We start from the raw sequence: 72,089 nt of genomic DNA, 5'->3' as shown, positions 1-72,089 counted from the left end.
TAGGCCCCGAGAATCTCTCGGAGGTAGGGGTGGTAATCGAGAGGAGCCTCTAATACGGCTGTCCGATCCGAGACCCGTACTCTGCTAGAGCATATGCCATTCGCAGACGAGAGGAGGCATCCTCCCCGACGTTATCACCGGTACTTTTACTCTCTTTGATACTAGTGTGATTGCATTGATTGACCCGGCTCTACTCATTCATATGTATGTGAAACCTTAGCATCCGGTAAGACTCTACCGTTGAGTCTATCGAGTTCATAATTCGAGTGTCAAACCCTTTGGGTCGACACGTATTCGTTGATAAAGTGTGCAAGAGATGCCCCTAATAATTCGAGAATCCTTTTCCTACCGATCCGATGCTTCTACCATTTAATGAATTCGATGTTATTCTTGGTATGGATTGGTGACCGTACATGATGCGAGAGTGGATCGCAAAAGGAAAACCATTGATTTGAGGAGTGCAAATAATGAGGTAGTCCGAGTCGAGTCTCATCGATTTAAAAGGAGCGCCAATGATAATATCTTCTATGACCGCCGGAGGTATGTGAAAAGGGTGTGAAACATACCTTGCGTATGTGTTTGGAAGTAAAGAGACGGAAAGGAAACTCGAATCGGTACCGAGTGGTTTGTGAGTATTCGATGTTTTTCCGAGGAGTTACGGATTGCCACCGGTTCGAGAAGTGGAATTCGCATCGAAGTTGTACCGGTACTACGCCGATTTCAATAGCCCCGTATCGTATGGCATTAACGGAATTAAAGGAATTGAAGGTTCAATTGCAAGAATTGACGGATAGAGGTTTCGCTCGACCGAAGTTTTTCTCCATGGGCGCTTTTGTATTGTTTGTGAAGAAGAAGGACGGAACCATGAGGTTGTGCATCGACTATCGTCAACTCAATAAAGTGACGATAAAGAATAAATATCCATTGCCACGAATTGACGATTTGTTTGATCAATTAAAAGGAGCCTCGGTGTTTTCAAAGATAGATTTGAGGTCGGGGTACTATCAGTTGAGGGTCCGAGAATCGGACATACCCAAAACCGCTTTTAGAACGAGGTACGGTCACTACGAATTCTTGGTGATGCCGTTTGGGCTCACTAATGCCCCTGCGGTGTTTATGGATTTAATGAATAGAATTTTCAGGCCATACTTGGATCGGTTCGTAGTTGTATTTATCGATGACATTTTGGTCTATTCGAGAGATGAAACCGAGCATCTTTGAACACCGAGGCTAGTGTTGCAAATCTTACGAGATAAGCGAGTTATACGCAAAGTTCAATAAATGTGAATTTTGGTTGAGAGAGGTTAGCTTTTGGGGCACGTGGTGTCCGCGATCGGTATCGTGGTGGACCGAACAAAATTTCGCCATAGTCGATTGGAAACCACCAAGGAATGTTACCGAAGTTAGGAGCTTTTGGGGCTTGCGGTTATTACCGACGATTTGTAAAGGTTTCTCGACGATAGCCACGCCAATGACGGCTTACTCCAAAAGGATGTTAAGTTCGAATGGACGGAGAAATGTCGAAAAGTTTCGATCAACTGAAAGCTTATTTGATGAAGCCCCAATTCTAGTGCAACCGAATCGGGCAAAGAGTTTGTCATTTATAGTGACGCATCCCTACTTGGGTTGGGTTGCGTATTGATGCAAGAAGGGCGAGTTGTGGCCTATGCGTCGAGGCAATTAAAGCCACATGAGAAAAATTATCCGACCCATGATCTCGAATTGGCTGCCATCGTATTCGCCTTAAAGATATGGCGACATTACTTATTTGGTGAGAAGTGCCATGTGTGTTCGGATCACAAAAGTCTCAAATATTTGATGACCCAAAGAGACTTAAATCTGCGACAAAGGCGATGGCTCGAGTTGTTAAAAGATTATGAGCTCGTCATTGATTATCACCGGGAAGGGCTAATGTGGTTGCGGATGCCTTAAGCCGAAATCACTATTTGCTTTATGACGATGAATGTACACTTGTCTATCCTACCCGACAATGTGTTAGTAGCTGAATTGAAAGCCAAACCATTATTGATACGTCAAATTCGTGAAGCTCAGAAAGTCGACGATGAGTTGGTTGCAAAACGGGATGAGTGTGTTCCGAACAAGGACTCGGAATTTCAAATCGATGATGACGATTGTTTGAGGTTCGAAGTCGTCTGTGTCCCAAAGAATTGAGAACTTATTCCAATAATTTTGAACGAAGCCCTTTGTAGCCGAATGGCAATCCACCCGGGAGTACGAAGATGTACAACGATTTGAAACGTCGGTTTTGGTGGCATGGTATGAAACGGGACATCTCCGACTTTGTTTGAGATGTTTAATATGTCAACAAGTGAAAGCGGAACATCAAGTGCCTTCAGATTGCTTCACCGATCACGATACCCGAGTGGAAATGGGATCGAGTCACAATGGACTTTGTGTCCGGCCGCCATTGTCACTAGTAAGAAGGATGCGATTTGGGTTGTTGTTGATAGATCGACTAAGTCGGCTCACTTTATCCCGTCGTCGGATTTTTCATTGGATAAACTAGCCAATTGTACGTTTCTCGATTGTGAGATTACACGGGTACCGATTTCTATTGTGTCGGATAGAGATCCGAGATTTACCTCGCGATTTTGGAAGAAATTTCAAGAAGCTTTGGGTACCAAGTTGCATTTCAAAGACCGCCTTTCACCCCAAACCGATGGTCAATCCAAACGGATAATTCAAATACTCGAGGATATGTTGAGATGTTGTATCCTTGAGTTTAGTGGTTCATGGGAAGCAGTATCGCCTTTGATTGAATTAAACACAACAATAGCTTTCAATCAAGTATTAAGATGGCGCCTTACGAGGCTTTATACGATCGTAAATGCCGCACCCCATTATTCTGGACTGAACTTAGTGAAGGTAAATTCTTCGGGGTTGATTTGGTGAAGGATGCCGAGCAAAAAGTTCGAGTGATTCGTGAAAGTTTGAAGGATGCTACGGATCGCCAAAAGTCGTATGCGGATTTGAAAAAGGAAAGACATTGAATATCAGGTTGGAGACAAGGTATTTCTCAAAGTTTCACCCTGGAAGAAGGTGCTTAGATTTGGCCATAAGGGCAAATTGAGTCCGAGGTTCATCGGTCCGTATGAAGTATCTGAACGAATTGGGCGATGGCGCATCGATTAATTTTACCCCCCTGAGCTCGAAAAGATTCACAACGTTTTCCATGTTTCGATGCTTCGACGATATAGGTCTGACCCGACGCACGTAATTCCTCCATCTGAGGTCGAGGTTCAGCCTAATTTGAGTTATGAAGAAGAGCCGGTTCGCATTCGATGCGTGAAGTAAAAGACCTACTGAAACAAGAAAATCCCATTAGTGAAGGTGTTGTGGCATAAACACGAATTGAAGAAGCCACTTGGGAACTTGAGGACTCTATGAGAGAGCGATACCGAGCCTATTTACGGTAAGATTTTGGGGACGAAAATTTCTTAAGTGGGGAGAGTTGTGACATCCCAAAATTGACCCTAGTCGGGATGTGGTTTCGGGACCACAAAACCGAGGCATAAAATAATTTATAATTTATTTTGATGCCTATAATATGTGTTAATTCATGTGTGACATTTTTGATGTTTCGATTTAGAGTTATAAATGTGAATTTCACTAGAAAGGGCCTAGTAGTAAACATTGAAAGTATGATGGGGAAATGTGGGATGACTAGTTGATAATGCATGCAAAAATAAAGGATTTGCATGTCAAATTTCCCCTAACATGAAGTGGCCGCCATGACAAGGAATCATGGGCTAAACATGTCATGAAACATGTTTTGTTGGTGCACTAGGGAGAAACAATAAACAAATGAGTATGGGTAATAAAGAAAAAAAAAAATGTGTGTGTGTGAGTGAAACCCCCCTTGCCGTGCATTGTGGAAGAGAAAAGAAAAATTTTGTTCATCCATTTTCTCTTCTTTGGCCGAAAATACTAAGGAAAAAGGAGGATTTTTGCTTCATGCTTGGTTTAGAAGAGAACTAGAAGGAGATTTGGCTATACTTGCATCAAGATTAAGGTATGTTTGAGGTTGTGTCATGAGATTCATGCTTGTTTTGGTTGCTAACTTGATGTGCATGTTAGCCATGGTTCAAATCCTTGTTATGCCATGGAAATGGTATTTGGCCAAGGTGGATTTTGTGTTAATGCCATTACATGTTAAATATGAAGCTTGTTAATGGTGTATGTGATGGGGGATTGATGGCTCTTGGACTTTCTTTTTAGTATTTTTGAGTGAGACATTAAGTTCTTTGCTTAATCATGACCAAAATGATGGTGTTGTGATGTATTCGGTCATGGTATATCCACAAGTATGATTCATGCATGTTGCATGGTAGGTAAGATTTGAGCTTTGAATATGTGTTTGCACATGATGAATTGGTATGACATATATACTATTTCAAGGTATATATTTGCTTGGGATGATGTTTTCGGTTATGTAGTACATGAGAGATGTGTATTGAGCTACAATATGTAATGCGTTAGTTAGTAAAATGCATGCTGTTTTTGTGTGGTATTAAGTGCATAATCGGCCTCAACATGGACATGCATATTCGGCCACATGAGGGAAATTGGTGTGCATGCATTCGGTTAGAGGCAAGCATATTGATGCCTATTCTTGGCTTAGAAAATTCGCTAAGAGGAATACTAACTAAGGTGTTGAGTTCGATTCATGATTTTGTACATATGCGACTTTGATGCCTAATGAGTAGATATTTATATATTGGCTAGGCATCTTGAATTCCTCTTCCGATGCTCAAATGATAAAACCAATTTATTTGTTAAATTTAGCTCAAGAAGCTAGAGGTGGAGAATCAAGCAAAGGCAAAGGAAAGATAATCGAGTAGTCGATTGGAAATCGTTTCATCCAATATAAGGTAAGTCATTAAGCATATATTTGGTGTTGATGTAAATGACCATAATATATACACAATTGTGTTTAAATGAATTGATGTGTAAATGGGAATGTATGTGTATGGAATGATGCCATTGTTGAATGTATAAAGGCAGCAAAATGCATAAGGTATTGGTCTCGGCACTAAGTGTGCGGGTATAAATGGACACGGTGACAAGATTGGCACTAAGTGTGCGGGTTTAAATTGTACAGCACTAAGTGTGCGAGTTTGATTATATAGCACTAAGTGTGCGAGCTGAAAATTATATAGCACTAAGTGTGCGAGCTGAAAATATATAGCACTAAGTGTGCGGATTCACTATATGCTCTTGTATTACAATTGGCACTGAGTGTGCGACATTATCGAGTTAATCCGGACAGCGGATCGGGTAAGTACCTCGAGCTCATGATGAATAGAAAATACGTCCATGCTTGGGGTTGAATTGGTAAGCCTTAAATCTATGTGATGATTGAAATTGTATGGTTGTGCTGGAAAATGAGTTAATGTGTAAAAATGCTTGATTATCTTGTTGTGTAGAATATGAAATGTGGATGTATGACTTGGTGCGAGATTGGACCGAAAGGTCCGAGGTATTATGGTATAGATTCGATATGGATGAGTACCTAGCCTCGTTTCTTTGTACATGTTGTAGTGACTTTATTAGTGGATTGATGAATGCTTATGACTTCTCTGAGTTGTAAACTCACTCGGTGTTTTTTTCTTGTCACCCATTTTAGGTCTCTCGGATTCGTATTGCTTGCGTGATCGGGACCGTCGTTGAAGTCATCACACCGCTGAAATCTTGTGGTATTGTTTTCGTTGTTGAAGAACATTTGGCATGTATAGGCTATTATATTTTGTCGAATTGTGGGTTGTAAACTTTAAGCCCTGTGAAAATGGCCTATGTGGTCGTCGAGTGGGATGCTAGAACCTATAGCCACGAGTCTTAGAAACTCTAATTTTGATAAGGTGGCCACAATTTGTGTCATGTATGATGGATGATTAAGGCCAAGGAAAGATTCATGAAATTGGCATAGTCTCATCTGCAGTAACTGTCGCGGACAGCAGCAGTGAGATGAGATTGAAAAATCACTAAAAATAGTAGAAGTAGAATTAAATAGTGGGTAAATTATGAAATTGAACCTTGATGAATCTATTTTCATATGGATGAAACGAAACGACCATATGAGCAGTATACTGAGAAATATTAAAGTTCTCGTGAGACAGGGCCAGAACGGTTTCTGGGTCCCCTGACGCGACTTTGAAAATTTACCATAAATTATCCAGAAAGAATTAGGAGTCATTACTTATATGTACGGATTCCATTTTGAGTCTAGTTTCATTAGAAACAAACAGCACCAGTATTAAAGCCCTGTACAGAGAGATATTCAAGTTGTAACGCGCAAAGGTCAGAGCAGTCGATCCCTGTAACATGGGTGACTTTAACTAATAAACTGTACCAATTGGCCCGACCAAAAATTCTAGAAATAAATCCATGGATGGGTATATGAGTCTAAATTCAGGGAAAATTTACGAAACCAGTTTCCGAGTTTTGAAACTCGAGATATGATTTTTAAGGCGACGGGGACGCAGTTTTCCAGCCTGACTGGTAATGTCAAATTGGTTGGTATCTTGAGAGGGTTTGGCCGTTAACCCCTCGTGTCCGACACCGGCGTCGGCCACGAGTTAGGGGTGTTACATTACACATGAGAATGATCGAGCGTCGACGTGGGACCGATCCTCCTCAGTACCGTCTCTCACATGCCATTGACGAGGAGGATCTTGAGGACATCCCTGATGAAGTTCCCCCACAACATGAGGAGCCTTCTACCGTGCCACCTAGGGAAAGACCAGCTCATGCGGCTACTTCATTGGCACACCTTTTCGACCGACTCGCCCATTTCGAGCAATATTGCACTACACAATTCGAGATGATCCACGAGCGAGATCGGCGACGAGACCGACAGATGGACGATATGCAGGCCATGATGCAGTAGCTGTGCCAACACTTCCACATCGCCACTCCAGTACCACCACCTGAGGGCCCCACCAACGAGGATCATTGAATCCTCCTATTTTTTAGTTAGTTTTATTTTTATTTTTATTTTTATTTTTTTTTTCATTTCAATTTTATTATTTTATTTTGAAAGACATATCTATATTAGTAAATTTTACTTTTTCCATTTTCTGGTATTTCTAACAAGTAATTCCACTACGCTTTCTTCCACACCAACTCTTAATTAACTCTTTATGATTCTACAGACTTCCAAGCAAAGCTACTAGGAATATTTTACGAAATGAGGAAACAAAAGGGAAACAATACCTCACGAGTGTCATGTTCAACGACCCAATTTCTTCATCTAGCCAAGAATAATGGCAGCCACCACTTTCCCTGAACACTCTATCCTCAGAATCAAGCTCTACATCCATATAACAGGGAGTTTTACCTCCTTTCCTCTTATGATTTTCTTTATTTTGAATAATATATCTTTGTACATCAAGGGCAATGTACATCTTAAGTGTGGGGGGTGAACATGAAACCTAACTTTTTGCATTATTCTTAAATCCCTGAATTTGGTCTTGTGCTTAAGTGATTTTCTCATAAAATTGATAGAATGAATTCTAATTTATCTACAATTATTGTTGATATGTTGTGAATTAGACCAAGGGAATTATGCATGATTATTTGATTATATGACCTTAAAGAATTGAGCATGATAAGTTGATATTTTGAGAACTAAAATTTTTTTTACATTATTTTCCTAAATTGAGGTATTATCTTGAAATCTTAAGTATACAGGAATGACATCAAAAACCCAAATTTTTGGTGAGATTTTTGAGCCTTTTGAGCATATAGTTTTCTTTCTTGCTCACTCCTTTTGCGGTTTGAGTGTGTCAACATTGAACTATTATTCTAGAACTTGCTTCGATTATATATATCGAGATCACACGTATGATTTGATATACTGAGATGATAAAGGCACTTAGGATTTAACCCATTTACTCCATAAAAAGCCTTCCCACATAATTAAACCCTTAGTGAAACCCCTTGAGCCTACTAACCCTTTTTCATTAATTAACCCTCATCATTAACCCATTAACCCATTATTGTTGAAATCTTCCTACTGAATTTGACCCTTTTTATCGAGATTGAATTTAATATTATTACCTTGCTATGTTCACCATTTTTTGTTACTGAATCATGAAGTATGATTTCTATATTGTATCGACTTGATTTGTTCTTAAAAAAAAACTCAGTAGTATTATTGTAATTCTCAGAAAGCTAAAGTTTTCATGAACTCATGTAAAATATTTCTAGATATTTATTTGTGGTTCAGTAATTAAGTTTTTGATAGTGGGGTAATATATTGAAATTATCTCGATTCTAACCCTTTTCTTTTCAGCTTGTATCCATACCTGTAACCTAAACCCCATTACAACCATGCAAAGACCTTTTGATTAGTATATCGTATCATTTACAAGTGGTGGAGATTTGATATTCATGCAAGCCTATGGTAATAACTTTTCATGTTAGACAATCGAGTGCTTCATCTTGAACCTTTAAACACTTTGAGTGATTTGAGTGAATCTTTAGTGAGGATGTCATCTCTTGTATATTTAGGACTAAAGTTAATTACTTGAAGGAAGGAGATTACCTATAATTTTGTTGTCAAAGTATTCGATTTAGATTGTTTGAGGCTTTTAATGCCCCTATAGTTGAATTCTCACTATATGATTTTCTGTGGAATAACTTGTAACATTGTCAGTAATGATTATGTGATTGAGAAGAATGAATTCTAGTAGTAAATGAGAATTTTTCTTGAGGACAAGCAAATGCTTAAGCGTGGGGGTATTTGATAAACGCCAAATTATACATATCTATACCCCAAATACTTAGCATATTTATGAATGTTTATTACTAGATTTGTGGATTTTGGTGCTCTTAATCTGGTTATTTCATGTTTTGTATTCAGGAGAGCACCAAGAGTCGAAAAGAGCCAAAAACAAACTAAAAAGGGACAAAACAGACCAAATCGAGAAGATGACACGGCCTAAGCCTTGCCACACGGGCATCTCACACGCCCATGGCCTTCGTGGGTGTCGATCAAGGTTTTCACAATTCACATAGCCGTGTGCAATTCAACGGATCGAACACAGCCTGGTAATCACGTCACACGGCCGTGGCACACGGGCGTGTCCCTTTTTTAAAGAGTTATATTTTACACGGAAAAGGATACTTAGGGAGGAAGAAAGCCAATCCAAAGCCTATATAAACACCCTAAGTGTGACCTAGAAAGGGGCCGCTCTTTTCAGAACTTTTCTGGAATATAGAACCACACGTCAGGAATTACTTGAAGAAAGCAAGACTATCCATCTCAAAAGCTGGAGCTATTCCAAGACTAAAGATCTCTCTCAGAATTCCTTCAGGGGTTTTAGAGTTTTCTTTCTGTTTTGTTATTTTCATACTCTTGAAATGTACTCTTATTTTATTATGAACTAAACCCCTTAGATACCTAAGGGGGATAAAACCTATGATGGATCTTATTATTATTATCTGAACTGTATGATAAATACTTGATTTGTTCTTAATTATGTGTTCCTAATGCTTGAGTTAATATTCCAGGTATTAATTCATGATTTGATGTGCTTATAAAGAGGAGGAATAGACCCTGCCTAAGAGTAGATTTGTCATAATTAAACGGAGTTGATCGAACGCCTAGAAATAGGGTTACGAGATTTTACCGGATTAGGGTGAAACCTAATATAGGAGTCCATAGAGTGATTTACTGCTTCCCTAGGGTTTTAATTAAGAAAGAAATTTCGATTAATTCAACTGAAGGTTAGACGTTATTAGTCTCGAAAGGGATAATAACATAGGTTAGGGAGTCTCACGGATCAAGTCAAGTGAATAAATCATCCGGTTCAGAGTCAGATAACAAGTGAAATCTAGGTGGATTCCTCCTTGGGTGTCGTCTTTATTAATTGCTTTTCTTCAAGTCTTTTTCCAAATTTTCTATTTACTTTAATTAAATCAGTTAATTAGTTTAAATAATTAGTTAATTAAAACAAACCCTTTTATTCTTATGCTAGATAATAAAACGATAGTTATTACTAGTACTTTTGGTTCCCTTGGGTACGATATCCCGGTCTTGCCATTACTATACTATTGTTCGATAGGTGTGCTTGCCTTTTCATTATGGTAATAGTTAGTCTAGGTTTGATCTTCATTGTAAATATTTATTACTTGTTACGAATCACGCGATCAGGGGCAAACAAAGTATTACTAACCTACTTAATAGTTTCAAACATTGGAATGTAAAACTATTGCTAGGGTATTCCTTATCATTTATAACCAACTTATTGGATTTAGGTTCAAGAAATTCTAAATGCACTAAAAGGAACCTACTAAAGATTTAATATCATTAATACTTAAGTTATTCTTCTTTTAGGAATCAATTTTCAAACAACTATCTTAAGCTAAACATACTTGATTAACTTTCACAATTTTCTACATTAATCAAAGAGTTATTATCCTCATTGAACATTACCGATATCAAAATTCTCAGCATAGTCTGGCAGTTATTTGGCATTTGTATGTAATGTTATAATGAATGACAAAATGTATGAATATTAAAGCATCAATCTTTCAGCATACTATATTTACAATCTAACACACCCCCAAACCTAAGGGATGCATTGTCCTCAATGCATGAACAATGAAACAAGGCAAAATTAAAAAAAAACAACTGACAATATAAAAATGCAATGACAACTAAATAAGAATGTATCATACATATGATATAAAATGAAAGAAGAAAACAAAAGCTTGGAAAGAATTGGGGTTACTCTAATTGGTTTGGGAGGATTTCTTAGTAGCATGTTTGTAGCGATGCTTCCTTTCTACTTCATTAGCATCATCTTGAACGGATTTTCTAGCAGCTTAATTGTAGCGCTTCCATTTTAACTAGTTAATAGGCACCTTTTCTTCATCATCAGTGTCTGACTCCATGAGATCATCAATCAGTTGATGAACTGTACGTTCTTAGTCGGGCATAGGTACAATAGTCGGCATAGTGGCGGTGTCAGTAGGTGTAGTAGCTTGAGTCACATTATCATCATCCTTTTTAGATTCAACATTAACAGATTCAGTTTTCTCCTATTCTCCTTCTTGTCATGTTGTCTTCTTCTCTGCAGTGGTATCTTTGCCATCGTCATCATCATCATCTGACTCCAACAATAATTCTTTAGTAAAAATAGGGAATATAGGCATGGGTCGGGTAAAGTTTTTATGAATAGAGTTTTTCATGGCCTTGTCTCTTTATCGGACATACACCAAAATAGAGCCATTTCCTCTTGAGCTTAGCCAAATTTAGTGGCCAGCCTTTGTCGGTGTTTCTCTAGAATTCAGAATTGTTGCTGCAACATATCAAGCGCGTCAATCACTTTTTGCTCAAAGTTACTATAAGATGTTGATGGAGCAGTCAATATTCAGAAGTGGTGAAGATGTAGATGTGGAACCCAGATGCCTTGGCATTTCCTCTCTAGGAAACCTTAGGGAGAGTTTCTTTGTTATGGCTTCTTTGTTGGGGATTGTGTCTTCATTTGTTTGAATAGGAACCTTCACTCACTAACAAAGTGTCGTAATGAGTGATTAGAAAATTTAAAGTACCGAAATTCTTCTGAGAGTAGCGGTGGACTTCTCTAAAAATAATGTTTCCAAAATTGATCTTTCTGCTCGGCATAATTGAGTGCAATAATAACAAACGTTCTTTTGAAATAGTTGAGTTGTGGGTAGAAGGGATGAGGCGAGTTTTAAGGAAATGATACCAGACTCTGCAGTGAGGCTTCAACGAGACACGACCAATGGTATAGCAATCATTTCAAGACACTGTCCACTCCTTCCCCTCAACACATAAATCTATCAGAACTTGGTGGAGTCCTTCAATGGCCATAGTCTTGACAAATTGGGCATGTTCATTAGGATCGTCAGATAACCCATATTGTGCATTAATGGAGTTTTCATCGAACATCACTAAGACACTGCACATATATATAAAATCATTATTAGGAGACGTGAGATGAGATGAGCATAAAATTCTTTCATTTCCATGGTCAGAACGTCATTGGGGTGGAGATAGAAGATTTGCCATTCATGTTTCTCCACTACAGAAGAGATTGCTTCAGAGTAGCCATAAAGGGGGCATCTTGAAAAAAGAAACCTTTTTCTAGACTAAATAGCCTCTTTAATATGTTTTAGGTATACTTTTCTTCCACGATTTTGCTGAAAAATGCTTGTAGAGGCACAGAAATGGAAGAAGATGGTGCTTGGTGGATCATTGTAAAGACAATAGTGATTGGAAAATAAAAAAGCGGAGACCTTTATAGTTTGAATGGAGTAAAAGTAAAGAAATTTGAAGAAGATGAAATGAAAAAGAAGTTAGAAAAGAAGTGAAACGACTAGAGTAAAACATGAGAGAAAATCTTTATCACGAAATATAGGGGCTCTAAAGTAGTGCTTTAATAGTTGGCCACTAACTTTGAAAATTGAACCAGTCCTACTGTCTTTAACTTCTACAACTCTATGAGGATGGAAATGCATTACCTAGAATGGGCCAGACCAATGAGATTTCAATTAGCTAAGAAATAATTTAATCCTAGAATTGAATAACAAGACCTGCTATCCAGGTGTAAATTGTCGTGGAAAAATTTTGTTGTCATGCCATCGTTTAATCTTTTATTTATATAGCTTCGCATTGTAATAGCTTGTGCTCAAAATTCTTCCATCTTATTCAACTCCAATAGGCGATTGGTACGAGCAACACTCCAATCCATATTAAATATCTTTATTGCCTAATATTTCTTATGCTCAAGTTCAATAGGCAAATGACAGGGTTTCCCATAAACAAGCTTGAAGGGCGACATACTCAATGGTGTCTTGAATGCAGTGCGATATGCCTACAAAGCTTCATCCAATTTGGATGACCAATCTTTTTGGTTGGGATTGACTACCTTCTTCCAAATTTTTTTAATCTCTCTACTAGAGACTTCCACCTGCCAGTTTGTCTGGAGATGGTATGTCATGGCAATTTATGTTTAACTTCATACCTATTTAGAGCATTAACAACTAATTTGCAATCAAAATGTGAACCTTCATCACTAATTAGAGCATGAGGAGTACCAAACTTGGTAAAATTATTCTTGTGGAGAAATTCCAGTACTAATTTGGCACCATTTATTGGTAAAGCAAGAGCCTCAACCCACTTGGATACATAATCAACAACTAAAAATATGTATGCATTGGCCTAAGAAGGTGGGAATGGTCCCATAAAATCAATTCCCCAAACGTCAAATAATTCAACTTCTAAAATAGTTTGCAAGGGCATCTCATACCTCATCTATAGATTTCTAGTTCTTTGGCAACGATCGCGAGCTTGGCAAAATTCATAAGCATCCTTAATCATGGTTGGCCAATAAAAACTTGATTAAATATCTTTTTTAGCAGTTCTCATGCCCCCAAAGTGTCCTCCGGATGATGCTAAATGACAATGAAATAAAATACTTTGAATCTCGTCATCTGGAACACACCTCCGAATTATTTGGTCTGCATAGTGTTTGAATAAAAATGGCTCATCCCAAGAATATTGCTTGGCATCATGGAGAAATTTTTTTCGCCTTTGATTTGTGATGTCAGGTGGCAGTAGTCCACTAATCAAAAAATTTACAATATCAGCATACCACCGTAATGCCATGGAAACTAACAGTTGCTCATTTGGGTAATCATTCTAAATGTGTTGAATATTACCGTCTTCATTTCTTGCTTCAATTTAAAAAAAGTGATCAACCACTTGATTTTTTGTGCCTTTCTTATCTCTAATTTCTAGATCAAATTCTTGCAATAACAATATCCATCTAATCAATCTGGGCTTGGTGTTTTTCTTTGTCACTAAGTATTTAATAGTAAAGTGGTCTATAAAGACCATAACTTTAGTGCCTACTAAATATTCTCTGAATTTGCCGAAGGCAAATTCCACAGCTAACAGCTCATTCTCTATGGTGGTATATTGTGAATCAATCAATGTACGACTTGCGTAGTAGATAGCATGAAATACCTTTTCTTTATTTTCCCAAGTACTGCCCTTACGGAAAAATCACTGGCATCACACATAAGTTCAAAAGGTAAAGTCCAATATGGTGTTATGATTATTGGTGTTATGATGAGCCGCCTTTTCAACTCCTCAAATGCTTTTAAGCACTGATCATCAAAATTGAAAGATTTGTTGTGTTCTAGCAATGTACATAGGGGTTTTGATATTTTTGAAAAATCTTTGATAAATTGTCAGTAGAATCCTACATGGCCCAGAAAACTGCGAATACCTTTAATTGTGGAGGGTGTTGGCAATTTCTCTAACTTCAATTTTTTGCTTTGTCAACACCAATCCCTTGGTTTGAAATTTTATGTCCTAGAACAGTACATTCACAAACCATAAAGTGGCACTTCTCTCAATTGAGAATAAGGTTGGTTTCTTCACGCTAAAAAAGAATTAACTTCAGATTTTTTAAACAATCTTTAAAAGTATCGCCAAACACCGAGAAGTCATCCATAAAAACTTCTAAAAATTTCTCCACCATGTTTGAAAATATTGCCATCATGCAACGCTGGAATGTTGCAGGGGCATTGCATAATCCAAATAGCATTCATTGGAACACAAAAGTTCCATAAGGATATGTGAATGTGGTCTTCTCTTGATCAGTAGGAGCTATGGTAATCTGGTTATACCCCAAATAACCATCTAGAAAACAATAAAAGGATCTAACATCTAGTTAATAAATGGTTGAGGAAAATGGTATTTCCTTATTATTTTGTTGAACTTCCAATAATCCATACAAACCCTCCATCCCGTGATAGTACGTTTTACCATTGCTTACCACAGTGACACCCCTTTTTTAGGTACATGTTGAATAGGGCTCACCCAAGAACTATCCGAAATTGGGTGTATGATTTTAGCATCCAACCATTTGATTATCTCCTTTTTGACAACTTCTTTCATAATGAGATTCAGTCTTCTCTGTTACTCAATAGATTTTCTATGGTAATCCTCAATGATATTTTGTGCATGTAGACTGTTGGACTGATTCCTTTAGTATCCACAATCATCCATCCCAATGCTTTCTTAGATTTCTTTAAAACTTTCAATAATTGAGCCTATTGATCTAATGTCAATGCCACAGAAATAATTACTAGCAATGTACTGTTATCTCTCAAGTAAGCATACTTTAGACGTACTAGCAAAGGCTTCAATTCCAACATAGGAGGATCTTCTATAGATGGCTAAAGAAGTTTAAAAGAACGGTTCGATAAATTCAAAGATTTGAAACTTCTCCTTGATCTATTCTAAATTTTCTTAACGTCCATCAGGTAACCAAGCTATCCAATCATTTCTGCGTCAATTAACTCAATTGAATTTGCATCATCATTACAATTATTGTGATAAAACTCTGCAATTTCTTCCTGAACTATTGTGTCAACAATCTTCACAGCCTGGCATTCTTTATCTTTATCTGCACACTTCATAGCATCGAAAACATTAAAAGTTATCTATTGATCATTAACTCTCATAGTTATATTTACCTTTTTGGACATCAATTAATGTTCTGTCAATTGATAGAAAAGGTCTCCTAAGTATGATTGGTACCTCTTTATCAACCTCACATTCCAGAGTAATAAAATCTGCTGGAAAAATAAATTTGTCAACTCTTACCAACACGTCTTCTATTTTACCTTCTGGATGTACATATGAACGATCAACTAATTACAAAGTGATAGTTGTAGGGTTTGTCTTCCCTATCCCCAGCTTCCTCAAAACAGACATAGGCATTAGATTTATACTCGCAACTAAATCACATAATGTTTTTCCTACATAATGATTTCCAATAGAGTAAGGTACAGTCAAACTCCCTGGATCCTTCAGTTTTGGTGGCAATTTATTTCTTAGCATTGGTATGCATACTTCAGTGAGAGCAGTAGTTCCAAACTCTCCTAACCTTCTCTTTTTTGAAAAGATATCTTTCATGAATTTCACATAGTTGGGCATTTGTTCCAATGCTTCCACTAACAATATGTTGATATGCAATTGTTTCAGGACATCCAAGAATTTCTTGAATTGACAATCTTGCTTAGATTTTTGGAAACGCTGAGGAAAAGGGTGGCCTTCCTTCAATTTGTTGAGGTTGTTTTTCCATGGCATTTTTATTGGCAATGCAAGGTGAATCTGTTTCAACATTTTTCTGGTTGTTCTTTTCCTTTGTAGCCTGCTCCACTACTGGTTCTGAATTCTTGTTTGTGAAATCTGAACTACTTTCTTCAATAGTGGTGTCATTAACAACTCTTAATGACTGCGTACCACTTCTGAGCGTAATAGCTTTACACTGTTCCTTTCTTTGAGATCATGAATTTTCAGTATCACTCGACAGTGCTCTTTGCGATTTTGAGCTTAATAGTTTGGCAATTTGCCCCACTTGATTCTCTAAAAATATTAAAAAAATAGCTTGACTTTGAACAATAGCATCATTCTTGGCCATGTATTCCTTCAATAAATCTTCTATCAATGAAGAACTCAAAACTAAATTTTGCAGAACATTTTGCTATGGAAAGAGTTGATTGTGTATAGGTGGTGCAGCCACAACATTTTATCGAATAGCATTACTGGAATTTCCCACCCCTGGATTACTCCAACTGAAGTTAGGATGTTGCTTCCACCCCGGATTATATGTGTTGGAATATGGGTTGTTGTTGATGTGATTAAAATTTCCCATGTAATAAAATAAGGTTGGATTCAATGGACATTCATCAAAAACATGGTCTTCTTCGCAGTAAACACATGCTAACTCGGCTTCTTTTATTTCCTGCACTGCAACTAGTCTTTTCAATTTTTTAATCATATTTGTTAAATATGATACATGAGCTATTAGAGAAGTAATCACATCAAGTTCCATTGCTCTAGGAACTCTTCTATCAATCCCTACTCTGGTCGTGAGGTATTGATAATCATTGTTTGCTATCCTCTCCAGAATTTCATACACCTTATTATATGATTTATCGAGCAAAGTCCCATTGGAAGATGCATCGACCACCATCCCTGTATGTGCATTCAATCCATTGTAAAACATTTCCATTTGTGTCCAATGTTGAAAACCATGCATATCCACGCACAATGCACTTTCACATATTCCTTCTGCCTTCGCAACTTGGATGGATCTCTTATTAGCACTCTTCCCCGTGTTTTCATACACACCATGGCCATTATGACAAACATGTCATCATACAAGTCACAAGTTAGTTTCACATACATGTCTTAATGGGCTTCTCTATCTACTACCTTGGCAGACTTCATTTTGCCATAAGGCGTACCTATCCTCCACTGGATCATGCCATGGCTTTCCATGGATTTTCGACTCCGAAAAGTCAATAAACCTCTTTCAAGGTGTTGCTTCGTAGAGCCAGTAGACCATTTCCATGGTGTCGCCCTGTAGAGCCTGTAGACCATTTCATGGCGTCGCTTTATAGAGCTTGTAAACTATTTCCACAATGTCACTCCGTAAAGCCTGTAGATCATTTATCTCGCTAAACCTTCCCAAGTCCCCTTTAAACTCGTCCATTCCTTCATTATGCCAATTTTTCTATCTTCATCTAACCTGCCAAAGTAACTCCCTTCGTACTCCGTATTTTATAAACATACATTTAACGCATAACATTACACTTACTATTATAATATGTAGCACGCCACATGTCAAAACATTAATACACAACCATATCTTGCATCCATAGAACATACTTGTAAGAATTCATATATTTACTCAGCATTATGCATGCATAATTTTTCATTCACCATAATCATATACAATCATCGAATTTAAACTGAACTTAGAGTAAACATACAAGCAAAACATGCAAGCAGCACAACAACCAACAAACATCAAAAGGTAGAGTAAAGAAACTCACCTGATATCCTTCATCTTCGCCAGCTTAGCTTTTCCAAATGCCAGAGCCTCCTTCATCCTGGCAGCTAAGCATAACAACCCATACACCAGTTAAATCGAAGGTTTTAAAACTTTAAAAATCCAAAATCCAACATCATGCAAAAACTTTTCAAAGATTTAATAAATCATTACTTCTCTTTGTTCTCAAATTCACAAATACAGAGAAATTAAGAAGCTTACTAGTTCGCTGGATTATCTACTTTCCCGACTCAAACCTCACAATCATTGCCTCATGCAGGGCTTTCCAGAACTTTCTCTTCTTCGGAGCAACTAAAGAAGATGATGTAGAAGAAAAGAAAATAAAACAGAAATAAAGAGAATTTTGTCTACAGAATAACCATCCTCAAACATAAATATATAATCCCTTTCACGCACAATTTGTAACACCTCTTACCCGTACCCGAGGCCGGGATAGGATAAGAGGCATTACCGAACACATACACAGTCATTCATGCAAAAATTGGGCTATAAAATTTTTTTCTTTAAAACAACTTTATTACACAATTTGTCCCTGATGTGGGCCTGCGAGGCCCAAAACAACCATTGGAAGGGATTCGGGACTAAATCAAAGACTTTAGAAAAGTTTGAAAAATTTTCCCTAATACAGAGCCACACGCCCGTGTTATACAGGGTACATGCCCGTGTGCCTTCAACACACCCATGTCCTTCAACCATATAACTCTCTAACTATGACGTCAGCATCAATTTAGGGTCACACGCCTGTGTGGCCAGACCATGTGGTCAATTAAAATTAAATGAATTTTTCATAAAAAGGTACAGACTTCACACGGCCAGAGTACACGCCCATGTGGATAGGCCGTGTCTCTCACACAGCCAAGACACACACCGGTGTCTTAGCTCGTGTGTTTACTACTGAGCATACTGACTTGTAAAAATTAGGGTGCAGGGGACACATGGCCATTCAACACGCCCGTGAGGCAGACCGTGTGTCACACACAGCCTAGACACATGCCCATGTGTCTACCCATGTGGACCATTTAAAGGCTATTTTCCAAGCCAATTGGCACCCTCAATCATTCATACATTCAAACATATTTCATAGCATGCAACATGGCATATTTAAACACTCAAATATTCAACACCATGGTACTCTCACATCCTCATAATGTCATCCTATTGCACATTCATTTTTTTACACCATTTAGAAGCATTCCACACCAATTTCATGCATTATCAAACTTATTACCATAATTTCAAATTATGAGTTCATGACTATATTCATTTTAAACCATTAAGTCATTCATTATCTTTTAGCATCTAATCAGTACTTTATTATACATTCACCGAGGCATTAACACATGCATGCATGGGTAATTAGATTACAACCCAATGATAAAAAAATAAGCCATATCACATGGCCATTACAAAATGAATCATCAACATCATAGGCCTTCACAATTTGGCCAAATAGCATGACACATATCACAAAATAACCAAGTCCCCTATACATGCCATACTCAAAATAACAATTTCACTATACCCAATAATCTTTTGATAGTGTGATCGAACACTCCGACAGCTTCCGATCCCCGAGCTAGCTTGGCGAAACTACAAAGAATGGAAAGGAAAGGGGGTAAGCATTAAAGCTTAGTAAGTTCACATGCAAATAATATGCAATGGTAGTAAGCAATCAACATACAAGGACACAGTAACATATACATAAAGATTATTCATCACTTAAACCTTTTTTCTTATTTATCATATGTACACATATACTCCCTCATCACAAATTATTCTTTACTAAGGCATTACTCAGAGGTTTAGTGTGCATACCTGTACTCATCGTACCATATCATATAACCATACCTCTTCAACATGCCCTTCACGGGTCTTTCATCACATCCATTGCATTACCAGTTCAACACTCGGAATACTATTAGATACGGAGAAAACTTGCACATAAGTGCCACATATACATATGTAGCCAAAGCTACCCCATAACATGTAATGCTCGCAATGGAGCTACTCACGGGCTTGCTCATAAAAGCTATCGGTTAAGGTGTACTTACACGAGATGCTCACACAAGCTGTCAGGTATCCGACCAACTCAAGGATTACTTAGCCACCGGTAGAACGCATAAGACCATTGCCCGGAACCCAATTACAACGAGCTCGGATGCTCGCATCCATAATGAACTTGGACCAACTCAACGAGTTCAGATTTCTAAATTCCTAGTGACATGTCACTTTTTTCCTAGACTATTCCTAAGGTTCAAATGGGATTTTCCTCACTTGCACATGGCATACTTTGTCATACTTGCTCGTGATGTCGTATGTAACGGCCAATTATCATTTATGCTTTCATAACAACCAATAAGTATATAACTCATAATAACAAGAAAACATTTATCACATAATATCAAAACATTAAAAACATGCTACAACACCACATTATTTGCATATGCACTTACCTCAGTACAAAATGATGGTAATCGAGCCTAATCAGCGTATACTTTATTCTTTCCTCGATCAAGACTCGATTTACATTTTTCTTGATCTATAATGCCAAATTTAACTTGTTTATTAATCACATTATTCAAATCAATCCATAATTCATGCTTTGGTAAAATTACCTTTTTACCCCTACTTTTCACTTATTTACATTTAGTCCCTTGGCTCATAAAATGAAATGCATGCATTTTCTTTATTACCCAAGCCTAGCCGAATTTTCCATATACTTATAACAGCCCATATTTTCATCAAAATTAGATTTTTATCACTTATTTTACATCTTTTACAAAATGGTCCCTTTAAGGTGTTTTCATGCAAAATCACCTAGTAAAAGATGTTGAACACATATCAAACTATCATATTCTTCCATTAAGCATCAAAACACAAATTTCTCGTGCATGGGTCAAAATTCCAACATAAACCCTAGCTTAAAATATGGTTAGAAACGGGTACATCATGTTACGAGAATTTCAAAAATGTAAAGAACATTAAAAACGAGGCTAGAACGGACTTACCCCCAAGCTTGAAAAGTTTAAAAACCCTAGCTATGGTTCTCTACAAATTTCGGCAGCTAAGGAGGAAGATGGACAACATTTTCACTTGATTTTTCCCTTTTTATTTCATTTAATTACTAAATGACCAAAATGCCCTTAGGGTTTTTCTTTCAAATTTTTCCTATGCATGTCCATTTTTGTCCAAAATTATATAAATTGGTCAAATTGCTAATTAGGACCCTCTAATTCATAATCTAAAGCAATTTCAATCTTAAAGCTTCTATTCTAGAATGCAAGTTTTGTATTTTTTTCAATTTGGTCCCTAAAATTAAATTAGCATTTTATGCATAGAATTTCTTCATGAAACTTTCACACAAGCATGTATTCATATCATAGACCTCATAAGGATCATAAAATAATTATTTCTATCTCAGATTTGTGGTCTCAAAACCACTATTCCAACTAGGCCCTAATTCCGGATGTCACAACTCTCCCCCCTTTAGGGATTTTTGTCCCCGAAAATCTTACTGGTAAAAAGGTTTAGGTATTGTTTCCTCAGCCTCCTCAGGCTCCCATGTAGCCTCTTCAACCCCATGTCTTTGCCATAAAACTTTCACAAGAGCAACACCTTTGTTTCTCAATTGTTTGACTTCCCGAGCCAAGATCTTAACCGATTATTCACCATAAGTCATATCCGATCTGATTTCAACCTTTATCGATACAATCAAAAGAGAAGGATCGGATCTATATCGGCGTAACATAGATACATGAAACACATGATGAATCTTTTCTAACTCAGTCAGCAAGTTCAATCGATAAGCAACAGGCCCTATCCTTTTAGTAATCTCATACGGTCCTATAAAATGAGGACTCAACTTGCCTTTTCTTCCAAATCTCATAACCTTTTTCAATAGAGGCACTTTCAAGAATACTTTATCATCGACCTAATACTCAATTTCCTTTCTTTTCGAGTCTGCGTATGACTTTTCTCTATCCGATGCCAATTTTAGATAATCATGAATTACCTTCACCTTTTCTTCAGTTTCTTTAACCAAATCAACTCCAGGTATCTTATTCTCCTTAAGCTCAGTCTAGTACAAAGGTGTACGACATTTACGTCCATACAATGCTTCATAAGGTGCCATTTTCAAACTCGTCTGATAATTATTGTTATAGGCAAATTCAACAAAAGGTAACTTTTCCCAACTACCTTGGAATTCAAGAACATAACATCTGAGCATATTTTCAAGTATCTGAATTACTCTCTCAAATTTTCCATCAGTTTGTAGATGAAAAGCGGTACTAAAATTCAGCTTTGTACCCAAAGCTTCTTGTAACTTCTTCCAAAACCGCGAAGTGAACCTCAGATCTCTATCTAAAATAATCGATAAAGGTACTCCATGAAGTCTCACAATCTTAGAAATATACAATTCAGCTAACTTATCAAGTGAATAATCAATGCGAACCAGTATAAAATGAGCCTATTTAGTCAATTTGTCAACCACAACCCAAATGGTATCTTTCTTTCTCGGTGTCAACAGAAAGCCTGTTACAAAGTCTATAGTAATTCGGTCTCATTTCCATTCGAGAACTAAAATAGGCTGGAGTAAACCTGAAGGTACCTGGTGTTCGGCCTTTACTTGCTGACAAATTAAGCACCTCGACACAAATTCAGATATATCTCTTTTCATGCCATTCCACCAATACATTTTCTTTAAATCATTGTACATTTTTGTACTACCCGGGTGAACTGACATACATCTATTATGAGCCTCATGCAAAATATTCCGAATCAACTTAGCATTCTTCGAGACACAAATCCTTCTATGGAACCTCAGAACCATCAGAATCTCTTTAAAAATCTGATTCACTGCTCGACTCACACTGAGCTTTCTTAGCTTGTAACTCTTTATCAACTTCTTGAGCATCACAAATCTGTTGAAGAAAAGTTGGTCTAGCTCCTAACGCTGCTAGAATTGCACCATCATGAGATAGGGTTAGCCGTGCATTCATAGCTCTCAAAGTAAATAAAGACTTTCTACCCAAGGCATCGGCAACCACATTTGCCTTACCGGGGTGATAATCAATCACTATCTCATAGTCTTTTAACAATTCAAGCCACCTTCGTTGTCTCAAATTCAAGTCCTTTTGGGTCATCAGATACTTAAGACATTTACGATCTGTATAGACATGGCATTTCTCCCCGAATAGGTAATGTCGCCAAATCTTCAAAGCAAATACAATGGCGGCTAATTCTAGATCATACGTAGGATAGTTTTTCTCATGGGGCTTCAGTTGCCTTGAAGCATAAGCTACCACCTTGCCTTCTTGCATAAACACACAACCTAGTCCACTTAAGGACGCATCACTGTAAATCACAAATTCTTTCCCTGATTCCAGCTGCACTAACACTGGTGCTTCAGTTAATAATGCTTTCAGTTTCTCAAAACTCTGTTGGCACTTCTCTATCCATTAGAACTCAACATCTTTTTGTAACAACCTTGTTATTGGAGTGGCAATCATCGAAAATCCTTTCACAAATCGCCTGTAGTATCCAGCCAAACCTAAAAAGCTTCTAACTTCATTTGCTTTCCTTGGCGGCTTCCACTCAACAATAGCAGAAATCTTACTGGGATCAACTCGTATACCATCTCCTGAAATAATGTGGCCCAAAAATCCAACCTCTCGAAGCTAAAACTCACTTTTACTAAACTTGGCATATAATTGTTTATCCTTCAAAGTCTACAAAATAGTTCTCAAGTGTTCAGCATGCTCTCCTCATCTCTAGAATAAATCAGAATATCATCGATAAACACCACAACAAACTTATCCAAATATGGCTGAAAAATTCGATTCATTAAATCCATAAACATGGCAGGAGCATTCGTTAATCCAAATGGCATAACAAGAAACTCATAGTTGCCATACCTCGTTCTAAAGGTAGTCTTAGGTACATCAGACTCTTTAACTCGTAACTGGTAATATCCGGACCTCAAGTCTATCTCAGAGAACTATGTCGCTCCTTTCAGCTGGTCAAACAAGTCATCAATCCTTGGAAGAGGATACTTATTTTTTATTGTCACCTTATTGAGCTGCCAATAGTCAATGCATAATCTCATAGTCAATGCAAAACCTTTGTCAGTCAACTCTTACAACTGTAACTTCAATTCTTTCAGCTCATTCAGGGCCATCTTATATGGAGCAATAGAGATAGGTGTTGTCCTTGGCATTAGCTCAATACCGAATTCAACTTTTCTATTTGGAGGCAAACTAGGCAATTCTTTCGGAATACATCCGCATATTCATATACAACCGGCACTGATTCGATTTTCCACTTGGATTCCTTTGTATTCAATATGTATGCCAAATAAGCTTCATACCCTTTTCTCATACATTTCTGAGCACTCATCAAAGAAATTACATTTAGCAACTTATCCGCGTCATCTAATTCAACCCAAAGAATCTCACCGTTTTCGCATTTCAGTTCAATAACTTTCTGTCTACAATTCTATATAGCATCATGTAGTGTTAACCAATCCATACCCAGTATGACATCAAATTCATCAAACGGTAACAATATTAAGTCAGCTGGAAAAAAAATGACCTCTAATCATCAAAGGACATCTTTTACATACTTTATTAACTATCACATGCTTTCCTAATGGGTTTGACACCTTAATCATAAATTTTGTAGACTCGACAGGTATATTCATACTAGATGTCAATTTCATACACATATATGAATGAGTAGAGACAGGGTCTATAAAAGCGATAACATTAGTATTATAGATAGAAAAATTACCAGTGATCACATCAGGAGAAGTTACATCTTCACATATACGTATAGCATAGGCTCTAGCCGGAGCCCTAGCTTCAGATCTCACTGTTGTATCTCATGTCACATTCTTACTACCGGACCCATTCCCAGTATTTCTCGAGGTTATTCCCCTAGAAGCTGTGTCACTCGGTCTCGAGTTCTGAAATCTTTCTTTCTCTACCATCTCGGAGCAGTCTTTAATATAGTGGTATTAAGAACCACACTTGAAACAAGATCCCTCACCCTTCCAACAGGTGCCAAAATGACATCTACCATTTTGTTGGCACTCGGGTTTGGAAGGTTTAGCGTTACCCACACTTGCCACGAATGTAGCCTGAGATCTAAAACCCAAATTCTGCTTTCTACGGTTCCCTATGAATGTCCAGCTGACACATGTGAACGAGAGTACACCTCTCTAGATTTCTTAGACTGAGATGGAAATGATTCACTCATATATCTCTTTCTTGTATCTCTTGCCTCAGACTCGGCTTTCCTCTTTTCTGTGATTAACTCCTCGGCTTTAAAAGCCCGTTCAACGAGTACCACAAATTCTTTCAACTCAAGAATACCCACTAATGTCTTGATATCCTCATTAAGTCCATCTTCAAATCTTTTACACATCTTAGCTTCGGAGGATACACACTCCCAAGCGTACTTATTGAGTTTGACGAATTCTCTCTCATATTCACTATCTATCATACGACTGTGTTTCAAATTCAGAAATTCCTTACGCTTCTAATCGATAAACCATTCGCTAATGTATTTCTTCCAAAATTCCTCTTGAAAGAATTCCCAAGTAACCCTCTCCGGTGGTACCACAGATATCAACGTTCTCCACCAGTGATACACCACATCTCTCAACAAAAATATGAAACATTTTAAGCACTTCTCGGATGTACAGGATAGTTCATCAAATACCCATATCGAGTTCTCTAACCAGAACTCTGCTTTCTCAGGGTCATCATTGGCATTTGCCCTAAATTCCTTAGCGTCTTGTTTCTGAATTTTATTAACAGGTGTTCTAGAAAATCTCATGAAATCCATAAATTAAGGCATCACAGGTGCGGGTTGAGGATTTGGAGGAGGTAGGGAAGGTTGAGCATTCGGGTTCGTTCGAACGAACTCCGTATACCATGCATTTATCATGTGGAGAAAGGCCTCTCTGCCTCCTTCTCCTCTACTGACAGTTTTGGGCTTACTCTTGGATGGCACCACTCCTGCTAGAGTAGGCGCGTTACTTTCTCCATCATCCGCCACTACTTCGTCGGGATCCATTTGCTATATGGAAACACATTTTAATATTGCCAGGAGTCATCACACTATCATTATATATATACGTATGACATGTATAGCTAGACTCAAATATGCTAGGTTAGTTCAAGAATTGACTAAACCATAGCTTTGATACCATTAAATGTAGTACCCCTTACCTGTACTCAAGGCCAGGATAGGATACGAGGCATTACCGAACACATACACAGTCATTCATGCAAAAATCGAGCTACAAATTTTTTCTTTAAAACAACTTCATTCATACATACATAATTTGTCCCTAATATGGGCCTGCGAGGCCCAAAACAACCATCGAAAGGGATTCGGGACTAAATCGAAGAATTTAGAAAAGTTCATGAATTTTTCCCTAATAAAGAGCCACACGTCCGTGTGAGACAGGGTACATGCCCGTGTGCCTCCGACACACCCATGTCCTCCAGCCGTGTAACTTTTTGACTATGACATCAGCATCAATTTAGGGTCACACGGCCGTATCACACGCCCGTGTGGCCAGACCTTGTGATCAATTAAAATTAAATGAATTTTTCATAAAAAGGTGCAGACTTCACACGGCCAGAGTGCACGCCCATGTGGGTAGGTCGTGTCTCTCACACGGACAAGACACAAACCCGTGTCTTAGCCCGTGTGTTTACTACTGAGCGTACTGACTTGTAAAAATTAGGGTGCAGGGGACACACGGCCATTCAACACGTCTGTGAGGCAAACCGTGTGTCACACACGGTCTAGACACATACCGTGTGTCTACCTGTGTGTCTACCCGTGTGGACCATTTAAAGGCTATTTTCCAAGCCAATTGTCACCCTCAATTATTCATACATTCAAACATATTTCATAGCATGCAACATGGCATATTTAAACACTCAAATATTCAACACCATGGTACTTTCACATCCTCATAATGTCATCCTATTGCACATTCATTTTGTTACACCATTTAGAAGCATTCCACACTAATTTCATGCATTATCAAACTTATTACCATAATTTCAAATTATGCATTCATGACTATAGTCATTTTAAACCATTAAGTTATCCCTTATCTTTTAGCATCTAGTCCATACTTTATCATACATTCACCAAGGCATTAACACATGCATGCATGGGTAATTAGATTACAACCTAATGATAAAAAAATAAGCCATATCACATGGCCATTACAAAATGAATCATCAACATCATAAGCCTTCACAATTTGGCCATATCACATGGCCAAATAGCATGACACATATCACAAAATAACCAAGTCCCCTATACATGCCATACTCAAAATAACAATTTCGCTATACCCAATAATCTTTTGATAGTGTGATCGAACACTCCGATAGCTTCCGATCCCCGAGCTAGCTTGGCGGAACTACAAAGAATGGAAAGGAAAGGGAGTAAGCATTAAAGCTTAGTAAGTCCACATGCAAATAATATGCAATGGTAGTAAGCAATCAACATACAAGGACACAGTAACATATACATAAAGAATATTCATCCCTTAAACCTTTTTTACTAATTTATCATATGTATACATATACTCCCTCATCACAAATCATGCTTTACCAAGGCATTATTCAGAGGTTTAGTGTGCATACCTGTACTCATCGTAGCATATCATATAACCATACCTCTTTAACATGCCCTTCTCGGGACTTTTATCACATCCATTGCATTACCCGTTAAACACTTAGAATACTATTGGATACATGAAAAACTTGCACATAAGTGCCACATATACATACGTAGCGAAAACTACCTCATAACATGTAATGCTCGCAATGGAGCTACTCACGGGCTTGCTAATAAAAGCTATCGGATAAGGTGTAGCTACACGGGCTGCTCACACAAGCTGTCAGGTATTTGACCAACTCAAGGATTACCTAGCCACCGGTAGGATGCACAAGACCATTGCCCGAAACCCAATTACATGTATCACATCCATGATGAACTCAGACCAACTCAAAGAGTTCGGATTTTTAAATTCCTAGTGACATGTCACTTGTATCCTAGACTGTTCCTAAGGTTCAAACGGAATTTTCCTCACTTGCACTTAGCATACTTTGTCATACTTGCTCGTGATGTCGTATGTAACAGCCAATTATCATTTATGCTTTCATAATAACCAATAAGTATATAACTCATAATAACAAGAAAACATTTATCACATAATATCAAAACATTAAAAACATGCTACAACACCACATTATTTGCATATGCACTTACCTCGGTACAAAATGATGGTAATCAAGCCTAATCGTCGTATATTTTATTCTTTCCTCGATCAAGACCCGGTTCACGTTTTTCTTGATCTATAATGCCAAATTTAACTTGTTTATTAATCACATTATTCAAACCAATCCATAATTCATGCTTTGGAAAAATTACCTTTTAACCCCTAACTTTTCACTTATTCACGATTTAGTCCCTATGCTCGTAAAATGAAATGCAAGCATTTTCTTTGTTACCCAAGCCTAGCCAAATTTTCCTTGTACTTATAACAGCCCATATTTTCATCAAAATTAGATTTTTATCACTTATTTTACATCTTTTACAAAATGGTCCCTTTAAGATGTTTTCATGCAAAATCATCTAGTCAAAGATGTTGAACACATATCAAACTATCATATTCTTCCATTAAACATCAAAACACAAATTTCTCATGCATGGTTAAAAATTCCAACATGAACCCTAGCTTAAAATATGGTTAGAAATGGGTACATCATGTTACGAGGATTTCAAAAATGTAAAGAACATTAAAAACGGGGCTAGAACGGACTTACCCCCAAGCTTGAAAAGTTTAAAAACCCTAGTTATGGTTCTCCACAAATTTTGGCAGCTAAGGAGGAAGATGAATAACATTTTCACTTGATTTTTCCCTTTTTATTTCATTTAATTACCAAATTACCAAAATGCCCTTAGGTTTTTTCTTTCAAATTTTTCCTATGCAATCCATTTTTGTCCAAAATTATAGAAATTGGTCAAATTGCTAATTAAGACCCTCTAATTCATAATCTAAAGCAATTTCATGCTTAGAGCTTCTAGAATGCAAGTTTTGTATTTTGTTCAATTTGGTCCCTAAAATTAAATTAGACATTTTATGCATAGAATTTCTTCATGAAACTTTCACACAAGCACGCATTCATATCATAGACCTCATAAGGATCATAAAATAATTATTTTTATCTCAGATTTGTGGTCTCAAAACTACTATTCTGACTAGGCCCTAATTCCAGATGTCACACGATCACCAAAGCCCTAAATAACCCTCCAGCAATAATCATGCAGCTTCCCACTAAGGAACCAATCGGTTCCAACTTAACTGAACTAGAATTGAGACCCAACTATTTACCATTTAACCATTAAAATTTCTAGATTTTCAGTAGAGTCCGTTGAACTTACTCTCTCTCTTTTAATTAACTCTCAATTCTTCATTAATTTTAGATTTTAATAGAAACTAGGTGTGACATTTAATTTTCATATTCAACAGATTCACAATGACCATTTAATTTAATTCCATTTTCAAACTTTAATTATTAAATAATAATTTGAAAAACTTAAATTAAATCTTAGGTCATTTCCATACTTAGTGAAAAAACCACATTCATTTTCGAAAATAATCTTTCTCTAACTTTATCATTTCTATCTATTTCTGTTAATTTGATTCTAAATGCAATTCATTTCTGGTTTCAACGAGCTAGCGGAAGGACCAATTCAACATATGTAATCAAGGATCAAATGATTTATAATTAAATTTTAAGTTTTCGCATATTAATTATAAACCCATTTAGTCACAAAATCGTTTCACTATAGTATCATGACTGAGCTCTCCTCAATTACATACCATTACGAAAGCTACTCAACCAGTGCTCGTCTAATGACCTTGCCATAAGCGTGTTACTCTCATAGGATATCCTTAATCTCTTTAGGATAACTTTGTTCTCCTAATATGATCCTATTTTATCTCATGGTAACCACTACATCTTTTTTTATGAAAATCAATCACTATCAAATAGTAACCAAGTCATTCATTATAAAGACAAACGACCTATGGTCACGTTTACTTTTCATCTATCATGTAATTTCGATGAGAGGGTATCATTTACCCATTTCTTGGGCCCTGAATTTCACAATTGTGAATGGTGCTACATACTGCAAAAGTTATATACCTAACACACCAGCTTTCAGTTCATTATCTATTTGAACTCAAGCTTTTACTTATATCAAAGTATACGAGTAGCGCATACATAGTCCACCATCCATTTAGGATTAAAGTATGCCACACTACGAACATCACAAGTGAATAAATCAATAAACGGATTCAGGATCTACTCTACTTGGTCATATCCGATGTATTGTCAATCCAGTTAGTCACATCTATGTCTCTATTTTCTAGGAGTCATCCGCTCTGATACTCAAGAAAAAAACATCTCCCCAATTGGAGTCGATAAACGACATATTAGTCTTTCAATCAGTTTGCTCATTTAATTGGAGTCGATAAACGACATATTAGTCTTTCAATCAATTTGCTCATTTCTGAGTAGACTAAGGACATGTTTAGGTTAATTTACTAATCAAAGTTTGCTATGATTATTGTTGAAACTCTTGAAGAGATCAAAATATATTTCCCCAAAATCTTTCTTCACTCATACCTTTCAAAAGAATGGTGATATAAATACTTAGCAAATGTGTTTAAGTGATCATTTGAAAATTGCATTACCAATTTGTTGATCTAACATCACAAAAAATTAGATTAAAGTTTTGTATATAATATTATATTAGTTATATTTATATAACGTTTAAGCCATGTGTATTAGTTTTAAGAAAATGAATTAAAGTTAAAACTAAATCTCTATATCAAATTATTAAACAATAAAATGATGGAATACAATATTAATACATGTGTTAATATCTATATAAATGAATTATTAATATGTAGAATATATAAAATTTACAATACTCTAAACAAATAAAAATAATATTATGAATTGACATTATAAATAAAATTGTAATGAATTTCAACACATCACTTTAAACAAAATTTTATTCAAAATAAACCATAATAACAAATTATGCAAACTATAAATACAACTATCAACATGTAAATATTTTTCAAAAAAAACTAAAACATAAAAGAAAAACATTTGTTACATTATCAATAAAATTTTAAACTCTATAATTAAAAAATTATAAAATATAGTGTAGTCTTTAATCTTATGTTGTTATTTAAAGAGGAAGTAATCCAAGCGTTGTCTAGGAACAAGCTGCAAACTTATTTGTGAGTCTATATGTACTGTATGAAAGAAAAAAAAAATTTTGGGTAGAAGGAAATTTTAATTTTTTATAGTCCATATATTTATAATTTTTAAAGGATTAAATTAAATTTTTATAATTTTAGGGAGGGCCAAAGTACAATTTTACCTTTACTAATTTAAAATTTTAAAAAAATCTAAAGGGCCTAAATGAAAATTTCCCATTTTAGGGGGGCCGGGGCCCATGCCTGCCCCCCCTGGTTTCGCCCCTGATATGTACACATATCTCATATCCCAAATTGTTTAAGAAAATAAAAAAAATAAGACTTTAAGTCTATATAAAAACTTATTTTGTAAGTTTTATTTTTATATTAATAGGTTACACCAAAAAAAAAATAGTGTTGCCACTTTTAGTGTTGACTTGGTGAAAAGCTTTTTTATCAATATATTAAAAATGCAAAACAGTTTATCAGAATTAATTTATTCTCGTAAATTTTTTAAAATTCAGACTATTTTTTTAATTTTAAAAAGAAAATAGTTTTATTTGGTAATTTAGTGCAGGAAAATGTTTGACACGTGGCAATAGTTAAGTAGAAAAAGGGAAAACTGGAAGGAGAAATAAAGGGTAAAGGGCAGAGACAAATTCAAAGGTGACAGTGATTTGAAGTTTCTGTTTTTTGTTTTTTCAATTGGTCGTTGGTACAGTGTGAAATTACATGTGAAATTTGTTTGGCCCCCACACCAAACAGCAAATCCCAAAACTACCCACTCTGTTAGAACTTATACGTCCTTTAGCGGACGTGTTATGTCCAAAACCAAAACTCCTCCTAAATGCTTTGATTTTTGGTTGGATTTTTACTAAGGGCGCGCCGCGTCAACCCCCAATCCCCATTCTTCGGCTCCCTAATTTAATCCACTTTCCACTTACCCATTCCTTTATATATGCTTTCCCCACCCTCTCCTCCTTTTCCCCATTTCTTCTTGTTGACACAGACTTCTCTACTTTTTCTTGGTTCCTCACTGTTCCGGCGCCAGGTTTGTTTCTTTTTCTTTTACCTATTATGTCCTGGTTTGAGGATTAGGATCCGTTTGTGATTTGATCATGTGTATACGTGATGGGCTAGTTCTTTAAATCTTTGATCTTCAGCTGGGTTTGGTCGTTTTATAATTTCCTTCCCATGCATGACTACATTTTTAGAGTAGGATTTTGAACCCCCCCCAAAAAAAAAAAAAATTGTAGTTAGCTTGCATCAGAAGAGAACCCAGCCAAAAAATATCAAAATTTTGACTCAATTTTTGATATTATGTTGGGTTCTGCAGAAGAACGTTTGAGTTCTACACGGTTTGAAGCTCTTGGAATTTCACCGTAGATAAAAAACTTTTTTGGTCTCAAAGGCAATGGAGGTATACGGCAAAACCATGGCTGCTGCCCCTGCAAATGTTATTTATTTGTCTACTATTCTAGGCCGTGACGGGCCTTTTCCTGTTCACAAATGCGATTGTAAATGCCAAAATGAACATGTTTGTGGCAACATGTATCGCTGCAAACTAACAGGAATCACACATATCTGTGACAAGAACTGTAACCAGAGAATTTTGTATGATAACCATAGTTCCCTTTGCCGGGCAAGCGGCCAGGTCTTTCCGCTTTCTCAAGCTGAGGAACAGGTGATCAGAGGCGTCAGGAGGAAGCTTGATGCTGACAATTCCCCACCCTCTGATAGCTGTGGTTTTAAGCGCAGACGTGATGCGCAGATTCGTCCTTCTCCTTTTGAGAGATCTTTCTCTGCTGTTAGTCCCATCTGCAGCCAAGTTGGAGATGGCATGGACTTGAGCTAGACTAGTTTCGAATTTAGATTACATATACCACATCCTATTCTTAACCTTAAGGACTTTTTATCTTGTTTCACTTATCTAGTTCCCATTGGAACTTATTTCATGGGACAAATATGGATAAATGGATGAAAGACCTGATGATGGTAGATAGTTCTACCTGCCTGTAGGAAGAACATTTTTATTTCTTACCTTCTCTTATGCTATGTAGCCCTTTCCTAGCTTAATTTTGAGAAATCAAATTTACTTCACTTTTTCTCCAACTGATCTACCTTGATTTATCAAACTATGGTGCTTCTAGGTCTGTAATAAGAGTTTTATTCTAAAGATTTTCATCTATCTACTCCTTGGTTATTTATGTTTATTCTAATTGTTAATGTTGTGGAATCTTTAATTATTTTTTTCAACATCAATATTTTCTGATGGATGGTGCCATATTCATTTTTAATCTAGCTTTAAATCCACAGATTCAATTCTATTGTTTTGTGTTCTTTTTGCAACTATTTGTTATGCGCCTTGGCGTAAGATCTAGTCACAGGTCTAGACGAGAAAGTATCCTTGCTTCGACCTATGGTTACTCAAAGGCAGATTCGTTTTTGACTGAACCCCCTTCCCAAACTAACGTTTGTGATAAAAAATAAACCCCCTTTTTATTTCATATTGGCAGCCTTTTTATAGGCTGTTAATTACAAAGGAAAATCCTAATCTAATTCCTAATTTAAAGTCCTAATAGAATTCCTAATTTAAAGTTTATAAGGAAATAAAAAACCTAGTAAAACTAAAACTCCCAAAGAAATTAAATAAATGTAGAATTCTAATTCCTATTCCTCCGTTGATATTGTTTTCCAATGAAAACATCTATATCATTACTCCCCCTCTCGGAGTTGAGCTTGTCCTCAAGCTCAAATTCAAGATAAGCTGCTCGAAAATTATCAATTGATTCCCAAGTGGCATCTTCTTGAGGGCATCCTGCCCATTGCACTAATAGTTCCCGCCGACCCCGATTAAGCCTGGAATTAATAATAGCTTGTGGAGTAGGCAAGGCCTTGCCATCATATACTAAGGGCAAGTCTCCAACCGCATCTGGTTGAGGTCCCTTGTATTCTTTGAGGAAAGAAACATGAAATACATCATGTATTCTCTGCTGTAGGTAATTCAAGCGATAGGCCATCGATCCTATTTTGTTCAAGACTTTAAAAGGACCAAAATATTTTGGCAATAACTTGTGATGCTACATTTAGTTATCGTCAATTGTCGATCTTTGTTGAAGCCGTAACCAAACCCAATCCCGACTTTAAAATTCAACTCTCGTGCCCCAAATCATAAGTGGCTTTCATTCGTTCTTGAGCTTGCAAGAGTCTATCCCGAGCATTGTGTAAAAGTGCATCCCTATCTTGTAGAGCCTTATCCACGACTTCAATCCTTGTAGAACCGGTGAATAGGAGAGAAGTCGAGGTGGATCCCTACCAGTATACTAATTGGAAGGAGTGGCCTTTAGGCGGTGTGATATGAGGTGTTGTAGCAATACTCACCCATGGAACCCAATCAACCCAATGTCGTGGGCGATCACTAGAGAGGCATCGTAGGTACATTTCTATTGTTCGGTTAACTACCTGCATCGACCATCGATTGGGGATGGTATCTTTGAGGAAAAGCGAGCTTAGAACCACTTTGACGAAATAATTCCTTCCAAAACAGTGAGGAAAACTTTATCACGATGCGAAACTATGGATTCGGGCAAGCCATGAAGTCGAATACCTCGCAAAAAGACGGTAACAGAGATATAGCGATAAATGGATGGGACAAAGGTAAAAATGAGCGTGCTTGACGATCATCCACAACCACCATAAGTCTGATTTCCTTTTACTTTGGGTAGACCTCCACGAAATCCATAGAAATATCAGCCCAAACATGTTGTGGTATTGGAAGAGGTTGAAGTAAACTGCTGGCTGTAAATTTTGCCATTTGTATGCGTTGGCATACTAAACAATGTTGCACAAATTTTGAGGTTGCAAGCTTCATTCCTTTCCAAAAAAATCTTGGCGAAGACGATGCAATGTTTTCAATTCCCCTTCATGTGCCATAGCATGTATAGAGGAGATAAGAGTGGGAATAATTGGTGAGGTAGGTAAAAGGTACAACCTCCCTTTGAAGAAAATCAACCCATCTTGTGCAACCCAATTGGGCCCCAACTCTCCTTGTAGAATTCTTTCTTTGGAGTTGTGATAATTCAGGGAAGCTTATTTCTCGTCGATGGCTTTAAGAATTTCAACTTGAGGAATGAAACAGTCATGAGGTGTGGTAAGTCTTCGTCTTTTCTAGATAAAGCATCTGCGATACTGTTCAACTTCCACCTTTATATTCCACTCGAAATCAAACCCCATTAGCTTGCTGATCCAATGTTGTTATGGAGATGTCGTAAGTCGTTGGTCTAACAAATACTTAAGGTGAAGTGATCGAGACGGATGAGGAAATGCCTTCCCCAAAGATAGGGTCGCCAATGAGTCACTGCCTTTGCCAAACCAATTAATTCACGTTCGTAGGCAGCCAACTTAAGGTGTCGATCTGCAATCTTGCAACTGAAAAAGGCAATGGGGTGTCCTTTTGCTGTAGTACTGACTCAAACCCATTGTCCAAGCATCACATTCAACCACAAATTCTCTCGCAAAGTTGGGTAATTGCAAAGCTGGGGCTGTTGAAAGAGAAGTTTTTAATTGGGTGAAAGCAACATCAGCTTCCTTAGTCCAGTTGAAGGCATTTTTCTTTAGAAGAGATGTTAAGGGTGCAGCCACTTGTCCATAATTCTTGATGAATTTTCTGTAATATCCTGCCAACCCAAGAAAGCCTTGTAGAGCCTTGGTAGTTTTAGGAGTTGGCCAACCGGTGACATCTTTAATTTTAGTGTGATCAACCTCAACCCCTTCACCATGGATGACATGACCAAGGTAGGTTACCTGAGACTCTCCAAAGAAACACTTGGATTTCTTTAAGAAAAACATATTATCCCGCAAGAGTTCAAAAACTAATCTTACATGATGCATATGTTCAGTCCATGTTTTGCTATAAATTAATATGTCATCAAAGAAGACTAAAACAAACTTACGCAATTAAGGGCGAAAAATGTCATTCATCAAACTCTGAAATGTGGAAGGGGCATTGGTAAGCCCGAATGGCATGACAAGAAACTCAAAGTGTCCATGGTGGGTTCGGAAGGCTGTCTTTTCCACATCAATAGTTGCCATTCTAATTTGAAAATATCCCGATCGTAAATCCAATTTTGTAAAATATTTTTCCCCATGAAGTTCGTTCAACAATTCATCCACGACAGGAATCGGATATTTGTCTTTAACAGTGCAAGCATTAAGCTCTCGATAATCGATGCAAAAACGCCATGACCCGTCATGCTTCTTTACTAATAGTACTGGAGAAGAGAATGGTGATTTACTGGGTCGAATGATTCCTTGTTGTAACATTTGGTCACACTGTTTCTCAATCTCATCCTTTTGAAAATGTGGATATCGATAAGGCCTGACTACAATTGGTCCCGTTCCTGGTTTGAGAGTTATACGATGGTTACATTTGCGGTTAGGAGGTAACCCAGACGGTTCTTGGAATAAATGCGCAAATTCTACCAGTAGCTTATCTAATACTATATTAGTTAAATCCTATCCCTGTATCAAGCTGAGTCGTGGAACTTCCTCTGGGTGCTGCCCTTGCCAGAGTATCTTCTTCTTGTTTACTGCAAATTGCATAATTAAGGAGCTGAAATCCCATAAAATTGGACCAAAGGTACACAACCATTTAACCCCCAAAATCATATCAAACCCTTCTAATGGTATTGTATAAAAATCAGCTTGAAAGTTGTCATTGGCCACAGCGAACTGTACTGATTTACAAATGCCAATGCTAGGAACCCGTTCTCCGTTTGCCACACATACTTGCAACCCCTTTTTCTTTTGTATTTTCAGTCCCAATCTTGGCACTAGACCTTCACGTAGAAAGTTATGTGTCTTGCTGAATCAACGAGAACTAACACTGCTTTTTTCCGACACCTTCTTTGGTAGTTGCATAGTAGATGAATTGCAAGTTCCTCTAATGGCATGTAAGGAAATTTCAAGATCATCTACCTCATCATCTTGCTCATCTTCAATATCTGGTACTTCTATCCAAAATAGCCTTTTACATTTGTGCCCCATGGAGTAAGACTTGTCACAATTATAACACAATCCCTTAGCCCTTCTCTCCGCCATCTCTGCTCGTGTCAATCTTTTGATAAATGGTGCGGAAGAACCTATTTTGCTGTTATTCCCCATTGGTTTCGTTGTTTGTCCTCCTCCCTTTGCAAAGCTTTTAGTTGTTGGAATAATGGAATTGCTGCCAGTGTTTTGGGAAGCTGACCAGTTTAGATTGGTTTGAGATAACATCTTGGAAGAGACTTTTTGTTTCCGTTCCAAAGCTCGAGCCATATTCATTGCAACTCCAAGGTTTCCCGGTTGTTGCATCTCGATATCAATTCTAAGTTCCTCTACTAATCCGTGATAAAAGGTTTACTTGTTGTCGAGGTTTAAGATCGATAGTCCTAGCCGAGAGTGATTGAAATTGACGTTGATATTCTTTTACCGTCGGTTTGTCTCAAGTTTGCAAGTTCCCCCAAGGGGTTATTACTCATAGGTGGCCCAAACTTGACATGACAACACTCTCTAAAACGCTCCCAATCCAAATTTACCTCCTTTTCCTCGATTTGATCAAACCACAATTGTGCTTCTCCTAAGAGATGGAATGAAGCTAAGCCGACTTTGTCTTCTTCGTTGGTCCGCTGATTGCCAAAAAATTTTTCGCATCTTTTTAACCATCCTAAAGGATCACCAACACCATCATAAGTAGGAAATTCCATCTTGGAGTATCTTGGCACCATGCCCCCACCGTGTTGTGAATCTGAATTTCTTTTCTTGCCTCCACTGCTGCCTTGTTCTTCATTATTTTTTTCTAAATTCTCTTTCGTTGTCTTTTGGACCGAAAGAGATAAAATCGCCATCTGCTCCTCTAATGCTTGTTGCCTTGTAGCCATTTGTTCCATAAATGCCTCCAGCTTGGCTGTCAAAGTTTTTTCGTCACCCATGACAACTGACTCCGATACCAAGTTGTTATGCGCCTTGGCGTAAGATCTAGTCACAGGTCTAGACGAGAAAGTATCCTTGCTTCGACCTATGGTTACTCAAAGGCAGATTTGTCTTTGACTGAACCCCCTTCCCAAACTAACGTTTGTGATAAAAAATAAACCCCCTTTTTATTTCATATTGGCAGCCTTTTTATAGGCTGTTAATTACAAAGGAAAATCCTAATCTAATTCCTAATTTAAAGTCCTAATAGAATTCCTAATTTAAAGTTTATAAGGAAATAAAAAACCTAGTAAAACTAAAACTCCCAAAGAAATTAAATAAATGTAGAATTCTAATTCCTATTCCTCCGTTGATATTGTTTTCCAATGAAAACATCTATATCACTATTGTACTTAATTCTGTGGTTTGCTGTTATATTTGATTTGATTCCATAACCTCTATCGCTTTTTGGTTTGACCAGTGAATGCAGGTTGAAGAGGAATGGCATGGCTGTTGTCATGTGTTTATTATATGCTAAGTTTATACTTTTATATTTTTTTTTTCCTGTTAATTTGTTATATAAGATCCTGAAGTATATGTTGGTTTTGCAGGGTTGAAAGTGCTATTCAGGAGAGTTAAAATATGCTTTTGCAGTACTGAATGAAATTTTCACTTTCTAAGTTTCGTGGATTGAAATGTTCTGACTTCGCTTATTTTAATCATTTTTGTACAGGTATATTTGTGATTGATTGTATTGGATATCAAAAGCATGCCTATTACAGCTGATGGCCTAGATTGTATGTTACGTTTACACCTTTTAGGCTTGATGTTGGCGTTCTGGCTTTTGGAGGGATTTCCCCCATACAGTGCATGATGATTCAACCTTATTCATTCTCAAATCATATGGGTATCTTCAGGCAGCTACAGGGTAGTGCTAAATGGCCATGTATAAAGGTGTACTGTTTGAGTTTTGCACATGGAAGAACTGCTTCATGCTAGTGTTTAGTAGTTGCCATGTTTTTACAGCTTTGATGGGGTGAAGAAAGCAATTGGTATCTTCTGCTCGGCTGCTCATAATAAATGTGCTGATGCTGTCTTTTTGAATTAAAATAAACATCTTTGGTTTCAAGCCTGGTTTGCTGAAACTAATGGAGAGTTTTGGGTAAGATGAGTGATCTTACGCCTAATTGCTTGGTTAAGCTACTTGCTATAATCTTTATACTGACCATGAAATAACATTATTGTTTGACTTCTATTACATCAGTTGCTCAAAACATTTCTTTGGTGGACCCCGCTCTCAATAAACTCTTTGGGCATCTTTTAAAGTTGAGAAATGAAATCTTAGGACTAAAATCGAAGATAGACATCCCAAGAATAATATTTAATATTTAATTATTCTAGATTTAAGTTGATTACTCAAAAGATTGGCATTTTAATAATTTCTCCCAATATAAAAGCATATTTCCCCTTATCGTCCTTGTAACTTGAAAATTACCAAGTAATGTATTAAAATTTGACCATGACCACACATCATAATATTAATATTGTGCTGTGTCTAAATTATTATTAATGACTTACCTATGGATTGGATCTAGACTTCATATAAAACTTTTAATCATAATGTAATTCACTTCAGCTACAAAAAATTCCAGGCGGCGTTACAACTTTCGAGATATTTCCTATAACAGTAGTAGCATATACAATAACTAAACAAGGTTGTAGGTAAAGCATTTGGGCTGTTAGGGACAACTGCTGAAGTGAAGAATTTGCCTCTAGCATCATTATTATTTTCAAATTCTTTCAACTAGATTTGAGAGATTATTATATTAAGAGTTAGATTATATTTAATTTTTATTAAAAATAGATAAATTAATTTTATATTCATCTAAAGACTATATTGGTCTTTTCTATTAAATCTTTTATTTATTTTTACTATTAAAACTAGCGTATCTAATAGTATAATAAGATAGTAACACGTGACATATTACGTATACAACATGTTGATAGATAGAAGTTTAGTTTTAATAATAGAAATAAATAAAATTTTTAATAAAAATGTCAGTTTATTTTAGATTCAAAGTACATAATTTAAATTATTTTTTAATAAAAAGAACACAGTATAATTTAATTTCAAATATAATCGGATTTGTCCTATATCACCAATTCACCTACATTTTGACCTTACCTGCCAATATAACAATTATATTTACCGCAAGGATAGGATAGGATGTGCTTAACAAACAAAAATAATATGAACTCTCCTTAAAAATAATAATAAAAATAATATGAACTCACTATATTTAAATATTTAAACACAGTTAAAATAAATAAAAATATATATTTTATGATTTTTGCATTTATTAGTTTAATTTATATTTATATTTACATGATTAATAAAAAGTTTAGGAAACACATTAGATATTCTTAAAGCTAAAAACAGCCATTAGATGATTCTGCAGCAAATAAAAGAAAAAAGAAATATATATATATATATATATATATATATATATATATATAAATTTATCATTTAATGGGGTTTTATTAAAATAATATAAAAATTAATTACAAAATTGAGATAATTGTAGATTAATTACGAAAATCGAGTAATTTTACAGTAAAATTAAATTTTGTCAATGTGTAAGGGCATAGTTATAAAATTAATATTTTAATAATCTTATTATTATTATAAAATTATATTTTAATGTAAAAGGATGAAGTTAAATTATCGGTGACACCCCTTTTTCCCTCGTGACTTTTAGTTTTTATTTTTATTTTTGAAGTGGTTCTATTTTATAAAAATTAGAAGTTAGTTGTTTTATTTTAATTAATCATAATTTGATATTTATATGTTTTAAATTTAAAAGTTAGTCAAATTATTTAATACTATTAAACTCAATTATCAAATTATTTACTTCAAGATCAACCGTTAATCAAATTCATATGCAAAGAATTAATAAAATAATCAATTCAACAATTTATATGTGACAAATTAAATTTTTTTATAATTTTATGTTTTTATGTTTTAATTATTTTTTCTATATTTTATATATTCTATAGTTATACAATGTCTAGTATTACTAAGTTTGTTATAAAGGTCTAACAATGAATTTTCTCTCTTTACTTTATAAAAATTAAAAATTAATCCCTTTACTTTAATTTATTAAAATTTAATCCTAAAATTAATCTAATTGTTGATAAAAACATATAAACTTGAACCATTGATTCTTTTCTAATTTGCCACATATAAATTGTTAAATTGATGATTTCATTAATTATAATAATAAAAGGACTAAATTAACTAAAAAGGCCCATTTCCAAGCATATTTACTGAAATGAGCCGATTACACCATTATTTATCGGAAAAGGCCACTTTTTGCAAAACGCGTCTACGTGGCCGCGTTTAAGGGGGAAATTGCCAGCAAAGCGCACCCCCCAAGGGAGAGTTTTTTGCCACGTCAGCAAAACGCTTCCACTTCAGCGTGTTTTGCTGATGTGGCAAAAAACGCTTCCTTGGGGGCTCGCTTTGCTCTATTTTTTTATATGTTAGGGATATTTGCATGTTTGGTCCATAGGTTTTTTTAAGGTTTTAGGGTTAGGGTTTTGAAAAAATAAGTTAGGGTTTAGTGTTTAGGTTTTTTGTTAAAACAAGTTAGGTTTTAGAGTTTTAGTAGATTTTAAAAATAAATTAGGATTTAGTGTTGTTTTATAAAAATTATTTAAATTAGGGTTTAGGGTTTAGGGTTTTAAATAAATTAACTAAATTAGGGTTTTAGGGTTTTAAATAAATTAAGTTAGGGTTTTAAATAATTTAGAATTTAGGATTTATGGTTTTAAATAAATTAAGTAAATTAGGGTTCTAGGGTTTTAAATAAATTAAAGTTTAGGGTTTTTAAATAAACTAAGTTAGGGTTTATGGTTTTAAATAAATTAGGGTTTATGGTTTTAAATAAATTAGGGTTCTAAGATTTTAAATAAATTAAATTAGAGTTTAGGGTTAAATTTAATTAAATTAGGGTTTAGTTTTTTAAAATAACATTGTGTTTATCTTTTTTAATAAAATTGACTATTTTGTACCCTAAAAAAATAATTTTGAGAAGACGTTTCTGAACAAATAGTGTCAAAAACGCTTCAAGTAGGATGCACTGCAAGCAAAAATACAAAAAAAAAGCTCCCACGTGGACGCTCTTTTTCTACAGTAGTTCCTGAAAAAATAATTTTGAGAAGACGTTTCTGAACAAATAGTGTCAAAAACACTTCAAGTAGGATGTACTGTCAGCAAAATTATGAAAAAAAGCTACCACTTGGATGCTCTTTTTCTATAGTAGTTCATGAAAAAATAATTTTGAGAAGACGTTTCTAAACAAATAGTGTCAAAAGCGTTTCAAGCACGATGCAATGTCAGCAAAATTTTTGAAAAAGCTCCCACATGGATGCTCTTTTTCTATAGTAGTTCATGATTGACCTTAGGCTATAAATGAGGCAAATTTCATTCTCAGGATGCATAAGTTACAGCAAGTAAAATTAGAAAGGCTAAGTAGAATAGAAATTGAATATGAGTGAACACATTAGTGCTGTTATTTACTATGATGGTAAGGTCCGTGACATCGAGAATGGCGTTGTTTTTTTTATCAGAGAGCATAGCGCGAATGGTTTTTGACTAGAGTATAGATTTTATAAAATTTCGTAAAAGAATTAGGCGTAAAATCTTCGAAACGACGCCAAGTAGGGTTTCTTCTATTAAGTATCGATTTTGTGTTTCGATTGATCCCATGACATATGACTCATTTGATATCAAATGTGTTCGTAGCTTTGAGGCAATAGTGCAGACTCATCTCGCTAGTAGATCACCCTATATTGAGTTATATGTTCAATTTTCATCGCCAAATGAAACATTTGCTACTTCAACATCAACTGCTGCTCAAGACGAATACACGACCCCTAGCCAACACTCTATTAGTTCAATTTTCCATACTGCTGTTCCATAACTTGAAACGGCTGCTGCATTCTACAACGACCAATTGCTCCGTGGATGTTAAGTGTTCAAACGTCTGTTCTGGAGCTTTAAGCAATATCGGGACACATTTGTGTATTGTAAGCCATTGGTACAAAATGATGGTACCTTTATGTATGGTAGATATACCCATTGGCTATTGCTAGTTGTAGCACAGGATAGTGGTGGGAGAATCCTTCCAATTGCGTTTGCAATAACACCAGGAGAGTCAGCTGATGACTGGGATTTTTTTCTTTCTAGGTTAAGGAGGCATGTATGCCTCCAACCTGATATCTACGTTATATCGAATTGGGGCACTGGAATACTAACCGCAATTAAGTGACATGAAAGCCTATGGGATCACACACACCATCGGTATTGTCTAAGGGTGAGTTTGGATGGGCGGTGCGTTTACCTGCGGTTAGTGTAGAAATAGTGGTGGCGATAAGATTAGATACTGTAGCGATACTGTAGCGTGAAACAAAAAGTAAGCTAAACGTACCACACCGCACCGTCATCCCAAACCCACTCTAAGGCACGTTGCGTCCAACTACTACGGGCAATATCGGTCTACGACTGAACGAAAACAAGTGACTAGCATGGGTGTTTAATCTCTATTAATATACTTTTGGTTGTAATATTCAATTTATTTTGAATGGAATATTGGTATGCAATTTTCGCTATCAACTTATATTGGCAGGGTACGAGATCAATAAGGATCATTTTCATGAGATGTTGGGGAATTTGCGTTCAGTTAACGATTAAGGCGCAGACTACCTCTATAACATACCTTTCAAACAGTGGACACAAGCATACGACAGTGACCTATGATATGATCATATGACCACAAACCTGGCTAAATGCATAAATCCTATTCTAAAAGGAATGTGTCATTTGCTGATAACCTCGATTGTGCGAGAGACATATTTTTATTTGGCGGCACTATTTCCAAAGCGAGCAGTAAGTTATAAAGGCCAAATGTAGGGAGGCCATGTATGGTTACGGAAAATATTGCAAGAAATTAATAAGGCGAAGGTGTTGGCCAACATGATGTACATTGTATGTCACGATCGCGACAACCTATAGTTTCGTGTGACAGAGTTTGACAGACCGAACCAATGTATTATCGGCGGGCATAATCATGTACACCTGATAAATAGAACTTGCAACTGTGGGACGTTTGACGCACTTCATTATCCATACGCTCATACAATTGCAGCTTGTCAAAATCTTCATTTGTATCCCATGAGATATGTTGATGAAGTGTACAAAATAGAATACATGTACAATATGTGGAGACATATATTCCCATCTTTCCCAGATGAACGTAAGTGGTCGTCTGTATCACTTGCTCCGTTTAAGTTGTTACCGGCTAGAAAATTGCGTTGCAAACCAAAAGGTCGATCTTGCTCGAGTAGAATATGTAATAATATGGATATCCAGGAAAGAACGAACCAACAGAAGTTGTGTAGATGGTGTAGGAACCCAGGTCATACAATTAGATCATGTTCAAACCGAAATAGTTGATAATTGCTGTTATGAAACGATGTTGCATTATTTCTATTCAGCCTTATCCAAAAGAACTTACATTTTATTCAAAATATAAAATTAATTTCCTATTAAAATATTTAAAACAACTTTTTTTTATTAAATGAAACAATATAGAAACAGCTTCTACAAATATATTAAAAAAAATCAATGCATATGTTGGTCGAAATTAGTGCCACATAGGGGTGGACGACGATTATGCACTAGATTCCTCATTGGTTGCTCTGGCAGAGGTTGTGGTTGCTCCGGTTGTGGGTGTTAGGAGGATGACCCACCTTGGTAGAATAAAGAATGTGGAGGTGTTTGCATCACCCACAACATCCCATAAGGCAATGGGGGAATGATAATGAGATAAGCTCGGCGACGGTGCCTTGTGTGATCCTTGTGGTGACAATGGCCTATATGTCATCGGTTGAGTTGGAGTTATCGGGAAAGGAGATACACCGAGCCATGCCTTCCATCCTGGCACAAGACTGGGAAAAAAGAAACATATAAGGGTTAGTATACATATAAGGGCTAGGATATGCACCTGGTATAATCTGAAGAGGCTGTGATGTGGGTGTCGTCGATTGAGCCATTGGGCCTGGTGATTGAGTGGGCCCTGTTGATGGGCCCGTGCCGTCATCCCTTTTCTTCGGATTTAAAAGGCCCCATTGTTCCTTTTCCACACTGATTTGCTGACGCCTCTGCTCTTCTGACAGCAAATATGGCTTGCCATGGATTCTAAACCATGGCATGCAATTTGGGGTACACGCTAACTTTAGGACGATGATCGGTTCGTGATCAAGCATATGATCATACTGGTTTTCCTAAATATCGATACATTCTGACTAGAATACCGGCCAATTCATATTCGTTTGCCGTAAGTCGATTCTGTGCTAGTCATCGAGCACATCAGGTTCCTCAGGAATCGATTGTCAGAATCCAAATTGTCGCAACACTCTATCCATCTAGTGCATCTCGACAGTAGCATAGTTGACCAATGACATTAACATACCAAATGTTCAGATTTTTAAAGAATTCTTCAGGAATTATAGCCCGTATTACTGGATCCTTATATGGTGTCCATTGAAACTATATGAATGAGATAAAAATATTAGTTATATACATAATACCAAATACTAAATACTAAATATGAAACAACTATTTTTTGTATATATATTTTATCTAATACTTACTTGCGCTTCGGACCGTTGGTCTAATAGAAGTTGTATATCTTCAAGAACAGTAGGTATCCAACATAACTCGCCGGATGGTTCCACCTAATTAAATAAATTTTCAGCATACAATTTTATTTTAAATCTATGGAATAATTGTAAAATAAAATAAAAATTTTACCTCGTTATGAGTGGGGATGTATATGGGTGGTTCACTCAAAGACGTAACAATGGAAAGCGAAACCAAGCCCGTGATTGTAGTAATGATAGGCAACCTCTAATTTTGGTTTTATTTGGTGGCGTCGCCCTGCACATCTCCTGGCACAATGTTGCCAACATGGCAAGCCCCCAACTAAGTTCGCCAAATGCTCTAAAATCAACGAGTTTCAGCAGCCCCCTCAGATGTACAAGGTTTCGTGACAAATCCGACATCAGATAACCTCTAATCATCTCAAGGATGTATACTCGAGCATATCATATTCTTTCTACTTCAGTTGTATCCAGCCCATCTCGATCCGACCTCCGTAGATATTATCCAGAATCGCACCCAAAAGATCGTAGCATATGGCTCCCAATCAGCAAATTGAATGGACCCATGAGTGTAGCCCCATCCACCGACAATCCTAATTGTAACTAGACGTGTTCCAATGTGATAGTACACTCTTCGCATGGAAGATGAAATGCGTGTGTCTTCGGTTTCCACCTTTCTATTAACGAGCTAATGAGTTTCGGGGCCAACTTGCACCCCCGGCTTATAGTCGCCGCGTGCCAAAAACCCACTTCCTTCAAGTAATTTTCTATCAACAGTGATAACAGACCAGCCATATTACGAATATAACATTGTAACACCCGACCTACAGATTGTTATAAAAAATTATAAAATAAAAATTAATTAAAATTACATAAATGAAAAAATATTAAATAATATTTAAAACTTAAAATAAATGAAAAAATATTAAATAATATTCAAATTTTAAAATAAACCGTTACCATTTTCATTTGTTCAACGAAGATATGTTTATGATCGAGACGAATTAATCCCCCCGCCATTGCTAACACAATCAAATATTTTTGAAATTATAAAAAAATAATACTAATTTAGAAAAAAATTAAAGTAAGTAACTAATTATAAAGAGTTTTGAGAAATTTAATGAGAAATTTGAGAGCTTTAGGGAGAAATTGTAGAGATTTTTTGCTAAATTGTAAAGAAAATATGTGTGAAATAATAGGAGGGGAGATTTTATACTTTTGTTTTTACCGTTGGACCCCCCAACGATAAAAAAATAGCCGTTGGGGTTCAAAATTTGCCAGCAAAGTGCGCCCACAAGGGAGCGTTTTTTGCCACGTCAGCAAAATGCACTGACGTAGAAGCGTCATTCACAAAAAAACGCTCCCTTGGGGGCTTGCTTTGCTGGCAATTTCCCCTTTAAAATCGGCCACGTAGGCGTGTTTTACAAAAAGTAGCCCTTTCCGATAAATAATGGTGTAATCGGCCCATTTCTGTAAATATGCTTGGAAATGAACCTTTTTAGGTAATTTAGTCAATAAAAAGACTAACTTCTATTTTTCATAAAATAGATTTATGAAATTCAAAGTTATACTACAATCACCCTAAATTAAAAAGGAAAAAAAAATTGCTAAAAGTCAATCATCACAGTTTACCTTCACCATTTTTTACATTAAAAAATTTATTTTTTATAGCTAATGCCACCTTACACATTGACAATACTGAATTTTACTATAAAAAATTTTCTATTTTCATAATTAATCTACAACGAATCCAATTTATATAATTATTTAGATGAAAAATATAATGTATTACCAGTATTCATCTAGCGCTGCCAAGGGTATAGTAGCAGATGTTATGTTTTATAATTTGATGGCAATTTATATTGTGGAATTGTGAAAGATGCTTACTTAGAAGTTGAAGAAGCCAAATGCATTAAATTAAAGAAACCACTTAAATGTAATCATTTTCTTTCTTAGATGAGAACACTGTTCTTTTATTTGAATATAATATATTCTTTTATCATTTATCACGATAGGTATAATTCTTAAAATTTATATTCTTTTAGCATTATAGATGCGAATTTAATAAAATATATCATATCATTAAATTTTTCACACCTTATGAAAATTAAGATAATTTGATTAAAGTATTCGGACACTAATGAGTGTCAAGTTTTGTGTAAAACAATTAAATTTTAAACTATCCTAATATAATTTAAATTTATAATGCTTGTGATATTATCTAAATGGAACTCAAAATCGATGGGTGTTGACTTCTTTTTAAAAGTTAAAAAGAAAAATTGATTGTATTCTTAACAATTATTTGAAGGGGAAAATAAAAATTTAATTTGATCTAGCCATTCATAAGTATTGAGGTTTTCTAAAAATCTTCCTGACAAAACTCTAATTTTAAAATTTATAAATAGCCATCCAACTTGCTAGTAGTCAACCACATTCTATACTATCATAAATACTTAAAATTTAAAAAATTTAAAATTTCAATCATGCCATAATGATTGCCCTTTTATCCAACATGGCTCAATATCGTAGTAATATGAGTGAAGATTTGCCTGAAGAAAAAATAATTCCTCACATTCCTCAAATAACAATTGCCAGTTTCTTCCAAGCTAGTCAAATTGGGAAAGTTATTTTAATGGTTTGACATAAAAAGTCTCAATGCTACTTTTTAAATGACTTAATTCACGACCATTTTAAGTATACTTATTTTCCTACATTCATACTTAAATTTTTTTATCCGAATTTGATACTTAAAATATCATTCAATTATAGATTTTTTGTCCAAAATTTAACTGACTTTCAAAAAAAATTGCCCAATCAAATCATGTGATTTGCCTTTGTCGACTATTCAATTCATAAAATAATTATTAAAATTCTTTTTTATTAAAATTAAAAAAAACATATTTTGGAATAATATAATTAAAAAGATGTTATTAATAATAAAAAACCTAACCTAAACTATCTCTAACCCATCTCTCAGCCTCCTCACACCATCTCTCATCTAATCCCATATCATTGAAAAAAGAACAAGAACAACATCTACAAGATGAAGAAATTTGATAGATTTCTCAGAAAGAAAACCAAGAAACAGTGAGAAGATAAGTCTTTTTTTTTTTTTTTTTTGCTTTTTCTCGGGTTAACTGATTTTGTAAAGAAAAATCCCACCTTTTTTTTTGCTTTGGCTCTTTGATTTTTTGTAGATAAGTCTCTTTCTTCTTCTCGATCTCATTGTTACGAGTTGAATCGAGAGGGAAAGAAAAGAGGAATAATAGAAGAAAAAAAAGAGAGAAACAACAGAGAACTCAAAAGGAGCAGTAGTTCATTCCTGAAATTTCATAAATGCTTCTTGAGTTCCCTCATTGCAAAAAAAGGCAAGGCAATTATAGGCGAGGGAAAATTGGTTACTCAACTATTATGAGACAGTTGTTAACCATCAGATCAATGCGCATCATTTCATTAAAATTGAATTTCAATAAACTGACACACAACCCTAAGTGCACCGTATTGACTTCTAATGCTAAACTCACTATTTCACTAAAGTTTTAAACATTAAACGCTGCGTTGTAGCACTAACATAAGCAACAACAATAGTCATGATGATTTTTATTCCTACTTTAAAACAACCAATAACAAATACTCCTCGGGTGATAGGATCATTGTCCTTAAGGATCAAAAGCAAAGAATCATTGTTGCAAATCATGGAGAACCTCCCATGTGGCATCCTCAGGGAATGTGTTAATGTCACGGGTCAAAGTGCAAAGCCTATGACCATCGTAAAAAATACATCCTATGGAGGTCTATCAGTTAGATGGGGATCTGTAACAGCTCGTTTATAAGGTTAATCGGTATAGTGGTTTCAGGGCCACCAAATCTGATGAGTAGGTTTGTAAATATTATATTTAATATTTACGAGTTAATTGTGAGTTTAAAAAAGGTTTTTGATATTGTGATTTTTTTTTACAAGCGATTTATTAAGTTCAAGTGGTATGACCTTAAGGTTAAGTGTGTTTAGAAAATAAGGTATCGAGACCTCATTTCTATAAACCGAGTCATAAATATTTTTATAAATATTTACAGAGTGGCAATAAGATGGTATTAAAGTTTCGTTGAAAACTTTTATCGTTTTGATAGTTAATTAAGCAAAAAGGACTAAATCGCGCAAAGCATAAAAGTTGTGTTCTATAAGTTAAAGATATTAAATGGGTATGGAATTAAATAGTGGGAGTCCTTAAGTGGTAATTATTCCATAATTGTTGATAGTGGAATTCCTTGGCTTGGTATAATGGAAATTATTAATGTATATTAAGGTTAAATATGGTATTTGGTAATTATAATAAAATAAAATAAAACAAAAGCCAAATTACATGCTATCATCTTCATCAACAGTCGAATGTGAGAATGAAAATAATGTTCTCAAAGCTTTGAAGGTTCGGCCATGGTTGTTCATGCATGTAAGTCCATTTCGTCTCGGTTTTTAATAATTTTTACGTTTTTGAGATCGTTGCTTTGTGTTCTAGCTAGCCCGTACCTCCAATTTCAAAATTATTAAAGTATTTGGATGATTTCATTGTTGAATATTTGAGTATCTTGATGTTTAATGATAGAAAATAAATCGTTGATGGTAGATTATTAAGATTTGTTAAGTGAATTTTAGCAAAAATGTTAATTTTGGACTAAATTGTGAAATATAATAAATTGTGTGGTAAAAGTGTGAATAAATGAAAAATATGGGCTGATATGAGCATGTATGAAATTCAGATAGCTTGGGCTATGATGAAATTGACTAAATTTGCATTTTACGAGCTTAGGGACTAATTTCTAAAAAAGTCAAAAGTGTAGGGGTAAAAAGTAATTTTACCAAAATATGAAATTGAGTTAAAATGAATAGAATATGAGTTGAAATAGCTGAATTTGATTGATTAGGTCAAGTTAAGCCTCGTACGAGTCTATATCGAGGGAAAAACACAGTTTCAGACTAATCGATCCATTTCAACGTTTTGACAATCGAGGTAAGTTCGTATGTATTAAGCATTTTTAAATTTATGATTTTAATGCTTGATATTGTATAAATTTTCTATACGTGATTACTGTTATGATTAACGACTTATCGGCTAAAATGACACTTAGTGTGCGGTTCGAAATAGCTTCGGCTAAAGGTGGCACTTGGTGTGCAATTTGAGATAGCTTCAGCTATATATATATAAATGGCACTTAGTGTGCAAAGTATCAAGGAAGGCACTTAGTGTGCGAAACATCCAGAATAGCACTTAGCGTACGAGGTATCGAGTATGGTACATAGTGTGCGAGACATCGAAGATGCAATGGCATTATGTATTTGTATGAAATGGTAAGGATTGGTATAGGTGTGTATAGAAACTCAACTTAATATGAAATCCATGAATGGTAAGTCCATGAGCATTGTGAAATGATGTAGTGTTAATTTGGTGAATAATGATATATGTTTATAAATGTATGGATTTCTAATTGAAAGAAAGGAAGGTGTGGTAAATTTAGTTATTATCATTTTCTTACTAAAACAGTTTTGGACAGCAGCAGTAGTCCGATTTTGAAAATACACCAAAAATAGTAGAAAGTGAGTTAGAGATTGAATAAAATATGAAATTGAAGCTTATTGAGTCTAATTTCATATTATAAGATATTTGAAGTTTTGTGAGACAGAGTCAGAATAAATTTGAAATCCCCTGCTCTGATTTGAGAAAATCATTAAAAATTGTAAAAAAATAGTTATGGGTTATAATTTGTAAAAATGAGTCTATTTTCAATAAAAATAAATGGGAACATCATTCGAGTCCCGCTATGAGATAATTAATTTTTAGTGAAGAAAGGTCAAAGCTGTCGGGCAGCGAAACAGGGGTGATTTTAAAGAATAAACTGTACTTATTAACTAAACTAAAAATTCTGAAAATTTTATGGTAAGAATATATGTGAGTCTAGTTTCAAGGAAAATTATCGGAACTTAATTTGGAGTTCCGTAGCTCTAGATATAAATAAATTAGTGGCTGTTACTCGAGAAAACAGCTTGACCTGAAATATGTAAAAATGCAAATATGGTTGTATTACCTTGAGAAGCAAGTTAATAAATTGCTTATTATTTTCATATGAACTTACTAAGCTTTATAGCTTACTCCCCTTCCTTTTCATCTCTTATAGGTTTATTTAGCTAGCTCGGGTTGGAGATCATCGGAGATTCAATCATACTATCAAGCTACCATTTTGGGTATAAGTATTCAAATACTTAAGTCTATGGCATGTATAAGGGCTTTATCTTTTGTAATTATGTCATTACTAATGTGGCCAAATGTGTTGGCCTGTAATGGTTATAGTTCAATTTGTGTATAGCCATGGATGGTGGCTTATGTTGATTATATGATTATGCATGTGCCTATGTCATGGAGATGAGGCTTGTGATTGTGTGTATGTAATGAGTTATATTGTTGGTGGTGAATGCTTGATGGTTTAATTAAGATGAGATGATGTGTTGATAACTAAGGCTTAAATGTGTGATATGGGAGTAATCTTATAAACTTTGATGCATGAGAATTAGTAAATTTGAGCTTGACTAAGCATAATGTTTTAAGTATGTAAATATGATATGAGGTTACCATGATCTTGTATTGTTTATGGATGATTGAATGTTCAAATGTGCCATGTTAATGGTTAATAAAAGTAAGCATGTGAGTTTGTTATTGAGGGTGGCAATTGGCTTGGAAAATAGCCTAAAAATTATCCACACGGGCCGTGTGTCCCCTGCATCATGTACTTTAGTTTCGAATTAGCCACACGGGTTATGACACAGCCATGTGTCTCAGCTGTGTGAAGGACACGGCCTGAAGGCATGTGCGTGTGCCTTGGCCGTGTGCCCTTATTTTTGTGATGACATCATAAACAGAGAGTTACATGGGCTGAGGATAAGGGCGTGTCCCGAGCCACACGGGCGTGTGACCCTGTTTCATGATGAAATTTTCTAAGTTTTCCAAAAGTTTCCAAAGTTATCAGTTTAGTCCTGAACCACCCCCGATGTATGTTTTGGGCCTCGTAGGCCCCCCATAAGGGATGTTATGCATGTGTATGAAAAGTTTTAATTTGGATGAAAATTTATGGCCTGGTTTTGTATGAATGTTTTGATGTAAGTCCAGTAATGCCTCGAACCCTATTCTGACGTTGGATACGGGTAAGGGGTGTTACAGGATCATTTTACCTACAAGAACTGATTCGATTCAAAGTATTGATGGAGAAGCCTGACTATTTGAAGCCTGGGTGGCCCAATGAAGCAAATATGAAAAATTAGACTACCTTGGTAAGTAAGGAAACTAATCTTAGAAGATTGAAGAGAATAATATCTGATAAGATTAGATTTGATTTAATTGTATAAATCTTGTAAATCCCTTAATTGTAGGGATAGGCTTCACCTTGTCAGTCGATGTAAATTTGCCTAGATCGTTGGATTTGGGGGAGCTCAACTATAAATAGAAAGCTTCCCCCTCAATTGTAAATTATCCATTGTATTCATAATTTTGTATTCTTTGAGAGTGAATACTAAATTGAAAGCATTTACTTAAACACCTCTCGTGCATTGTTTTTCTATGACATTCTTGTGAGCATTCTTTTGGCTTGTGTTGATTTTGCTATATAAATTGGTGGCTTTGAGGAATTCGAGAATCCTCATGTGGGAGTTAGGTTGACTTAGGTGTAGTTGAAATGATAGAATCGCCTAAGGTCACACAGATTGCGAGACTAAAGTTTTAGCCTTGTGACAATTGGTATCATAGCTTAGGTTGTGAAGGCATTGTTCGAGATGTCGAAAGAAGTTGCTAATTAGAGTAAGCTAATGGAGACCTGTGAAAGGGCCAGAAAAGTAAGTTGTTCGAGGGACATACTTTCGACTATGGAAAATTGGGTGGTTAATCTTGAAAAGTCCATGGGTGACGTAAGGAAGACACTCAAGGAAGTTGAAGGAGGACTCACTGAAGGGCTGTAGTCAATGAATGAGTAACTCAAGGACTATGTGGAGGAGTCTCTTAGTTTTATAGAGAATAAGTTAATAGGAAGGTATGATGCTCTCGAGTCTATGGTGTCATCTTTAAAGGAAGAGATCACTAAACTTAAGGAGGAGCTCAAGATTTACAAGGTTACCTTAGGTAATGGGATGTTGGCTTTGAGACTGAAGTAATAAGTAATGGATGTTCCCAAATCGAAAGAGTATAAGGGGGAAATGTCCATGATAAAAGTGGGCGACTTTGTTTGGGCAATGGAGCAATACTTCCAAGTGATGAACATCGAGGATGATGCTACTAAGGTAAACAATGTTGCTTTGTATTTCACTGACGTTGCTTTGTTATAGCGGCGTGGTAGATCCACAAATGTGAGACATGGTGGGACTAAAATTGGGACTTGGGTAGAGTTCTAAAAGGAATTCAAGGCACAATTTTACTTGGAATATACCGAGGATGAAGTTCGAGCAAAGTTTTGATGGCTTATACAATGAGGCACAGTTAGGAAGTATGTGCGGGAGTTCAGTGAACTCATGCTCCAAATTTTTTATTTGAGTGAGAATGAGACATTTTTCTTCTTATGGATGGGTTGAAGACATGGGTGAAGCAAGAGTTACATCGTTGAGGAGTTTAGGAACTTACCAAAGCCATGATGGTAGTAGAGTCCTTAGTTGAACTTATTTCGAGGAAAGATAGGTTCGAGTCTTCCAAACCCAATACGAAGGAAAATGGTGGGGGAGACCATGAGGAAGATGAAGAGGGACAAAGCGATAATAGAAACAATAGTAGTAGCGACAATGGTAATGGGAATCCACGAAATAGGAAATAGAGACCCAACAACCCGAGGGAGAAGGGGAGCAAGATAAGATGCTACCTTTGCAAAGGACCGTATATAATTAGTGTAACATCTCGAATTAGGGCCTAGTCGGAACAGTGGTTTCGAAACCGCAAATTCGACGTAAGCAAATTTATTTTTATTATATTTTTATGGTCTATGATTTCACGGAATGAATTCACGAAAATTTCGTTCGAAAATTTCGATGTTTAGGCACTCAATTTGATCAAAAGGACTAAATTGTAAAAAGTAAAAAAGTTAAGTTCTACATGTTAAAGGTGTCTAATTGTTATGAAATTTTAAATGAGAGGTCCCTAAATGGTAATTATACCATTTTATAATTTTTTGGACAAAAATGAACATGAAATGGGTGAAATAGAATATTATTAAGTTAGGGGCATTTTAGTAATCTAGTAATTAAAATGAATTAAAAACAAAACAAAAGCCAAAATTTCTTGTCCATATTCTTCCTTGGCCGAATATGACATGAAGAAACCATGGCTAGGGTTTTCCAAGCTTCCAAGCTCGATTGTAAGTCCATTCTTTCCTAGTTTTTAATGATTTTTACGTTTTTGAAATCCTCGTAACAAGATCTAGCTATTTCTACCATTTATTTGAGCTAGGGTTTGTGTTTAAAAATTTACCCATGAATTATATGCATGTGTTTTGATGTTTAATGGTAGAATATAAAAGCTTGGTGTGTAATAAACGACTTTTGCTAAGTGATTTTCTGTAAAAATGCTTAAAAGGACTAAATCGTAAAAGTTATAAAATTAGTCATAAAAGGGTGATTTAGTGGAAATTGGGGGCTTTCATAGTTATGAAAATGATTTGACTAGGCTTGAAATGCAAGGAAATTGAATAGAAATCATTTTACGAGCATTGGGGCAAAATTACAAATGTGAAAGTTTAAGGGTCAAAATGCAAATTTGTAAAAATATGATTTTTGGACCCATATGAATAATGTGACTAATTATTAGACTAAATGTGATCAAGGAAAACAAGATTCGGGCTTAGAACGAGGTTGAACAAGGTTAAGTACAAACTCGAAATAAATAGTCGTACTTGAAACCGAGGTAAGTTCATATGTCAATGATAATGCAATGATATTATTGTTCATGCTTGAACTCAAATTGATGTGTCAACATTTTGTGATGAATATTTATATAGTTGATATGAAGATTATATATTGTGACAAATGCTTAAATATAATTATGTGCAATACCATGTTTATTTCATGGACTAATGTCCAAATAAACATGAAAATGTGTTGAGTTGAATGTACATTGCATGATCAAATATGCTTATTGGTATACTTGGTGAAAAGAGAAAATCCCGGTTGAAAATAAAGGGATATCTGAGGGATACGCTATTCTTACATGATACGAGATCCTGTATGTGTTGTAGAAAAGGATTTAGCCCGAATGGGTAATTCGTTGACCTTGGTATAGAAAGGATCTAGCCCAGACGAGTGTTCCTTGAGTGATCGAGCCTCTTGAAGAATATGTATGCATTATGGATTTAGCCCGAACGGGTAATCCGATTAGGGTCTGAATTTAGCCTGGACTGGTAATCTTGACATTACTCTATGAGTTTATATTACGGGGGATTTAGCCTAGACTGGTAATCCTGCCGTATGATGTGAGGTTCTCGGGAGTGCTTGCTTGAAAACAATCACTTGTATGACTTGACAGTAAATAAGCTATCTATCGAGATTTGTGAGAAATTCAACGGGTATTATAATGAATAATGCAATGAAAGTCCCGAGATGGGCGTGGTGATAAAGGTAAAGTTAATTGATATGCTATGGATATGTACAGGTATGTACATTATACTCATAAGTGATGCCTTATTGAAATGTGATAAATGATGAGTAAGCGAATTCATGCATATGTATGTGTATACATGATAAACAAGTAAAAAGGTTTGAAAGATGAACCATCCTTATGCTTATGATTATGAATTGTGTTGTAATATCTTGTTAACTTACATTGTGTAATGAGATATGAGTTTCATGAAATGATGAGTCCATGATCAATGAGCTTATGATAGTTACTATGAATTTGCACTAAAACAGTTTTGGACAGTAACAATAGTCCGCCTTTGTAAATCCACCAAAAATAGTGCAAATTGAGTTAGAGACTGAACAAAATATGAAATTAAATCTTATTAGGTCTAGTTTCAGATAAAGGAAATGGTGTTAGTAAAGGAATCTCATATGATGAGATATTTGAATTCTTGTGAGACAGAGTTAGAATGAGTTCAGAATCCCCTATTTTAACTTGGGAAAATCACTATAAATTTAAAAAAAATAATTATGAGTTAGGAATCATATGACTGAAATACTTAATGAGTCTACTTTCAAGAGAAAGAGAGAGGAACATTATCCGAGTCTCGTACTATGAGATAAATAAATTTTAGTGAAGAAAGGTTGAAGTTGTCAAACAGCAAAACAGGGGAGACTTTGAATAATAAACTGTACTTATTGTCTAGACCAAAAATTCTTAAAATTTTATTGTAAGAAGATAAATGAGTCTAATTTCAGGGAAAATTAAGGGATCTTAATTTGGAGTTCTGTAGCTCCATATATAAATAAAGTAGTAACTACAACTTGAGAAAACAGCTTAACCAGAATATGAGTAAAAGTGTCATTATGGTTGATTGCCTAAGGAAACATGTTGTTATAATGCTTATTATTTTCATATAGATTTAGTAAGCTTTAAGCTTACTCCATCCTCTCCATTTCTTTAGTGTTGTCAGGTCGGCTCGGGTTGGAGATTGTCGGAGGTAGCATCACACTATCAAGTTATCAACTCTAGAGTATTGTCATACATGTATTAAACACTTTCAAGTGAGTGGCATGTATAAGCTCTAGTTTTTATATTAGATGTTGTTATGATTAGCCAAATATATTGGCTTATATTGATCTATTGTATATATCCATGAGATGTGGCTTATTATGGTTATGGCTTGTAAGCCTAATTGTTCCTGCCACGGGTTAATGCATGTCGTGTGATTATAATTGGTTGCTATGAATAATTAGTATAACACATGTATACGATGAATGCCCTCGAACCATTCGAGGTGGTCGTGGCCATGGAATGAATATGTGTCCTGGTAGTAAGTTGATAATGATTAAAAATGGACAATTTTAGAATGTGTAGAGATTAAGTGGTGGGTAATAAAAACTTGTAAGACAACATGCAAATTATTTAATTGAATTTTCTCAAGGTCGATTAATCATTAAATTGATACTATAATTTGGGTCCATGATGTGTAAAGTATGGGAAAGAATTAAGGACAACATAAGGATTGGAAAATAGCCTAAGTGTTGGCTACACGGGTAGAGATATGGCAATGTGTCTCAGCCGTGTGGAGGACACGGTCTAGCACATGGGTGTGTGGCTTGCCCGTGTGGATCAATTTGTTTGGCTGACATCATAAACAGAGAGTTACACGGGCTGAGGACACGGGTGTGTCCCAAGCCACATGGACGTGTGTGACCACACGGCCCAACCCACACGGGCATGTGACTCTCCAGAGCAAGAAAATTGGTTAAGTTGCCCAAAGATATTCAAAGTTCTCAGTTTAGTCCCGAACCACCCCGATGTATGTTATAAGCTTCGAAGGCCTGTATAAGGGATGATATGCATGTGTTTGAGATGTTTTAATTTTGGGCAAAAATTTTGTGGCCTGGTTTTGCATGTTGTGAATGTTTAAGGCTGGTAACGCCTCGAACCCTGTCCCGGCGTCGGATATAGGTAAGAGGTGTTACATTTAGTGGTATCAGAGCTATAGTTTAGTCGATTCTCAGACTAACTTAGCATGCATAAGAGTCTAGCTATACATGCCACAAACTCGTGATAGTGTGATGTCTCCCGACACGAATAAGAATCATCCTTTTTGAACAAAGGTGCCCTCCAACCGAGCTATACCGATCATGTTTGATGAGAAGCTAAGACATTCGGGTAAAGTATAGTTATGATGAGCTTAAAATTAGAAGAGTATGAATAAAAGTTCATGATATGTACAAGATAACATATGAGATGAAAGTTTAAACTGTAACATATTTTTCCATGTTTGTTTGGCCTTTATAAAAAGTTATATGCCTGATTTGGTTGATTGAATGAATGAGATTAGAAGACTGTCCAAAACCCATAGAATGCATACATAAATATACTTGTTTAAATAAGATAACTGAAAAGTTCTTGTCATACGAACGTGAATAAAAGTTTGCCTGAAGTGAATGATATGCTTATGAAAATGTTACTTTGATAATGAGCTAGTGATATATGTATATGAGTATGAGAAATGAGTTAGGGATCTTACAACCCTACCCCCTTACCAGAGTGGTGTTTTGTGGAGGAATTTCATGAGAATCGTATTGAATAAGTTCACAAGTATGATACCAAAGGGTTCAGCTATAGAATAATTATGAACATGATCAGAGATTAAATTGGATTGATAAGTAACGATAGGACTAGTAAGGTAAGATGTTGGGAAATGTATTAACTGGAAATTTCTTCAGAACTGAACTTCTCTAATGAAAAATGTAATGTGAGATTTAAAATGGCAGAAATAATTGAAAGGTAAGATACCAGATTATGGCAGTCTTTTTCGAGGTATTCTGTATGTTTAACTGTTCTCGAAAATATTTTTACGGTTACTGCCCTACTGATAAAATCCTTGTTTTATGGGAGTTCTTTCTAATCACGATATATAGACGAAAGTATTGATAGTCTGACTAGTACATAATTTGTATTGCTCTATGTCTCTTTGGCATTCCATTACATTCCATCTAATGAGACTTTATGAAATAATACGCATGATCATATAAATTTGTTTCTTCTAATTGATGCTCTATTCAATATACATATTGGGAAGGTAAATTATCCTTATTGTATTTAATCCCAGTGGGTTGGATTGGTGTACTCTTCTGGACTTCTTTTCTATGAAGAATTATCAAGATCCTTCATATTTTTCCTATGAACATTTTTTTTGGGTCTTTTAATATGATATGGTATCTTGGATTTCTATACCTTGGATATCTTTATCTTGGATGCCTCTGTCTTGGACTTCTTTATTCTGGTTTTCTTGTTATCTTCATCTCGTAAATTACCAATGATCACTCGTATTCAAGGTATGTGCTTCAACTTATGATGACTATGTTGATTATGAATGTGCTTCTTGCTTGATTATAGTAACGTGATGACCCCTGTATCTAAATTTCTCTAAATCTTCGTGTAAAGAACTGATATCAATAAAGGCATAAATGATGAAATTACAGTTTTAGTTTGTATGGTGGATTCCTTTCCTCGAGTAAGTTAATCAAAGTTAATGCATTCAATTGAGACATTTTTGTTATCTTGAGCTAATGCAATTAAAATGGACTTTGGTTAGTATGATAAATGAGTTTTGAATGGTTTCATGTCAAACCGTCCTATCAACTAAAAAAGAGGATCTTTTAAAATGTCATTTATTGATGAATAATACCGACTCAGTGGTTCAAGTGGTATTGATTATTATTTGAAAGACTAAATAAGGTATTCGTGTCTGGGAACAAGATTTTACCTCTCTCCGGGTAAAAGATAGATAGTCTGAATGAAAAGTGTATATATCTTAGAAGACCTTGATTGATTTAAAGCTGTTCTGAATGATAAATTTTTTTCTTGTGAAAGTTGAATGGTCTTTACATGTTATTAAAGCTTTGAATGAACGAGAAACTTATTGGCCAAAGTCTTTGAACCGATGGGGTATGTGCTGAACAAAAACTTCTTGAATTTCAATAATGTGTTATTGAATAAATTATGATGTGTTCTAAGTCAATAAAAAAATAGGATGGCTAATGTATCTACTGTCATAAAGGGAATTGAGTGTGAGATTGTGCAAATGACTTAAGTCAGTTATTGCCTAATCCATGATAAGGGAAAAATGTGGTTACAAGTACTTGAAATAAAAATTTCTGGCTTATGCAGAGTGTTTGCAAGAAAAATTACAGGAGTAATACATTGATGATCAAGTTTAGAACTCGACATTTTTTATCTTTGTAATTGAATACATGAAAGGTTATCAGGACTACTGCTGAACATCGGGTGATATCAGAACGAGCTTCGTCAGTAGTGATATTAGAATGGAAATGAGAACGATATGATTATGGACTTCTTGTCAGGATTATTCTTATCTTTTAAAGAGAAAAAAGGATATATGGATTCTGGTTGACATATAATGAAATTGTCAAATCGTTTTGGTAAATTTTAAATCTACCAACGGGTTAATGGAATTATGTATTTATGAGATTTTCAGATTTCTCGGAAAGCTAGTCCTGATTAATTGGATTGAGATTCGGACTTTTATATATCATGAGTTATTCCCTGGATTTTAATGAAGGCTAAATTAAAAGTTCTTTAGCACTAATTATGAGATAGTAAAGATTATGAGGAACTAAACCACTCTTCTGGTAAGATTTTCAGGGACGAAAATCCTTAAACGGTGGGAAAAATGTAACATCCCAAATTAGGGCCTAGTCAGAAAAGTGATTTTGAGACCACAAATATGACATAATAAATTTTATTTTTATTATATTTTTATGGTCTACGATTTCAAGAAATGATTTTGTGAAAATTTCGTGTAATATCCCGAATTAGGGCCTAATCGAAGTAGTGGTTTCGTGACCATAAATCCGAGATAGAAATAATTATTTTGATGTTTATGATATGATTGCAAGATTGTGTGAAAATTTCGTGATGAAATCCTATGCCTAAAGTGCTTAAATTGAAATTAGGGACTAAATCGAATAATTTGCAAAACTTGCATTCTAGGAGTTTTTAGTATGAAATTATTTTGGAATATTAATGAGGAGGTCTTAAATAGAAATTTTACCAATTTCTAAGTCTATGGACAAAAATTGGACATGGATGGAATTTTTGGAAAAGTTTAGTAGTAAGGGCATTTTGGTCATTTAGTTATTAAAATGAATTAAAAAAAAATTTAAAAGCCAATTTTTGTCCATCTTCTTCATTAGGCCGAAATTTCAAGGGTTCTCCATAGTTAGGGTTTGTTTCAAGCTTCCAAGCTCCATAGTAAGTGATTCCAAGCCCCGTTTTTAATGTTCTTTACGTTTTTGGAATCCGATAGCTCGATTAAGCTTATGCTAGCAATAATTCAACCTAGGGTTCATATTTGGAAAAATACCCATAGGTTAAATTTGTGTATTTTGGCATTTTATGATAGAATATGAGGTTTTAAATTATGTTAGACAACTTGTACTACTCGGTTTTAAGCGAAAACGAGTAAAAGGGCTTAATCGGTAAAAATACCTAATAGTCATAAGGACATGTTAGAGTGTGAATTTGATGTTTCCATAGAAGGGAAAAATGATCATCATGTCATAAAACATAAGAATAAGGGATGAAGTTTAATTCCCGAGCCTAGGGGCAAAAGTGTAATTATGCAAAAGTTTAGGGGCAAAAATGTAATTTTACCAAAGTTCGTATTAAATGCTATTTTGATGAATGTATGTATTAAATAAGATTAATTTGGCATTATAGATCAAGAGAAACGAGATTCAAGTCGCGATCGAGGGAAAAACAAAGTTTACGAAGAATAGGCTCGATTGTTAATAATTTTATACTGAGGTAAGTTCATGTGTAAATGTAGTAACATAATTGTCATTTTAAGTAACTTAATGATATTTATATGATATGATGATTATTATTAAGAAATATTATGCTTTGTGGTTATTGTTGAGTAATATGCAAATTATGTTTATTACTTGTTAAATATGAATTGCTACCGAGTATCGGTTTCAATATTCCGTGGAAGACGGTAAAGATGTGTGATCGAGGAAAAAGCCCGTTTGAACCTTGGGAATAGATTAGAATACAAGTGGCATGTCACTAGGATATTTGAGTTCTGAACTCGTTGAGTTGAGTCCGAGTTTGTGAGATGTAACTAGGCATCCGAGCTCGTTAAGTTGAGTCTGAGTTCACTTATGGATGCGAACGCCCGAGCTCGTTGAGTTGAGTCCGAGTTCACTTATGGGCGGGTTACATGGTAGCTTGGCTACATAAGTTCCGTAGGCTATTGAGTTTGTCTAGCTGCGGGTATGACACTTACGTTCATGAAATCAGGGTATTCGAATTATATTCCGATGTGTTCAACGGGTGAATCTTAAGTGAATAAGGAGAAGGCCTAAAACGAAGGTGACATGTTGGTAAGTGTGGTAAATGAGAAAATTTTACAGGTATGTGCTTAAACCCTCGGGTTGAAAACTTGGTATGATGAAATCGTAGAAAGATATTAAATGTAAATGAAACATGAATGTCTTGGTGTTGTTTGTGCAAATGATGTTTTATGTGAGATTGTGTGATTATGTTACTTGCTATTTGCATGTGAACTTACTAAGCATTTGTGCTTACTCCCTCCTTTTCTTTCATTGTAGTTTTGACAAGCCGGCTTGAGAATTGGGATAGGTCGAAGACTCGTTCACACTATCCGAAGGCTTAAATTGGTAAAATGGCTTGTGTATTTTGAATGTGGCATGTATGGCAAAACACTCACTTTGTGTAATTGATCTTATGATATGGCTATGGTTTGGTAAGAAAAGGGTTTGTAAATGATTAGCCATTGGAATGGCCAATCTAAGTCATATTTGATGTTATGTATGTTTAAAATGCTATTTAGTCCATGAAAATCCTTAGTAAAGTGAAATTTGCCATAAAACAGAATTTGATAGCAGCAGTGATGTAAATTTGAAAAATCACTAAAAATAGTAGAAATGGAATTAAATGATAAGTAAATTATGAAATTGAAGCTTAATGAGTCTATTTTCATATTGATTGAATAAAACAGGCATATGAATTATATTTTATGAGAAATTTTAATTTTTATGAAACAGGGCTAGAGTGATTTCTGGATCCCCTATTCTGACTTTAAAAGTTCATGCTAAATTTTAAAAATATAATTAGAAGTCATAATTTATATGTACAGATTCCTTATTGAGTCTAGTTTTAGTAGAAACAAACTTCATAGTCATTGAAATTCTGTAAAGAGAGATATATGATTCGTAATATATAGAGGTCAGAGTAGTCGAACCCTGAAATAGGGGAGAATTTAACTAATAAAATTTACTAATTGGCTTGACCAAAAATTCTATAAAAAAATTAGTAAATGTATATATAAGTATAGTTTTAGGGAAAATTTACAGAATTGGATTTCGAGTTTCGTAACTCGAGATATGAATTTTTAAGTGACTGTGACGCAGATTGCTGGCTTAACTGGAAATTTTATAAATAAATTGTTTGAGCTGTTTAAGTAATGAATTAAGTCTGTTAACACCTCGTGTGTGACTCTGGCGACGGTCTTGGGTACGGGGCGTTACATTTCGTTTGAAAATTTCAATGTTTCGGCACTCAATTTGGTCAAAAGGACTAAATTGTAAAAAGTGAAAAAGTTTAGTTCTACATGTTAGAGGTCTCTAATTGTTATGAAATTTTAAATGAGAGGTCCATAAATGGTAATTATACCATTTTATAATTTTTTGGACAAAAATGAACATGAAATGGGTGAAATAGAATATTATTAAGTTAGGGGCATTTTGGTAATCTAGTAATTAAAATGGATTAAAAACAAAACAAAAGCCAAAATTTCTTGTCCATATTCTTCCTTGGCCAAATATGACATGAAGAAACCATGGCTAGGGTTTTCCAAGCTTCCAAGCTCGATTGTAAGTCCATTCTTTCCCCGTTTTTAATGATTTTTACGTTTTTGAAATCCTCGTAACAAGATCTAGCTATTTCTACCATTTATTTGAGCTAGGGTTTGTGTTTAAAAATTTACCCATGAATTATATGCATGTATTTTGATGTTTAATGGTAGAATATAAAGGCTTGGTGTGTAATAAACGACTTTTGCTAAGTGATTTTCGGTAAAAATGCTTAAAAGGACTAAATCATAAAAGTTATAAAATTAGTCATAAAAGTTTGATTTAGTGGAAATTGGGGGCTTTCATAGTTATGAAAATGATTTGACTAGGCTTGAAATGCAAGGAAATTGAATAAAAATCATTTTATGAGCATTGGGGAAAAAGTGTAAATATGTGAAAGTTTAAGGGTCAAAATGCAAATTTGTAAAAATATGATTTTTGGACCCATATGAATAATGTGATTAATTAGGAGGCTAAATGTGATATTATAGATCAAGGAAAACAAGATTCGGGCTTAGAACGAGGTTAAACAAGGTTGAGCACAAACTCAAAATAAATAGTCGTACTTGAAACAGAGGTAAGTTCATATGTGAATGATAATGCAATGATATTATTGTTCATGCTTAAACTCAAACTGATGTGTCAAAATTGTGTGATGAATATTTATATAGTTAATATGAAGATTATATATTGTGACAAATGCCTAAATATAATTATGTGCAATACCATGTTTATTTCATGGACTAATGTCCAAATAAACATGAAAATGTGTTGAATTGAATGTACATTGCATGACTAGCTATGCTTATTGGTATACTTGGTGAAAAGAGAAAATTTCAGTTGAAAATAAAGGGATATCTGATGGATACGCTATTCTTAAATGATTCGAGATCCTGCATGTGTTGCAGAAAAGGATTTAGCCCGGGCGGGTAATCCGTTGATCTCGGTATAGAAAGGATCTAGCCCGGACGGGTGTTCCTTGAGTGATCGAGCCTCCCAAAGAATATGTGTGCATTATGGATTTAGCTTGGACGGGTAATTCGATTATGATCTAAATTTAGCCTAAACTGGTAATTTAGATCCGAGCTCATTAGGAGTCTTTATCACTACAAGGGATTTAGCCTGGACTGGTAATCTCGACACCACTCTATGAGTTTATATTACGGGGGATTTAGCCTAGATTGGTAATCTCGTCGTAAGATGTGAGGTTCACGAGAGTGCTTGCTTGAAAACGATCACTTGTATGACTTGACGATAAATGAGCTATCCATCGAGATTTTCGAGAACTTCAACGGGTATTATAATGAATAATGCAGTGAAAGTCTCGAGATGGGCATGGTGATAAAGGTAAATTTAATTGATATGCTATGGAGATGTACAGGTACGTACATTATACTCATAAGTGATGCCTTATTGAAATGTGATAAATGATGAGTAAATGAATTCATGCATATGTATGTGTATACATGATAAACAAGTAAAAAGATTTGAAAGATGAACCATCCTTATGCTTATGAATTGTGTTGTAATATCATGTTAACTTATATTTTGTAATGAGATATGTATTTCATGACATGATGAGTCCATTATCAATGAGCTTATGATAGTTACTATGAATTTGCATTAAAACAATTTTGGACAGTAGCAATAGCCCGACTTTGTAAATCCACCAAAAATAGTGGAAATTGAGTTAGAGACTGAATAAAATATGAAATTAAAGCTTATTGGGTCCAGTTTCAGATAAAGGAAATAGTTCTAGTAAAGGAATCTCATATGATGAGATATTTGAATTCTTGTGAGACAGAGTCAGAATGAGTTTGGAATCTCCTGTTCTGACTTGGGGAAAATCACTAGAAATTGTACAAAAATAATTATGAGTTAGGAATCATATGACTGAAATCCTTAATGAGTCTACTTTTAGGAGAAAGAGATGGGAACATTATCCGTGTAACAACCCGATTTAGGGCCTAGTCAGAATAGTGATTTTGGGACCACAAATCCGAAGTTAGAGAAATTATTTTATTATTATTTAGATGTTATAGCATGTTTTTAAGAGTGCATGAAAAATTTAGTAAAGTAATTTTAATGTTTGTGAGTCCAATTGCATAAAAGGACTAAATCGCATAAAGTGCAAAAGTCCTAATTTGATAGCTAAAAGTGTCAAATAGCTAGAGAATAAATTTTGGGGGTCTTTAAAGGGCAATTAGACCCTTTTAAAATATCTTGGCCGGCCATGAGATAAGGAAGGGTGAATGATCATAATGTTAGGTATGTGATGTCATGTTATGTGATAAAATAATACCTAAGCGTAGCTACTATCTTTTTCTTTAATTCTCTCTTCATTCTCACCAATTTTTCAGCAATTTTTAGGGGTTTGAAAGCTTAAAAATTTTAGTAAACTTTAAGCCTTCACAAGTAAGTGATTTTCCAACCCTTTGTTGAACATTTTTGAACTTTTGAAACCCTTGAAGCATAAACTTTCAAATGAGGGTACTATTTTGCACAATGATTAAGAGTGTAGGGTTTTTCCATGAAAGGGTTTGTAATGTTTGCTGAGTTTTTTATTGAAGAAAATAAGTCTTGGGGGTCTTATAACCAACTTTTGTGAAAGGTTAGCATGAAAACACCTAAAGGGACCATTTTGCACAAGTTGTAAAATAGATGATAAATATATGAAATAGTGAGAATTTAGAGTTTCTATAAGAGTGAAAAGGGTTCGGCTAAGCTTAAGGTGTGAAGAAATTTGATAAAAATTGATTTTTTGGCTTAGGGGTAAAATGGTCATTTTGCAAAAATCTAGGGGCAAATTGGTCATTTTGCCCAATTATGAATTGTAGAGTGCCTAGATTGATAAAGTGACTAAATAAGTGCATTTTGTTATTATAGATCAAGAAATACTGAATCCAAATCTAGACTGGAGGAAAGCCAAGCAAATCAACTAGTTGCCACATTTTGTAATTCGAGGTAAGTTGTATGTAAATAATACAACTACATTGTTAATGTATGTGTTGAATTATACTTGAATTTAATATAGCATGAATTGCTTGATTGTGGAATTAAGAAAGCATGATGACAATAGAGATAGCAGAGTTCTCGTTTGAACCTAGGAAATAAATCGAATATTCATGCCATGACATAGGGGTTATTGTGTGCTAGTGTAAGACATGTCTGGGACATGCATCGTCCTCGAGACATAAGCCAATGAAAGACATGCCTGGGACATGCATCGGCTACGAGATGATAGTCAGTGTAAGACCATGTCAGGGACTTGGCATCGACACCTTACTCAACGTTTGAGGCTATGGAATATCTGATAGCATTCCGAATGGTTCTGTAACACCCCTAACCCGAGACCGTCGCCGGAGTCGAACACGAGGTGTTAACAGACTTCAAACCACTTATTAGAACTTTCCCAGACAAGCTGCCAATCTGCATACGAGTCGCATTAAAAATCGTATCTTGAGTTATGAAACTCGAAATCCATTTCCATAAATTTTTCCCGAAACTAGACTCATATATGCATCTACAAATTTTTTTCTAGAATTTTTGGTCAGGCCAATTAGTATAGTTTATTAGTTAAAGTCCCCCATGTTACAGGGATCGACTACACTGACCTTTGCGCATTACGACTTGGATATATCCCTGTACAGGGCTTCAATACTGATGCCGTTTGTTTCTACAGAAACTAGACTCAAAAAGGAATCTTTACATATATAGCATTGCTTCTAATTATCTCTGGTCCATTCACGATGAATTTCCAAAGTCAGGACAGGGACTCGATAGAACTGTTCTGGCCCATCTCACTAAAACTTAAATATCTCTTAACATACGGCTCACATGGTCACTTCGTTTCTTCTATATGAAAATAGACTCATCGAGATTCGATTACCTAATTTATTCATTATTTAATTCCATTCCCACTATTTTTAGTGATTTTTCAATCTCACGTCACTGCTGCTGCCAGCATCTATTACTAAAGCAACTATGCCTATTTCGTGATTTCCCCTTGATCTAACTAGTAATTCATCATACATATCACAAATTATGATCATTACTAGCCATACCAAAGGCTAATCATTGTCAAATATCTCCCTACTACACTATTTCCATATCATGAATTTTAACACCAAAAATAATCAACCATAACATATGGCATAAAAATCGAATTACCAAGACTTGCGACCTAACATTATAGAACCAAATCCAACCGAACATTTATGCCATTTTCGCATGGCTAAAAGTTTACATACCAAATTTCAACAAAACATATTAGCCTATACATGCGAAATGTTCTCCTAGACTGACTAAAAAGAAGATACCAAAAGTTGCTAGCCGGTGTGATGACTTGATGACAATCCCGAGCACGCAAAAAGACGAGTCCAAGAAACCTAAAGTAGGTGACAAGCAAACACCGAGTGAGTATATAACTCAAGAAGTCATAAGCATTACATTGCCGTTCAGTAATAATATATCATAAGAGAAAATAAATAATGTGGGATTAAAATCCTCCATCCACACCCAAAGCGTGCTATAATTCCTTAGGCATTTCGGTTTAATCTCATACCAAGCCCTACTTTGATATTTCATACATTACACCATATGACATTGGATGCATTTATCTTCAAGTATAATCACCACATAGGTTCAAGACTTACCAAGCTCAATCCCAAATATAAATAAAATGTCTATTCCTCATGAGCTCAAGGTGTTTACTCGCATCACTGTCCATGATTGACTCGATAAGGCCGCACACTTAGAGCATGTATATTTATTAGAGAATGTATAATAAGCCCGCACACTTAGTGCTTAATAGTCGAACTCGCACACTTAGTGCTATATAATCAAACTCGCACACTTAGTGCTATACAATTTGAACCCGCACACTTAGTGCCAATTCATAATCATAAATGTTTACACCCGCACACTTAGTGCCGAAACCAATAACTCAATACATCTCACCTCTTTTCTTTTTCATTCAATAATTTCATCACCCCATGCATACATGTATATATATATTTATCATTCCATTCAGCATCATTACATAGACGTTATGACCATTTAAATTAATACAAAATATATGCTTAATGACTTACCTTATATTGGATGAAATGATTCCCAATCGACTACTCGATTATCTTTGCTTTGCCTTTGTTTGATTCTCCTCTTTGATGTCTTGATCTAAAATAAATACATTTAGTAGTTTAATTTTCTTGCTGGATACTTATGTGTATAATTTAATGGTTTTCACCCCATTTCACAACTATCCTTGTTCAAAATATCAAAACCTCAACCATTATTCGATTAATGCTTCAAGGTCGAATGTATTATCACTATTAAGTTAACCTAGTCTCAAGTATTTTTAATCCTAATATACAACATCATGAATCAACTCAACCTTATAAGCCAATATTACTCCTTCAATCGATTGTAAAGAGTTAACAAAAAGAAAAATATATTTTCACAAACATATACACCTATATGGCCGATTATACCAAATTAAATTTAACCTTACTTATTCAAAAATCTTCATTCCATACTATCATCCCCCTTCTAACCCAAACAACATGCAAGTGACCTCCAATGTTAGCACTTAGATTCACGGCATGATGCCCAAACCACCATAAAAGCTTCAACTTTCTTAACATTACTAAGAGTGCCTCCAATTACTAACTTAACCTATCATAAAACTAAATCAACAATTCAAAACTTACCTCTTACTAGCTAAAGAAGAATGCCGAATTTCTTTTGGTAAGCTCCCCTTATTTCTTCCTCTTCATTCAGCCAAGAAGATGAGAGAAAGATGGACATTTTTTTTTTGTTTTCCTTCTTACATTCACGGCAATGGGGAGGAAACAACTACTCACACTTTTTTTTCATTTCTTTATTACCCATTCTCATTAATTTATTTTTCCACCATGATGCACCAACAAAACATGTCTATAACATGTTTTGCCCATAATCTTTGTCATGGCGGCCATTAGCAAATTAAAGGGAAATTGACATGCAAACCCTCATTTTTGCATGCATGATCAACTAGTCATCACACATTTCCCCATCATACTTTCAAAGTTTTCTACTAGGTCCTTTCTAGTGAAATTCACATTTATAACTCTAAATCAAAACATCAAAAATGTCACACATGAGTTAACATATATTATAGGCATCAAAATAAATATTAAATTATTTTTATGCCTCGGTTTTGTGGTCCCGAAACCACATTCCGACTAGGGTCGTTTTAAGGCTGTCACAGGTTCAATGGTGAAAGTTTTGATTTCTAGTTAATGAGGAAAGTATAACCGTGTTGTGAGTGATACAGGTACCTATTTGGTATGTATAAAATGTGAGCCACATTATATGCTATATGATGTGTATTGAGTATTGATGAGTAAGTTTTGCTTATGCCCACTTGTGTATTATGATACTTGTTGATAAATGGTAAAGTATTGTTGTATAATTATTTATATGGAACTTACTAAGCTTTATGCTTACTCCTTCTCCTTTTCCATTTTCTTATAGTGCTGCCTATCTAGCTCAAGGATCAACTAAAGTTAGAGATATCGATCACACTATCAATTGAAGCATTCGGTATAGTTTGATTTATATTTTTGAATATTGCATGTATAGGGCTTAGACTTTACTGTTTTTATGTCACTGAGAACTGACCAAATGTGTTGGCTTGGGTTAGAAACCCGTCATTTTATATTAAACCTTGTATGGTGGCAAATATTCCTGTTGATCTACATGTAAAGATGTATTTTCGTAGATGAATAAAATGCATTATTGGAATGTTCCCTATTATAGCTGATTGGTTTGAATAAGTTATCCTTGTATTGGTTTGGTTGTGTAAGTATGGGTGGAAAATAGGCTTGGTAAATAGGCAAACGGGTGTCCAGGCCGTGCGTGACACATGGTCTGCCTTACGGACGTGTGGTCCAGCCGTGTGTCCCCTGCACGTAAAAATTCCAAGTCAGTATGCATGATAGTAAACACACGGGTAGAGACACGGTCGTGTGTCTCAACCGTATGATGGACACAGCCTAGCATATGGGCATGTTCCTTGACCGTGTGGCATTTTTGGGATGCTGATGTCAGAAACAGAATGTCCATGTTTTTACACACGGGCTAAGACACGGGCATGTCATGGCCGTGTGAAGCACACGGGCCAGGGACACGAGTGTGTGCCAGGCTGTGTGAAAACCCCTGCAGGTGTACAATTAGAATTAATTCCACACGGGTGGAGGACATGGGCGTGTCCCTGTATTGCTTAGGCCATGTGTGCCACACGGGCCATCAACACGCCCATGTTGAAAAAGGCCATACGGGTGTCTTGTCCTTCCACACGGGCATGTGCCTTGTTTCAAAGTCAAATTTTCTATATATGGGTTAAAGGCTCGGGTTGATCTCAAATAGTTCCCAATGGTCGAATTGGGGCTCGTAAGCCCATAATAATAAGTTTAAAGTAGAAATTGTAAAAGTTTTAAATTGGACCGAGCCTTGGTGACTTGTGAACATTTAGATGCATGAGATTGAGTTAGGTAATGCCTCGTACTTCACTCTGGCGTTGGTTATGGGTATGGGATGTTACATTTAGTGGTATCAGAGCTGTGGTTTAGTCGGTTCTTGGACT

General features: G+C 35.5%; 1 protein-coding gene across 2 annotated transcripts; it reads left to right on the top strand.

The window, feature by feature from the left end:
- Window positions 1-31,913: 31,913 nt before the first annotated feature.
- LOC108470258 (uncharacterized) lies at window positions 31,914-39,464 on the top strand. Of its 2 annotated transcripts, none has more exons than XR_008269649.1 (2): window positions 31,914-32,293; window positions 38,924-39,464. XR_008269649.1 is itself a non-coding variant. In XM_017771550.2 (2 exons), the coding sequence occupies exon 2, from the start codon at window positions 32,657-32,659 to the stop codon at window positions 33,095-33,097; it is 441 nt and encodes a 146-aa protein (XP_017627039.1). In that variant the 5' UTR covers window positions 31,949-32,293; window positions 32,579-32,656; the 3' UTR covers window positions 33,098-33,354. The 2 variants fall into 2 exon arrangements, 1 of the variants encoding a protein (XP_017627039.1); XM_017771550.2 differs by lacking the exon at window positions 38,924-39,464 and adding an exon at window positions 32,579-33,354 and having other exon boundaries at window positions 31,949-32,293.
- Window positions 39,465-72,089: the final 32,625 nt, after the last annotated feature.

Source organism: Gossypium arboreum, chromosome 8 (genome assembly GCF_025698485.1).
Source record: "Gossypium arboreum isolate Shixiya-1 chromosome 8, ASM2569848v2, whole genome shotgun sequence".
Taxonomy (NCBI): domain Eukaryota; kingdom Viridiplantae; phylum Streptophyta; class Magnoliopsida; order Malvales; family Malvaceae; genus Gossypium; species Gossypium arboreum.
Note: the sequence above shows the minus strand (reverse complement) of the source record. Positions and strands in the feature narration are given on the sequence as shown.

Bases quoted from the DNA above. Each gene is read 5' to 3' on its own strand.
- LOC108470258 (XM_017771550.2), top strand. From the start codon at position 32,657: ATGGAGGTATACGGCAAAACCATGGCTGCTGCCCCTGCAAATGTTATT.